Genomic DNA, 72089 nt, shown 5'->3' with positions numbered 1-72089 from the left:
TATCCCTCAACTTTTATCAGCCTTAAAGGACTTGCCTGCACCCCCAAGATGTTCAAGTCTTCATTGCAGAGATAAGACACATAATAGGCCCAAGGAAAAAGCAGTGGCCCCTGAACTGTCATACTGGACACCACCCCACACCACCCCCCACCACCATTCTTACCTCTATCTCTGCCTTCCTTCTAATTTGAGAATGCTGATCCTACTGACCAGGAAGGACGTCTGTGAGCAAAAGCTGTTTTCGGTTCTACCAATTGCAAAAGTATGTACACTCTCTGTAGGTGTTTTGTCAATGCAGTATGAGTTGAGTGAAGGGAAAATTTCCACAATCCAAAATGCACCCTATTGATTCTGCCTTCAGTTTCTACATTGCTTCCTCCTTAGGACATGGCTTTTAAAAGCTGATGCTAAAAAGAGAACACTATAGACGAGGGCTGACACCAGGAACAACTTCATCAAAAGGATGTCTCAGAGCAGCCAATCTCCTCCAAAGGCCCTGAGGGGAGAGGCAGGTGGGGCAAGAAAACCTTGTCTTGGAGCAAGAGTAAGCAAACGTTTTCCGTAAAGGACTCCATATTAAATATTTTAGGCTCTGTGGGCCACTTGGTCTCTGTTGCAACAATTTAACTCTGCTGTTGCAGAATGACAGGAACCACAGGTAACGCATGAATCAATGATGAATGGATATGACTGTGCTCCAATAAAACTTTATTTACAAAAACGGGATGTGGGCTAGACTTGGCCCACTGGCTGCAGTTTGCTAACAACTGCATTAGTGATCCCTACTATGACAGGTCAGTGGACAGCTGTAAAGGGAAACTAGATGACAATTTGACAAGGGCTCTGAGGACGCTAAAATTGGAATCTGCACCATTAATTTGTTGTGCCCAAACATATCAAGGTCCCCAGAGAGTGCTCACTGGAATAACCCTTTTTTTCTGGCCTCCAAAGAAACAGTCTCAGCATCATCCTGACTTCATTCCTCATCTTCACCTGCTTTATCCAATCTGTTACTAAACGCTATTATTTCCTCCATTGAAATCTCTGAAACCAAAGCTTAAGAGGTTAAGAATTATATCCAGAGTTAGTTATACAGCAGTAAGGGACCAATCCAGGGCTTAAAACCAAGTTTGGCAGATACTAAGGATAGATGACTATCTTCACTGCATCTTTACTTTGCAAGAGGCCCTGGGAAATGTGTTTGGTATAAAGAACGCCAGGGTGCTAGACCTGTGGTGACACCACACAGCCTCTCTGGGAACTCTAACCCCATGACCTTTGCCTTCTGTACTCACAGCTGGTCCCCCTGCAGACCTTGAGAAAGATACCTAGGAAATGAAACACATTTTTAAATATAAGTGTTAACTGCTTGTGGATGCTGGGAATGCAGGCCTGGGGTCACACTGTAGTGTGGAAATGGATGAGTCAGAATGTGAGCTTTTAAGTAAAAGGTGTAAGTTTCAAACAACTTTATCCAAAAGTAAAAATTCACTTTAAAAAAAACACTGCATGGTCTGAAACAAATATATATAAGTCACAACAGCAGGGGGTGGGTGGGTGGGGGAATATTATTTTATAATACTCTAACTTTATTCTTTAATAATCCATACCCTGTCAACTTCTAAAAATGTTGAAGGTGGGGCTTCCCTGGTGGCGCAGTGGTTGAGAATCCGCCTGCCGATGCAGGGGACACGGGTTCGTGCCCCGGTCCGGGAGGATCCCACATGCCGCAGAGCGGCTGGGCCCATGAGCCATGGCCGCTGAGCCTGCGCGTCCGGAGCCTGTGCTCCGCAACGGGAGAGGCCACAGCAGTGAGAGGCCCGCGTACCACAAAAAAAAAAAAAAAATGTTGAAGGTGACTTACATATACACTTAAACAAAACAAGGATAAAAGGGTTACAGCTAAGTAAGAAAAGAAGAGAGATGCTTGAACCATAAAACCATACAGTTCAAAATCATATGAGATAATCACAATCACTTAGGTCTACAGGAACACTGTTTGCTCTGGTGCAAAACTCTAAAACTATGGTTCTCAAAATGGAGGGTCCCTAGGAATGACCTGGTAAGCCTCTGTAAAACAGCTTCCTGAGATACCCATGCAATTCTGACTCAGCTGGTCTTGACCAGGGCCTAGGAATCCACATTTTCAATACCCATTCCTGGTAATTTTGATGCAAGTGGTTTAGCAATCACACATGATAAATACTGATTTTTCAAGAACTCTTGGTACACTCTTTGAACAACACAATGATCATCATTATATTGGGAAGAAACTTAAGGTAAGAAATGTTCTTGGAGTGACTTTTCAAAAAGCTCAAACCTTGTTAAAACACTGAGGACATTTTGAGATCTTTCTTTTTTCTTTATGTAAGCATTTATCACTATAAAATTTCCATTTTAGATCTGCTTTAGCTTTAGCCCATAGGTTTTGGTTTGTCTTTCCATTTTTGTTTGTTTCAAGATATTTTTAAATTTTCATTTTGATTTCTTCTTTGACCCATGGGTTGTTCAAGACTATGTTGTATAATTTCCACATATTTGTGAATTTTCCAGCTTTCTTTATGTTATTGATTTCTGGTTTCATACTATTGTGGTCAGAAAAGATACTTGGTATGATTTCAGTCTTTTGAAATTTTCTAAGGCTTGTTTTGTCGCCTATCATTATGCTCAATCCTAGAGAATGTTCCATGTACACTTGAGAAAAATGTGTATTCTGTTGCTGTTGGAAGAAATGTTCTATTCAAACCCAATAGAACCCTGTTTCAACAGGGAACAAGTTTCCCTTGTTGAACAATAGAACCCTGTTCAACAAGGAACAAGTTTCCTTGTTGATTTTCTGTCTGGATGATCTATCCATTGTTGAAAGTGGGATACTGAAGGCCCCTACTATTATTGCATTGTCTATTTCTTCCTTCAGATCTGTTAGTATTTGCTTAATACAGTTAGGTGCTCCAATGTTGGGTACATCTATATTTACGATTGTCACAGCTTCTTGATGAATCATTATATAATGACCTTTTTTGACTCTTGTTACCATTTCTAGCTTAAAGTCTGTTTTGTCTAATAAAAGTATAACTATTCATGCTCTCTTTTAGTTTCACTTAAAATGGAATATCTTTTCCCAACCCTTCACTTTGAGCCTATGTGTGCCCTTAAAGCTAAAGTAAATCTCTTGTAGGCAGCATATAACTGGTTCCTGCTGTTGCTTTTTTCCATCCAGCCACTCTATCTCTTTTAACTGGAGAATTTAATCCAGTTACATTTATAGCAGTTACTGATAAGTAAGGACTTATTAATGCCATCTTATTAATTTTTTTCTGGCTATTTTGTAGTTCTCTTGTTCCTTTCTTCCTCTTTTGCTGCCTTCCTTTTTGAACTGATGATTTTCCACAGTGGCATGTTTTGATTCCCTTCCCTTTATCTTGTGTGAATCTACTGTAGGCTTTTGCTTTGTGGTTACCAAGAGGCTTATATAAAACATCTTATAAATATAATAGCCAATATTATGCTCAAGAAACTAAACAGAAAGGAAGAAACTAACCCAAAGTTATCAGAAGGAAGGAAATAACAAAGATCAGAGCAGAAATAAATGAAACAGAGATAAGAGAAACAATAGAAAAGATTAACAACACTAAGAGCTAGTTTTTGAAAAGATAAACAGGCACTCAAATAAACAAAATCATAAATGAAAGAGGAGACATTACAATTAATACCACAGAAATAAAAAGGATCATTAGAGAATACTATGAACAGTTATATGCCAACAAATTGAATTACCTAGAAAAAAATGGACAAATTCCTGGAGACATCCAACCTACCAAGACTGATTCATGAAAAAAATAAAACATGTGAACACACCAATAACATGTAAGGAGATATTATCAGTAATGAAAAACCTCCCAACAAAGAAAATGCCAGGTCCAGATGGATTCACTGGTGAATTCTACCAAACACCCAAATAATTAACACCAGTTATCCTCAAACTCTTCCCAAAAACTGAAGAAAAGGGAACACTTCCAAACTCATTTTACAAGGCCAACATTACCCTGATATCAAAGCCAGGTAAGGACACTGCAAGAAAAGAAAACTATAGGCTTAAATAGACATTTCTCCAGAGAAGATATACAGATTGCCAACAAACACATGAAAGAATGCTCAACATCATTAATCATTAGAGAAATGCAAATCAAAACTACAATGACATATCATCTCACACTGGTCAGATTGGCCATCATCAAAAAAATCTAGAAACAGTAAATGCTGGAGAGGGTGTGGAGAAAAGGGAACACTCTTGCACTGCTGGTGGGAATGTAAATTGATACAGCCACTATGGAGAATAGTATGGAGGTTCCTTAAAAAACTACAAATAGAACTACCATATGACCCAGCAATCCCACTACTGGGCATATACCCTGAGAAAACCATAATTCAAAAAGAGTTGTGTACCAAAATGTTCATTGCAGCTCTATTTACAATAGCCAGGACATGGAAGCAACCTAAGTGTCCATCATCGGATGAATTGATAAAGAAGATGTGGCACATAAATAAAATGGAATATTACTCAGCCATAAAAAGAAACGAAATTGAGTTATTGCAGTGAGGTGGATGGACCTAGAGTCTGTCATACAGAGTGAAGTAAGTCAGAAAGAAAAACAAATACCGTATGCTAACACATATATATGGAAAATAAGAAAAAACAAAGTAAAAAGGTCATGAAGAACCTAGGGGTAAGACGGGAATAAAGACACACACCTACTAGAGCATGGACTTGAGGATATGGGGAGGGGGAAGGGTAAGCTGTGACAAAGTGAGAGAGTGGCATGGACACATATATACACTACCAAACGTAAAATAGATAGCTAGTGGGAAGCAGCCACATAGCACAGGGAGATCAGCTAGGTGGTTTGTGACCACCTAGAGGGGAGGATAGGGAGGGTGGGAGGGAGGGAGATGCAAGAGAGAAGAGATATGGGGACATATGTATATGTATAACTGATCCACTTTGTTATAAAGCAGAAACTAACACACCATTGTAAAGCAATTATACTCCAATAAAGATGTTTAAAAAAATTCTCAACAAAATACTAGCAAACTGAATTTAACAGTACATTAAAAGGATCATACACCATGATCAAGTGGGATTTATTCCAGGAATGCAAGGATGTTTCAACATATGCAAATCAATAAATGTGAAACCCTAATTAATATAATAAAGGAAAAAAATCATATGATTATCCCAACAGATGCAGAAAAACAATCCTAAATTCATATGGAACCACAAAAGACCCTGAATAGCCAAAGCAATCCTGAGAAAGAACAAAGCTGGAAAATCACACTTCCTGATTTCAAACTATACTACAAAGCCATAACAGTATGGCACTGGCATAAAAAGAGACACATAGAGCAATGGAACAGAATAGAGAGCCAGAAATAAACCCTCACATGTATGGTCAACTAATATTTGACAATGGAGCCACAAATCCTCAATGGGAAAAGGACAGTCTTTTCACTAAATGGTGTTGGGAAAACTGGATACCCACATGCATAAGAATGAAATTAGACCTCTATCTTGCACCACTCATAAAATTTACTTGAAATGGATTAAAGATAAACATACGACCTGAAACCATGAAGTGCCTCAAAGAAAACACAGGTGGTAGATCCTTGACATGGGTATTGGCAATGACTTTTTGGATATGACACCAAAAGCACAAGCAACAAAAGCAAAAATTAATCGTGGAACTACATCAAACTAAAAAGGTTCTGCACAACAAAAGAAACTATCAACAAAATGAAAAGGCAACGTATGGGATGGGAGAAAATATTTGCAAATCATGTATCTGGTAAGGGGTTAATATCTAAAATATATACAGAACGCATACAATTCAACAGCAATAAATAAAATAATCAATCTGACCAAAAAATGGACAGAGGAAATGAATAGATATATTTCCAAAGAAGACATACAAATGGCCAACAGGTATATGAAAAACTCCCAACATCACTAATCACCAGGGAAATGCAAATTAAAACCACAATGAGATATCACCTCACACCTGTTAGAATGGCTATCATCAAAAAGACAAGAGATAACAAGCATTGGCAAGGATGTAGAGAAAAGGGAACCCTTGTGCACTGTGGGCGGATTGTTAATTGGTACAGCCACTATGGAAAACAGTATGGAGGTTCCTCAAAAAATTAAAAATAAAACTGCCATATGATCCAACAATCTCACTTCTGGGTGTATATCCAAAGGAAATAAAAACAAGATCTCAAAGAGACATCTGCACTTCCATGTTTATTGCAGCACAATTCACAATAGCCAAGGTATGGAAACAACCTAAGTGTCCATCAATAGAGGAATGGATAAGGAAGATATGGTATGTATATACAATGGAATATTTTTCAGCCAAGAGAAAGAAGGAAATCCTGCCATTTGAGACAACATGGATGGATCTTAAGGTCTTTCTGCTAAGTGAAATAAGTCAGACAAAGAAAGTCAAACACTGTATGTTCTCAAGTACATGTGTAATCTAAAAAACCTAACTCATAAAAACCGAGAGTAGAATGGTAGTATCAGGAGCTGGCAGGTGGAGGAAATGGGGAGATGTTAGTCAAAGGGTATGAACTTCAGTTATAAGATGAAGTTCTGAGAACTTACTGTACAGTAGGATGACTATAGTTGACAATACTGTATTGTATACTTGCAAGTTGCTAAGAGAGTAGATCTTAAATGTTCTCATCATAAGAAAGAAATGGTAATTATGTGCGGTGATGGAGGTGTTAGCTAATGTATGGTGGTAATAATTTCACAATATATAAGTGTATCAACACATTGTATACCTTAAACTTGTACAGTGTTATATCTCAGTTATATATTTCTTTTAAAAATATTGAGGATAGAACATTAAGCCACTGCCCTTGGAAGATGTTTCCCTTAGGAACTAAGGAAGTTCAGTACAGATATTTAGCTTTCTGGCAATTTCACTTGCTTCAAAAGGGAGCTCAGAGAGCCTAGGAGAATGCATGGTTGATTTCAAAGCTTCATGTTGGGTCCCTACGTCACCTCCAGGAGACTGACTCAGTCTGGCACCTCTCCAAAATATGAGGATACTCTTCTCAACTTTGCTGTACAGTGGAAATTAACACAACATTGTAAATCAACTATACTCGAATAAGATAAATCTTTAAAACAAGACCTATGGATCACATGTCCTGTTCCCCCTCTCCTCTTGATCTTCTGCCATACCCCCAAATAAATCTCATTCCTCCAAATACCACTCTACTTGTCTTCCTGAATGCCTGCCACCCTGGGTGCCTTCTGTGCACCCCAGTCTGCCCCTTCTCCAACTCTCTGTGCCCAAAAGACAGAGCACATGGGCCACACCAACAGCGTCCTTGCCTTCCAAGTTCTGGTTCGCTTTCTGCTGGGTTGCAGAGTGCCATAGGCTGCATTCACTCATCTGCCAAAGTTCCAGCTACTGGCCAGCAGCCTTCTCCAGTGGCCATACTCTCCAGGTTCCAGTAACCACTCTCTCCTGTGCTCCTGCAAGCCCAGGTGGGAACAGTTTCCCATCAATTTTAACCCTGGGGTAGGCCACTATTTTTTGGTGGCACTTTCACCTTGCTCATGCCTTTGTAAATCATGCCCCTCCTCAATTTCCCAGTGGTGGTGAGCAGGGAAAGGAATACAGTCAAGGCCACTCAAGAAATGAAAAGGATGTTAGAAGCCAGACTGCCTTCACAGTAGTCGAAAGCAACTTCATGTGTTAGGGCAGGCAGCAATGTCCTTACTGTAAGAAAGGGAGAAACTGAAAAAAAAAAAATCATTAGCATAACTTCATGGCACAATTTAGCAACCTTCGCCCCTCCCTTCTGTGTGTCCAGGCTATCAGTGAGATAATTAGCAATGAAAGTAAGTTAAACTTTGTTTTAAAAAGCAGGTTAGGGCTTCCCTGGTGGCGCAGTGGTTGAGAATCCGCCTGCCGATGCAGGAGACACGGGTTCGTGCCCTGGTCCGGGAAGATCCCACGTGCCGCGGAGCAACTAAGCCCGTGAGCTATGGCCGCTGAGCCTGTGCGTCCGGAGCCTGTGCTCCGCAACGGGAGAGGCCACAACAGTGAGAGGCCCGCATACCGCAAAAAAAAAAAAAAAAAAAAAAAAAAAAAAAAAGCAGGTTAGGGCTTCCCTGGTGGTGCAGTGGTTGAGAGTCCGCCTGCCGATGCAGGGGACACGGGTTCGTGTCCCGGTCCGGGAAGATCCCACATGCTGCGGAGCGGCTGGGCCCGTGAGCCATGGCCGCTGAGCCTGCGCGTCCGTAGCCTGTGCTCCGCAATGGGAGAGGCCACAACAGTGAGAGGCCCGCATACGGCAAAAAAAAAAAAAAAAAAAAAAAAGCAGGTTAAAGGGACTTCCTTAGTGGCGCAGTGGTTAAGAATCCACCTGCCAATGCAGGGGACACGGATTCGATTCCTGGTCCGGGAAGATCCCACGTGCCGCGGAGCAACTAAGCCCGTGAGCCACAGCTACTGAGCCTGTGCTCTAGGGCCTGCAAGCCACAACTACTGAAGCCTGTATGCCTAGAGCCCGTGCTCCGCAAGAAGAAAAGCCACCGCAACGAGAAGCCCCCGCAATGCAACAAAGAGTAGCCCCTGCTCGCCGCAATTAGAGAAAGCCCGCGCGCAGCAACAAAGACCCAACACAGCCAAAAGTAAATAAATAAATAAATATTTTTTGTAAAAACAGGTTAAAAAAAATACCTAAAGGGGTGATGAATTCTGTAAGTAAAACCAGTTTTTCTCATCTGTAAAACTAATTATGATGATCATCCTTACATCTGAACAGTTTCCCAAGTACTTTTTTTTTTTTTTTTTTTTTTTGCGGTATGCGGGCCTCTCACCGCCGTGGTCTCTCCCGCCGCGGAGCACAGGCTCCGGACGCACAGGCCCAGCGGCCACGGCTCACGGGCCCAGCCGCCCCGCGGCATGCGGGATCCTCCCAGACCAGGGCACGAACCCGCGTCCCCTGCATCGGCAGGCGGACCCCCAACCACTGCGCCACCAGGGAAGCCTCCCAAGTACTTTTACATGTATTTTCTCATTTGTGCGCCTCACATCAACCCTATCCATCAAGTGGATAGTATTGTTCCCTCAACTCCATAATGTAGAGAATGAAGCTCTGAGTGTTTAAGAGACTTGCCCACAGACTCACATAAGCGGTACAGGCAAGCTTTCAGCGCTCACTCTATCCATTGAATGAGCCTAGTTCAGGGAAGAAGTATACCGCCATGCCAGGTTGGCCAATAGGTTTCACATTATATCAATTCCCATTGGTTGGTGGTGATTGCCTAGAGTCCTGTGTTGCGAAGGATTCTGAGGTTGAGTCTGGACTCAAGAGAAAAGAGTATTGTGATTAATTAGCAACATCTGGCAAAACAAAGAATTGAGGAGCAGTAGCGCAACTCTCTCTTGTTTTCTACCCTTGGTGTAGTGTTTGAGAGCACGGGCTTGGGAGGTTCATAGTCCTGTAATAGGGACTGACTCAACCTCTCCACTCAATATTCTGGGCCTTGGTTTCCTCATCTACAATCAAAGGGCCATAATACCAACTGCCTCGTGGAGCTGTTTCTTTTCTTTCCCAACCTAAATTTATTTTCACATGAAAAGAAGCTGTCATCCTCATCTAAGAAAATAAATCATTCAGAGAAAACTATTAACAGGACCCATTCTAGACTTGAAAATTCAACAAAGTAGCAGAGTGCAGTAGGGGAAGGGCTGGGCTTAGAGATTGGAATCCTGGAGTCTGGCCCAGTTCTGCTTTTATAATTTGTTCTAGAGCTTCAGAGATGTCCGGGAAGAGCTGTCATTCCTAAAGTGAGCCCAATGGAATGTACTGATCAAAGAGTCTTTATTAGACACAGGCTGGCATAACTTGATGTCACTTAAAAATCAGTAGAGAATACTCCAATATAATTTATCAGCCTTCTTAGATGGGTGTCCTCTTTGTAGGTCTTGAGGAGTTCTGTATGAGCTGTGTCATCATGAGCAAGTTGATTTTCCTCAATAAGAGTTTCTTAGTCTATATAATCAGGTTGTTGATACAAAAAAGTTTTCAAAACAGCAACTTCCATATTGGGGAAAGGATTATGGGAACTATTCTTGTCAATTTCCCCACTTCCTATAGTGTTATATCATCTTTATAATAATGAAAATAATCGTAAGGATAAAGGATTTAACATCTGTTTGAAATGTCAATCTCCTTAGAATCAACTTATTTTTCTCTTCTTATTTTCCCATTGCCTTTGATTCCCTCTCTTACTTTGTAAGTTTTTGTAATGCTTTTATTTATTTATTTATTTTTGGTAAACGGCTCTGTTTTCCTTGCAGAACATGGTGTGTATGTGTGTTATGTGCACTCTTTGTTCATGATAATGACTGAGGTGCGCCTGAAATACATGCTCCTCATGTCCGAAAGTCCATCCTCCTTCTAAGAGCGGCATCTATGGCTCTCATTTGTCTTGTCTTTTCAGTTATAAATGGTCCTGGAAGGGGCAGCAGATTAAGCCCCCAAACCTTGGAGCACCTGAGCCAATCAGAGGTTTCCCAGAAGTTACAAGGGTAGTTTGCTAGTACTAAGACCCAGAGGAGGGCGAGAAGGTGCTTGGAACAGGGAGGCTGCTGAATTGTCAAAGGATTCCAGAGGCCTGGTCCCAACCGAAGCTAGAATACAGAATGGTACACCCCTCAAATCCCTCTATCTCAAAGCGCAGTGTTTTAAACTGGATATGCATCAACCATTAAGACCATCACATTCACTGGAATTCACTGCTTACAATTTGTCTTATGAATACAATTTACATTTTAAAAACCATTGTAAGTAATAAAATCATTCTCACTTGGTCAGAGGCAATGTAACTAAGCAGGACCCTATGGGGCCTTCCCAGAACAGGACTCCTCCCCGCGTCCTCCGCCTGCCTTTGTCTGTAGAAAAACTTTAGTCAAAGAATAAATTTAATCAGAGAAGTGAGAAAATGCAGAAAGAAAGGAAAACAGTCCAGTAAGACAAAACAATAATAGTTTAGCCATTAAACAAAGTCAAGGACCATTAGCTCCTCCTCTAGGGCTAGAGATAATCTTGAGAGCCACATCCTTTGAGCTGTATTGCAGAGACTGAAACCCCTACCAGGTGGAAGAAGTTAACTGTCTGCTGCCCACAAGCATGTAGATCCCAGACCAGCTGGAACCAGGAGGTTGATGATGCTGACTCCCAATTATCTCACCACCAACCAATCAGAAGAAGGTCCACAAGCTGATCACATATCCTACAAACCCCCTCCCTCACTCTGTCCTTATAAACCTTTCCCTGAAAGCCTTCAGGGAGTTCGGGACTTTTAAGCACTAGCGGCCCTGGACTCCTTGCTTGGCACCTGCAATAAATGCTGCACTTTCCTTTACCACAGCAGCCTGGTGTCAGTAGACTGGCTTTACTGCACGTGGGCAAGCGGACCCAAGTTTGGTTTGGTAATGGCAATGCTAGTTGAACTCAGGCCTACGGTTTTTGCTCAGAACCCGTAACATGTAGATGGCATGTGTTCTCTTATTCACTCCCAGCCTGACAAGATGTGTTTCATAGTGTCTCAATCTCATGTATTTCTAATTGTCTCTTTTGATCAGTCATAATGTCATTCTGAGATCCAACAATAAATGAATGAATGAATATACATACCATACATATATAATATTCATTATATAAATACATCTATACACATAAAACACATAACTCACAGCCCACATATCCTGTTTAAGTGGCTCTTTCGAGAAGATTTATAATACTTTGCTTTAGAAAGAAAGTTTTAAAAAGAGGGAAAATGAAATGAAACAGTGACTGTTCCCTAGTGCAATTACTGTGTCAAATACTCCCCTGGGGAAAGGAATTTGCTGTTATTGTGAAATAAATTAATATAGAAACCAGACTCCTGCAGTGACTTTTCTTTATCCCCAGGCAGTATTTTCCCACTACCGCTCTCAGAATTCACTTTTGGCGATTCACATATGGGAGGTTGGAAATAGCTAGAAATTGTATGTTAGAATTTCAAATATATTCCCATTTCCAAAAATGTTAGCAGCTCCCCAAATTATCAGGGTGTGCACAATCGTTTAGAGATTGCCTGCCCCAGAAATCAACTGCTTGGCTTCTTCATCCTCTGGAAGGTTAAGAGCTTTCTCTTCCCGTCCATTCAACTGCCACAAATCAGGATTTCTGTCCCAGCAGCTACCATTTGCTCAGAAAATTTGGAAGGACAAGGCCCTCTGGGCTGCAAGAAAAGTGCAGAAATGGCCAAGCTTAGTTAGTCTTTTCCCAAAACCCACAAGTCAGCCTTCACTGGATACCTTCACTACCCAGGCTGCCAGCACAAGCTCTCTGTGATTCCTAATTAGGTGCTCACTGCTCAGTTAATACCCCATTAGCCCCCACAGTCTCTTAACATCAAACCACTGGACAAAATTCTCTTCACCTCAGCCATATTATGAATGAACTTACAGTCAACGGTTGAAATCCATGCCGGCTGAAATTCACTCTAAGCTAATCTTAAATCAACATCATAAGGGCAGTGTATGCAAAATTGATTAGGGAACGTCTTCATCAAACTACAGAGCAAAGCAGGGTCTTGAGAAGGAGGTTATTTGGAGGGGGAATCTGGAATATACAGTGCAAATAAGTATTAGGCCTGGAAAAAAAGATAATGACTGAATGTTCTTTGTTGACCTTTATAGTCGAAGTGTCTGCGCCAGGCCAGTGTCTATGTCATGGGAGCCTTGCTGATGAAGTAGTTCAAACCTCTTTAAGTAGCTCCCTCCTAGGCAGATATTTTGTCCCTTAAATGTAAAAATTACAACAAAACATAGCAACAACTCACACTTACTGAGTTCTTACTTTGTGCTAGGCTTTGATCGAAGGGCTTTTTATGTTTAGCTTGCTTAGACTACACAGCCTGAAAGGTGGGTATCATTACTATCTCCATTTAATGGGAAAGAAAACTGAGGCATAAGATCATAGCTGTCACTGCATAGAACAGGGAGCAAGCAAGCCCTACAGATCAGAGGCCCTATGCCCTACATTATTAGCATTGTTGGCATTTTCAAATGTCAACAGGTTCAATAATAATAAGTATCATTATGTATCATTTATTAAGCACCAACTATGTTCCTCTGGGATGGGTGTGTATGAAAGTATAGTGTATATGCGCTCTTCTATTTTTGGAGTCAAGCTGACTTTTGCACTCATACATGAAACACTGACACAGGTTATTGAACTGGTTAAGAGCCAAGCTATGGCGTCAGATGCTCTCAGATCAAACCTCAACTCCACCACTGCCTGCTGTGAGACCTTGCACAAATTACTTGACCTCTCTTAGCCTCATCTATAAAATGAAGACAATAATGGCACCTACTTGATAGGGTGGTTGTGAGGATGAAAGGAGATCACCTAAGGAAAGTGCTTAGAACGGTGCCTGGTGCATAATGAAAGTTAAATAAAGGTTGTAATTATTTTCCTCTATTGATAGAGAAAAAAATTTTAATCGTCAATAGGTAAGCAGCCAGTATGATTCCTCCACCAAAAAACGCAATTGGTCACATCATGGTTTTATGCCAATAATCATTAAGACAATAGACCTCTCTCTTTTATGGTGTTGATTTAGTTAGTTGATTAGTTTCATTGGGCATTTCAAAGAGCACATCATTTGACACATTTCTGGTATTTTCTGTGAATTGCATGGACCGAGGGAGACAATGCACTGCAGGGTGGGGGAGGGACCACAGAAACAAGGAGGAATGTAAAAGGCATTGTAAAATTCTGAGAAATTATAAGTAGTTTTCTCCAAAAGGAATAGTAAGGCATTGTATTCTTCTCTATTAATTCTTATTATGAGCAATACATCCTTGTGGTACAGAATTTAGAAAACAGAAAAAGGTATAGAAACGTTTTAAAGACAAAAAGAAGAACATCAGCTTCCATTATTGTAACACTTACTTTTTTGAGACTAGATACTCTGCCGTAAGCACTGGCTGGCATGACCAGACCAACTGAGAAGAGAAGGTGGCCATTCTGATTGGCTAGTACCTGCCTTAACAGTTGTTATATATTTTGAATATTGCTCCTATGCTTGTGTGTATGTTTCATCCCTATGCGTTTATTTTTAATTACATTAGAAACATACCGAATATGTTTGTTCAGATTTTTTCATTGTTTTTATCACATGTAATGAACTTTTCCCATCATTAGACATTCTTTGAGGACAGCATTTTAAAATCATCATTTTAAAATCAAATAATGCATAGATACACTATGATTTATTTAACTGTTCTATTACTGTTCAATATTCATGTAGCTTCCATTTTTTGCCATTATAAATATCTTTACACATAAAACTTTGAGTAGCTAATGTGTTACCATTTGAGCACATATTTACTTCCACAGTAAAATAACATTTTAATTTTAGAACAAGCTGTTACTTCTACAAATCACTGGGTTATCTCGTATGTTTGTGGGGATTCTGCTACTAGTAACGAAATTTATACCAGCTTTATATATACCATTAAATGTTAATGAATGTAACAGTGTCCTTTAAAAGGTAAATTGCTATATAACTATGTTATTGTTATTATTTATGGTAGTATTAGTCTCATCGATTGCTGACGTTATAAACGCTCTGGATTCTACCTTGACTTTTAGGCTTTTATAACTTTTAATAGACTTATTCCTCACCTAAAGAACATTGTGATGCAATTTTATCTGCCTCCACCTAAAGATATTTCATATCCTTTTCCTGCCCCCCATTTGATGACTGCACCATTGCAAGACCCCAGATTTTGACATAACAAGCGCCTGGACACATTTCATTAAACAGTTGTCCAGGTAAGAGTAAAAAGGAAAGTCAAACGGACATGTGTTGTTTGCTGTCCAGCACACTCTCCCTCCTTCTGGATACCAATACCCTGAATTTCTGAAACATGTTGGTACCATGATGTGGAAGCCTAGAACCTTCTAGAAACCATGATGTGGAACCTGAGGATAGAGTCAGCAATGGAAAAGGCCAAGCAGAGAAAGAAAGAGACTGGGTCAAACCTGGAGTTTGGGAAAGATGGTAGACTAAAGATAGCCTGAAAAGCCCTCTACTTCACATACTTAGAAACGCTGGATATGCATTATTTTCTTAAGGCAAGTCTAAGCTCATACAGAGGGGGAAAAAACAATTGTGAGCGTACACACACACACACACACTCATTGCCTCCCTCTCCTCTCCCTCTCTCTCTATATATATATTCAGTCAAGTCAGAAGTTAGCATGTTTATTCTCAATCAAATCAAATCAAGTCAGCTGAAGACGGCAGAGTGACAGAAAATGAGTAAAGATCTCAAAAGGTGAGCTCAGATCCCCCTGGCGAAGCCACCCACAGGATAATGATCCAGCCAATGATAGCCAAGCGAATGATGGCCATCTCTATCTTTCTAAATGGCTAAAGAGAGCACTTAGTAATAAGAAGGAGTGACCATCACGGCAGAAGAATTAGAAGAGATGGGGTTTGCAGAAGAGAAGGTAGCTGGCAAAAGTGGGAGGAAATCATTCCCCGGCCTTGTTAAGAAGATATCTGTTTGGTTACCTAATAATATAATTGTTAGTGCTTTCAAGTGAGTGGATTTATGCTGACTTTCATATTTATGCTGTAATCTTTGCCATATGTTAATGAGATTGACTGTACATGAGATAATCAATTATTTTCAGCAGCTTGTATCTTAAATGTTATGCCGGTTATCTTGATTATGAGCTTAAATACCAGCCTGGTGATAGATTTGCCTTTTAACTTTTCTCTCTTAAAAAGAGCAAAATTAGGAAATCGAAATACACCCCACATAGATTTTTCAATACGTAGTGAAAGTTAGTAGTGGCACAGTTGTAGCTGAGCTGGCATTTAAACATGTAATCTGCTGACCTTGAATTCCAAAGCAATTTCTTGTCCCTTAAAAATTTGGAACACATAAAAATTATATTAGCATCAATTATTTTCATCATTTTTGTTAAAATTTATCTTTTTCAATTTCGGTGAATTGGTATTATAATGCACTATCTCTTTTCGTCTCATATTCCCTCATTAATATTCATTGGAAGTATTTGCTACTTCAATAAACCCAGACTAACTTTTTATTACATATTCATAAGTATTACTTTTTAAAGGTTTTGAGCTACTTCCACCTTCATTGAATATAATAATTTGTGCTTTATACTAATGTGACACCTCAGATATGGTCTAAAGTAACGAATCAGGACAGAATTCAACTCATCTTAGCAAAGACCTACACTTCCTCACTCTGCATCCAAACATCACATGGTTCTTGTGTTAATCAACAGTCTTGTTGCCCAATGGGAGTCCAATGATAAAGACCAGAGCTGACCACTTCAGCCCAATGCAGGGTTTCTTTCTTTTTTTATATACATATATGTATTTGTTTATTAAAAATATATATACACAAGAAGCAGAAAGTAGGAAATATGGTCACTGATAGCAGCAGGGCAGGGTAGGGATGAAAGATGGACTGGACTTGATAGGCATGGATGTCAGTTATCTATGGCTACTATAACAAATTGCCACAAATTTAGTGGCTTAAAACAACACAATTTTATACATTGCAGTTCTGGAGGTCAGAGATCTCAAATGAATGTCACAGAGCTAAAGTCAAATGTCAGCAGGATGGGGTCCCTTTTTAGAAGCCTAGAGAAGAATACATTTCCTTATCTTTCCTAGCTTCCTCAAGATGCCCATATTCTTTTTTTGTGTGTGGTACGTGGGCCTCTCACTGCTGTGGCCTCTCCCGTTGCGGAGCACAGGCTCCGGATGCACAGGCTCAGCGGCCATGGCTCATGGGCCCAGCCGCTCTGCGGCATGTGGGACCTTCCCGGACCGGGGCACGAACCCGTGTCCCCTGCATCAGCAGGCAGACTCTCAACCACTGTGCCACGAGGGAAGCCCAGATATCCACATTCTTAAGCACTCTTCTCTTTGCCTCCGAAGATGGGAATAGATAGGTAGAAGGCCAAGGGAGGCATGTTCTTAGACCAAGTGTGTCAGTTCTTCCTTACTCCACTGGGGGTCTGGGCATTATCCCAAGGGTGTGGGTTCCAGCTGAACCCCTTATTGATGTCCTGGACGATTTCCCAAAGCAAGGTTTCTTAATACGGAGCCTTTCAGGCATTTTGTGAACCCCTTGTAATAGTACGCAGGCTTTGGGGTGCAGTTATGTGGGTGCATTTTTCTGGTGAAGAAAGTATATAGCTTTTATCAGATTCTCAAAGGAAGCTGTGATGATAATGATGAGAATGGTGGCGGCAGTGGTGATGATAATTTTGAACCCCTAGCCTATGAAATATTTTGTCTGGATTTACATCAAAGAGTAGAGGGAGGGCAGCATATAGGAGTTGATAATTGTTGGATTCATTTGGTGAGTACACAGAGGGTCATATTCTCCATAATAAAAAGTCCTTAAGGATGAATAAACAAATGGTTACGAGTCTGGGGTCACCTCTTGTGTTGAGAAGCTGGAGCAGGTGTATTGAATTAAGAATATGCAGGGCTTCCCTGGTGGCGCAGTGGTTGAGAGTCCGCCTGCCGATGCAGGGGACACGGGTTCGTGCCCCGGTCCGGGAAGATCCCACATGCCGCCGAGCGGCTAAGCCCATGAGCCATGGCCGCTGAGCCTGCACGTCCGGAGCCTGTGCTCTGCAACGGGAGAGGCCACAACAGTGAGAGGCCTGCGTGCCGCAAGAAAACAAAAACAGAAACAAAAAAAACCCACCAGAATATGCAGCTTGTGACCTGCTGAGTGAGGGAGCACAAGGTACCCATGCATGGGTGGCAGGCAGCTCCCTCAGCATCCAGCTCTCACTTTGGGGAAGTGAAACCCATGGGGTCGTTTTGAGTGAAGGCACAGTTTCAATACATCCACACAAAGGAAGTAGTCACAAGATTTATTATTTCAGATTCCAGAAGCCAGGGTCCTGCAATGAGTCGGGGGGAAGGGCAGTCTTCCTCCCTCCCAGGTCCTGAGGGAGAAGACAGAGAGCTGGGTACCGAGCACCTATTATAAGGTGGTAGGGGTGGAGGTCACTAACTTTTCGTGGGCTTAACTCTAGGTAGTTATTTTATTTTTTAAAATTTATTTATTTTATCTATTTATTTTTGGCTGCATCGGGTCTTCACTGCTGCGCGTGGGCTTTCTCTAGTTGTGGCGAGCGGGGGCTACTCTTCACTGTAGTGCACGGGCTTCTCATTGCGGTGGCTTCTCTTGTTGTAGAGCACGAGCTCTAGGCACACGGGCTTCAGTAGTTGTGGCTCGCAGGCTCAGTAGTTGTGGCTCGTGGGCTTAGTTGCTCTGCGGCATGTGGGATCTTCCCGGACCAGGGCTTGAACACGTGTCCCCTGCATTGGCGGGTAGATTCTTAACCACTGCGCCACCAGGGAAGCCCTAGGTGGTTATTTTAAAAGGTGCCCTGGGAAAAGCAAAGCAGGGACTGATGGCAGGAATCCTAAACTCAAGTCCTTATCAAAATGTCCAGACTCTTGGTGTGAGGAGGGGTATCACACTGTAAAATGCCTACGTAGCGACTCTGAAAAACAAGCTGTTTTTCAGAGAAACAGGAGTTGTTTTTCTCATCACATGTCTCTCCTAGACCTGTGAGGCCAGGTCAGGAGCGTTTGCTTCCAGGGCCAGTAGATGAATCTTAAGAGGAGAAAGATTTTAAGAAGAACCGCCACTAAGGACATGATCAAAAGCATTCTGCAACAGTTCCAATGCAAAGAAACAACTGACTGTAGCCCACAGATGACCCCCACACACGTGATCCCAGGCATCCAAGGCTTTCTGTCCTCACTCTCACAGGAAGCAGGCAGTTGCACAAGTCAGACTAGGAAACCTTGGCACCAAAGATGACTCAAGTCAACTCCCCATAGTGACCCAGGATGCTCTGAGGCCAGGACCAAGCTACCCGTGGGGAGACCCGCCAAGAAAACCTGCAGTTGCCCTATAGAATGTGGAGTTTGGGGGCACCACCAACCCCAAAACCTCTGCGCGAAATGAGTGGGATGTGACTTTTGTTCTGACCTACCTTTCGCACTGCTTTTTGTATGTGACCCAGCGACTTGGTCTCCATCCGTCACCAGGCCCCCTCTCTCTGCATTAGGTCCCTATCTGCAATCTTAACCTTTCTAGCTCATTTCTCGGGTTGGCCTTCATTTGGGCATTCATTCATTCACTTGGCAAATATCTACAAGCTACTAGAAGGCCTTGGCGAGAAGTTGTGCAGCAAGAAAAAGTTACAATCCTTTGCCTCTAATAAGCCTATGGTCCAAATAGATATTTGAATACTCAGCCTTAAGACCACCAGGTCAAGCCCTAAAAAAGCCTGTGGCTCCTGAAACCATTGTTATAACATCTGCCTTAAACCCAAGGATCGTCCCTGAAGAGGTAGGTTCTAGTGCCTCTGAGTTACACCCCTGGTTTGAGTCACATTTCTAAGCATGCTGATCAAAAACCAACATTTCCACCCTGGCTGAGAAAGAGGCAATGTCTCCATAAAGGACCACTCCACGCTTCTGAAATATACCACTTGTCCAAGACCCCACAGGCCTAAAACTCATTACTCCAAAGGAATTTAAACTGGCAGGGAACTCAGATCCCCACTTAATTTTACACCTATCATGAATAACTTTGGGGTAACTGTATATTTTTTAAATATCTACGTAGTGGCCTTTCCTTTGTCTCATACCCTACATATCTCGATCTTCATGACAAATCTGTGAAATACTCATTACTACTTTTTTAGAGATGAAGAGCTGAGACAAGGAGAATTTCACAGGGGTAGTAGTAGCAAAGCTAACACTGGGCTTCTGAATTTGGTCTACGTGTCTTACAGATATTTTGTGAAAATTATCTTTTTCTGTAAAGTTCTCTTAAGATGCCCAGATGAACTCTGTGTATCAGATGAAGCCCCTGGGATGTTACAAGCCATCTGCCCACTGAGTATTATTTCCCTTATGACAGGTAACAAGAGTTAGAGAAGATACCAAGTAATATTTTTAAGAATTAATTGATTCATTCAACATTTATTGAACATCTGCTGTATGTCAGATGCTACACTGGGATACTGAGTAGAAGCATCATGTTGGCCCTTCACTACCTATGCATGACAAGGTGATATCAGGGACATCAAGACACTAAAACTCCTGCAGAGTAACTGTTACCCTAGCCACATCTATCTTCCACATCCTATGTCTCTATCTGTGCCTTTTCCATATTCTTTTTTCAGATACACAAAGCTCTCATGTTCTTCCCCTCCTCCCACATTAGAATTTACTTTAAGAGGGCTTCCCTGGTGGTGCAGTGGTTGAGAATCCACATGCTAATGCAGGGGACACGGTTCCAGCCCTGGTCTGGGAAGATCCCACATGCCGCAGAGCAGCTAAGCCCGGGTGCCACAACTGCTGAGCCTGTGCTCTAGAGCCTGTGAGCCACAACTACTGAGCCCACATGCTGCAACTACTGAAGCCCGTGTGCCTAGAGCCCGTGCTCTGCAACAGGAGACCACCGCAGTGAGAAGCCCGCACACCGCAACAAAGAGTAGCCCCCACTCAGCCAAAAGTAAATAAAATAAAAATAAAATAAATAAAATTTTTTAAAAGAATTTACTTTAAGAAAGACCTCGATCAATCATTTACACTGCAGTAGTAATTTTGTTGTCTGAGAGGGCATCTCCCAGGTCTTTGAAAACTAACTTCCAATGGGAAAAATAAGTTGGTTCCTTATTTTTAAATTTTGAGATATTGGCAAGCATGGCTGAAATTATAACTTAAAAACAGCCAAAATGCCTTCCCAGAATCATATCTGAAGGGATATAGAAGAAAGCATATTTGAGAAAGACCAATTATAACCCAAAATGTTACTGTCTTCCTTCTCCTTTATCTTGTCTTCTTTATCTATGGGAAGAAGCTGCCTTCTTGTTTTTTTCTGAGATCTCTGGCATGATCTTTACAAGATAATTATTTTCAGAAGTTCACCTGCACTCAATTCCTAGCATAGTGACTCTCTCTGAGGAGAGAGAATCCCTAAGTGGGTAGATCAAACCCCCCAGGTGGAACAGAAGACCATAAGTAATTTGAGAAAACATATTCAGTATTATGTTTGTAGAGTTGAAAACGGAAAACACACCATTATTTTCATAGCATGGAAACTAAAGTCCCCCCCAAAAAATTATCTTACCAGGTGAGGACATACAGAAGATAGATACTGATTTTCGATGGAGATGGTGGAGGTGAGGCGGAGGGAATACGGAGTGTCTCATAATCCTGGTAGTAAAGGAAGGGCATTTTAGGTACATCAAAATAAAGCACAAGCTTTAAAACAATTGAAAAAGACTGGCCTGTTCTGTGCTCAATTTACCTGCTGAATGAGTCAATAAATGTGTCCATCATCCTCTTAGCAATTTCATACATGTTTTACTACTACCAGATCCCTTCAATTTCACCTTCCACATCTCCAGAGGAACGAGCCATGGTGGCTGTAATCATGGCTTAGCACTGTACAGTTAGATCATCCAGCATATTTCAGCTTCTGCGGTAGCCATCACGCCACACGAAGGAGAAAGGTGGACCACTGTGCTTGATCTCGAGATCTACCACCGATGCAATCACCAGAATCAACCACACCATGTCGGAGACCCGAAGGGCTGCTTCGAATCTTTACAACCCAGGTGCCCTGCATCCATGCCAATAGCACAACAGTACACAAACTCGGTTCCCTCCACAGAAGTGCGGCGTCCAGTCTGTAAAGTTTTGTAGTGAACCTAGGTGTCTCCTCTATGACATCTCTGCTTTAATCTCCTCACACTCGGCCCCGATGAAAGACCTCTACCAGCAGCCTAACCACAAGCTCCCCAGCAGCGGCGATGGTACCCATGACTCGGTGATTTGTCACAAGAAGCTGCTCTTCCGCCTTTCCCAGTGGCTTCCGAGTAACAACAGGAGAGCTGGATTCTGTACAAATGGGTGTGAACAGCCGAGGGGTTCACCAGGAAGCACAACTTGGAGATGATTCCTTCCAGTTTGTTTCGTTTATGTTTTCCGGGAAGTCTGAGCTGAAGGAATGGATGGGGACTTGCAACAGCCGGGTTGGCTGGTGACTCCTTGAGTCCCTAGGAGGGGACCAATCCCATGTAGAGCAGAGATGAGGCTCTATAGCAGGATAACCTCCTCCTGCGACAGCATTTGGGGATTCAAAATCCGGACCTCCCTGGGTGAAAGGAGGGGAAATAAACTTCCCCTTCTCCTCGATCCACAAAAAGCTCACTCTTCAAACTTGAATGTGCAGAAGATTCACCGGGGGAATCTTAAAATGCAAATTCTGATTCAGGAGGCCAGGGTGGTGCCTGAAACTCTGTCTTTCTAACAAGCTCCCAGGTGAGGCTGGTGCTGCTGGTCACTTGCCCTTACTCTGAGTAGCAAGGCAATAAATATAAACAATCCAGCTATTCAGCTGAGGAGTGGGGAGGGGGGAGGGGCGGGTACTAGGAGGGAAATAGAAATATATTTGATATTTGATGCCCTCATGTATTACTCAGTTTTTTTTTCCTTTGTGTCCTATCTTTGTAATTTTTTTAAAAGGGCAAATACATATAATCTCTTTTTTTTAGAAGAAAAGGAAAGAAAAAATGACCAGCTCTTGGTTTCTTCTTGTTATGAAGTCGGGATCTGCTCACACCCTGCCCGAGGGTATGGCTTCGGAATTCTGGAATATCACAACCTGATACTAGAGCACGTGGGAACCAGGAGACTCCTTCTGAGCAGAAGAGCTGACCACAGTCATGGTCAGATCTTGGTGAGATCTGTGCTTAACAAACCAAGGAACATGGTGGTCACAAGCCAAGGCAGCCCGAGGCCACCATGGTGCATCTCCCTGGATGTACACCGATGCAGGCGTGGGGGCCGGGGGGCAGCTAACATGCATAAGTTAACTAATAAATCATTTAAAACATAATTTATATCAAAACAAACATGGATATTTTATGTGGCAGAATTCAGACACTAAATACATTTTTCAGATTAAACAGACACTTGAAAGAAAATTTCTCCTTGCCCCCCAGACCCCAGGCTCCCCTGTGATGTAGGGGCATCTTGGTTAAAAAAAAAAAAAAAAAAAAAAAAAAAAACTTGAGAAGTGATGACCCACGTGAAGCACAGTGGGGCTTACACTAATGATCCCACAACCACCTCTGGGAGACTGCACCCGCAACGGCAGCATTTCCCCAAACTACAAGCCGCATCCATCATCCATGGAGAGTCTAATTGTCCTGTTGCACCTTTGTGTCACTCCTCAGCATTACAATCTTACACTGATATTTTCAACTGAACTAAATAAACACCACCAACTACCTGTCCCACAAATACAACATGTCTGCAACTAAGCTCCTTGGATCTACACCCAGCCCTTCCAGACCTGCTCTTCTCACATTACATTTATCTCCATCCATCTGGAGAGAAGCTGAGCACTGCCCCAGCTTCTTCTCTCCCTTGCCCACAAGATCCAGTCTCTAAATCCTGTCATCTCTGATGATACCACCCATCTCCTGAGACCATTCCCTCCCTCTCCACCTTGGCTCAGCCCTCATCTCCTCTCACCTGCACGACTGCCATGACCTCCAAGCCAGGTTCGCTGTTCTGGGCTATTCCCACCTCAATATTCCCCCCCACACACTGGCTGCTGGAATGGTCTTCCTAAAGCATGAACCCAGACCTGTCCCCTGTCCTGCCTGAGAGCTTTAACTGATCTCACCCCTTGTCCCCATCCTTCTCTCTGGATCAGATCCAAACCCCCAGACCAAGCTTTCTAAAGGCCCTTTATAATGTGGTCACCAAACTGCGGTTCCAGCCCCCGCCCCTCAGGTCCTCCTCTTGTTCTCATTCTCTGACCACCCCATGTTCCAGGGCCACTACTTTGCAGATACAGTGTTCCTTCTGCCTAGAAAGATTCTTGCAACTTCTCCAACTGCTGAGATCTGCTATCCTCCAAAACTCAGTTTAAATGTTACATAATTTATGAAACATCCCGCAGATCTCATGCTCATATAATCCTCCTCCCTCCTGACTCCCCCAGTACACCTCATACCTGCCTCTGTTATTGCCCTTTGCCATCGTATCATGGTTATATGTCTATTGTGAGCTCTTCACAAGTAAAAGCCAAGTATCTTTGTAGCCTCAGAGTCTAGCCCAGGACAGCCCAGTGAATGAGTGCATGAATTAATGAAAGGTGGCTTGTCTATCCTGCTTTCTGTTTAATTCCATGCTTTCTGACCCAAGTAGGAGCCTACTGATCCCACCTGAGGAGAGACAGGAGGGAGGGACCATTAACCATTTCCCCTGCGGTTGAAAATCCTCCCCTCACCCCAGGGGAATGCCAGGAACCAAAACTGTACAGGAAATGTTGGTCCTGCTTGCCTGGGTCTCTCACATCAGTCCAATTGGTGACACTACTAATTTCCGGCAGTGGGATGGAGATGGAGGGAAGAGATACATTTCTGGGCAAGAATTCAGGATAGAAAACTTGGATGTCTCCAACTTCCCTAAAATCAAGTTTTTGTAATTTCAGAGTGCTGTGAATGAATTCCCAGGACATGAAAGTATAAAAGAACTAGAAGTCCAAGTAAATGTGATTAGAATTGTCTGTGCTGGTACATATTAGGTCTCTATTACTTATGTCAACACAATCCAGCACTGTCATGACGTATGGCATGTCTTCCTAACCAAACTGTAAACTCCTGTGAGCATACGCTATATTTTTACCTACACTGGGTTAACTCTCTGGGCCTAATGTTGTCTTTTTAATACAGAAGAATTCCAATAAATGCTGTATACATGATCAAGGGTTGGCTGTATACATGTGTGTCTATATATACTATGTAATTTTTTCTGTTATACTTTGCCTACAGCTTTCACTTAAAAAATGGAAAAAAATGGAACCAATCCGGTTTTGCAAATGGAACAGGCATATAGGCCTGTGTTGATACCTAAATGGGTTTTGCTTTTGGTCCTGCCAGAGGCAGGGGGATTGATTAGTTAATTCCTCCAGGGGTCTTCCAGCCCTGTGGTTTTCACTCCGCATTTTTCTCCTGAGAAAGTCTATGCAGTCAACTATATACCCGAATGCTGAGGCGTCACTGTGGATTGGATCTGGCATCTAGAAACCGCACTGGTGAATCTGAAGTATGTTAATATGGATAATTTAAACCTTATAAATAGCTTCCCATAATGTGTTTCTTGCCTGAGGAGGTCTTTTGGTTGGAGTGCACTACAATCAGGCTTGAGTTTGCAACTTAAAAAGAAAACCAGCATTTGAGAAGTATAAAATTTTATGTAGCTTTTTCTTTCATAAGCTCATGTTTATTGAAAGGGCTGGTGGTAAGCTCAGGGAAAATGGAGCTGTGAAAGGGACACGGGGAGGTTGCTTCAGCTCTCTGTGGGTGCTTCCTTATTAAATTGGTGTGGTTTCAAAATCAAAAGCTAATTATTCTAATATTCTCACTGAGATGGGCAGCCTGCCTGGGCCATGATGGTTCCCACTGACTCTTCAGCAATGAGCAGGTAAAACTGGGGGGATGACACCTAGAGAATGAATAAAGCAGGAAAAAATATATAGAACTTTACTACCCTCTTCCTAACTGAGAAACAAACAGATGAAAACATAAATTGGGCTTTAAGACCTAGTTTAATAATTATTTCCACACTGCTTTGTGGTACGCGGGCCTTTCACCGCTGTGGCCTCTCCCATTGCGGGGCGCAGGCTCCAGACGCGCAGGCTCAGCGGCCATGGTTCAGGGGCCCAGCCGCTCTGCGGCATGTGGGACCTTTCCGGACCGGGGCACGAACCCGTGTCCCCTGAATCGGCAGGTGGACTCTCAACCACTGCGCCACCAGGGAAACCCCACACTGCTTATCTTTTTAACTGTATGTCTTCATTATCTTCTAAAACAAGTGTCAAGATTCTAAAAGAGGTTCTTATACAGACTTCTTATGTGCGCTTAGACATTTCTTCAGCAGTACAGAACTTAGTAGACAAGTTTCATGCCCAGGAGTCCTTCTAAAAGATGTTTGTGGGTGGTCAGCACCCTTGGAGAGCCCTCTTAAACTAATTCGGGAGGGCATCTGTCCTGGTGTTACCTGGTTACCAAATCCGGAAGTTCTTAGCAGAAAATGTTGAGGGATTTATTATATTTTTAACTTGTAGTTCATTTTGTAGTTATCAGAGAAATCAAACAGCATGAGTTCATGAACTTCTTTTTGAAATATAACTGAGTTGGCTAAATAGCAATCTTGAAAATGCAGGTTCTGGAGTCAGACCATGTTGACAAATGAAAACTCCACCATTTAGAGAGGGTGGAGCCTCCTTGTCTATAAAATGAGATCAGAATAGGATCAGCTTCATAGGGTACTCGACAGAATTAAATGGGAGAATGTAATCAAAATGCTTGTATAGGGACTTCCCTGGTGTTGCAGTGGTTAAGAATCCGCCTGTCAATGCAGGGGACACAGGTTCGAACCCTGGTCTAGGAAGATCCCACATGCCGCGGAGCAACTAAGCCCGTGTGCCACAACTACTGAGCCTGCGCTGCAGAGCCCACGAGCCACACTGAGCCCACACAGCACAACTACTGAAGCCCACGCTCCCTAGAGCGCACGTGCTAAAACTACTGAGCCCACATGAGGCAACTACTGAAGCCTGTGCGCTCTAGGGCCTGCGTGTTGCCAACTACTGAGCCCGCATGCTGCAACTACTGAAGCCAGCACGCCTAGAGCCTATGCTGCGCAACAAGAGAAGCTGCTGTGAGGAGAAGCCTACGCACCACAACAGACTAGCCCCTGCTCGCCGCAACTAGAGAAAGCCTACATGCAGCAATGAAGACCCAACACAGTGGGGAAAAAAAAAAAAAAAAAGCTTGTATAAGGGAAGTTCTCATTACATATTTGCTATCATTATTTTAAATGTGTGATATTTGTGGTTCCAGGAGCCTTACCAATAAAGCAAATAGTGTATGATATTAACTTCTAGTGAATTTACAAATTATTAAACATGCCTCGGGCTTCCCTGGTGGCGCAGTGGTTGAGAATCCGCCTGCCGATGCAGGAGACACGGGTTCGTGCCCTGGTCCGGGAAGATCCCACATGCCGCGGAGCAACTAAGCCCGTGAGCCATGGCCGCTGAGCCTGCGCGTCCGGAGCCTGTGCTCCGCAACGGGAGAGGCCACAACAGTGAGAGGCCCGCGTACCGCAAAAAAAAAAAAAAAAAAAAAAAAAAAAAAATGCCTCAATACAGAGGAGTCGAACAAGAAGAATATTGATGCATCTATAATTAATTCAAATATTTTGATAATACATTGTATCTCTAAGTCTCATGTTTTCAAACAAACTATAATTATATAGTGGTTTTATCTGTGCACACAATCACTGTGAGAGGGACGGAGGTCTCGGTGGGAAGGCCTCTATCGCCCTCCATGAGGTTGGGCGACAAAATGTCAGGTTCACATTGCTGGCATGAAGTCATGGTGAACAGGCACCATGCTGAAAGGTAGGGAACTTAAGTCTGCTGTTAAACAGCACAAGTCTGGAGCGAGTCACTTCACTTCCCTGGGCCTTGATTTCCTCATTTTTAAAATGAAAAGACACAACTAGATGACTCTCCTGTCACTGCTCAGGTTTTATACTCCTACCCACTAACAACAAAATGTTTGCTGTTCTGAATAAATGAATGTTCTGTTTTACTTGACAAATGACATAAGTACCGTATATGAATGATAGGTGTTCAAGAGATGTTGTTCATCCACAGGGGCTTGGTCTTAGAATCAAAACTCCTAGAGTGTGTGCATAAAGAACGCTTGATTTGATGACTCACGTGACACTTGAGGCTCTGGTAGTGTCAGAGGTTTGTTATTAGAGACAAGAACCATAAAACTGTACCACAAAGTGTACCTGATTATGTGAACTTTGCTGGTGGTGGTAAGGAGTTCTACATAAGCTTAAGGTTGGCTGCCCTTATGTGTTAATATTTTAAAAGTTCAGAGTACACTTTTTAAGGTACGTGTGAAATGAAAATGTTCCACTGTTGTAGGAGTGACGATATTATCCAGCACATAATTCTAGATCTGATACTAACTAGTTCCAGAACCTTAGCCAAGCCACTCTGAATCTCCTTTCTCTACATGTAAAATGAGGTGAGGATCCAAAGACATAATAGATGTGAAAAACGCACTGGAAAATAAAAACCATCATACAAATGCCATAAACTGTTATTCTGCTCTGCCAAAGAAATGGAATGATCAGTTAATTCAAATGGGATGGAGTCAACATGCCAGTTCTTTGAGGTAAAGAGACCTCCAAATGGATGGATTGTCAGAATTTTCCATCCAGATGCTTGCTCCTATGTCAATTTAGCCTAAGTCAACTCGAAGGCATCCCCTACGCTACATACACTCCTTATCAATTAAGCTCTCATTTAGGTACTTAGGTTTTTGTTTTGTTTTTTTCACATGGTCAAGATTTATTTCAAGGCCTGAAAACCCTGATTAATCGAAAATGGCCCTACTGCAATTTCTTATAATATATAAATATATATGAAACTTTAAAAAATGTAGACACTATTAACTAACTCCTAAACCACACACCATAGGCTTTTCAAAAGCAACAGTTATTTAACAAAATGTAAGGTGACAATATCAAAGAATTTTCACACTTAATGAGGACACAATCAGTCGCAAGCTACTCAAACACAAATCTTTTTTACACTTTCCATGTTTGTTTTTAACTTTGTTTCATAGAACCACTGATAATTGAGGCTTCTTTCAAGTATAGGATTTCTAACATTAAATTACATTTTCTAAGTATTTCTATAAAGAAGAAATGAAAAAGACACATACTACATTGTTTGCCATAAATTCGTACACCAAAAAGTCAAAACATTCCTGCTTCCCCCTTCTCCAACATTAGCTTTAGATGTTCTTCTAAATATTACATAAACAGTTTTGTTAAAATCAGTTCTCATTTAGGCAGATTAGGGGAAAATGGTTTTGTAATGCGTTATCTTTAAAATTATCTTCTAGATAGCACTCTTCAGCCTTAAATTACATTGTGCACACACAACTACAACAGTCTGCATTTGCTCAGGAACACACAGTCACACTAAAAACGAATAACTTTGTATTTCATAGTTCAGTTGGCTCTTAAATAGTTTCCCTAGGGGGAGAAACAAGTATTTTGTGTTGTTTAAGAAACTGGTATATATAAATGAAATGCTAGGTGTTCGTTTAAACTTTGAGGAAACCTACAGATGAATATTTGGGTGTTTTTTCTAAAATGCAAGAGATATGCACTTAATCACTGTGCATATAGTAAAGCGATGGGATGGCAGATACAGACGCAGATGAAACTCTACATTTTGTAAACGTAAAGTTGTATATTCTAAATGGAAGAACTGACACTGACAACTGTTTACAGGAAACAAAGGTTAAGAAAAATGTTGAAGAATATCTACTCTTAAAAAGAGAGAAGTGTTTATACAACACAAAAATGAGAACTAGAGATTCGAAAAACACTCATTTTACTGTTTTAAAAGAAAAACGAAAAAATAATAGGGAGTGAGTCTAGACCAATTAGAACTGAGGCAGCTGTAACAAAAATGGAACACAGTACAATGATTTGAGCCCTTAAAGGAAATGACTAACTAAAATGAAATTTCACAAGTCTTCATGTCTATAATAATACATAAATGCACAAAATATCAAAAATACGAAGTCTGGATTTTTTTCCCCTTAGGTTTGTAATAAACTGTCAAACCTCTGCTTAGTATAGTTACTTTTATGAGCCATCTGATTTGCAGAGCATGATATACAGGTACATGCATGCTAGCATTTTACCATGAGAATTATAGTTCTCATCTCAAACTTGCCTGTTACCCATATTTATATATATTTCATTCCATTATAAAACACTTAAGACCTTTCTAGTGGTACATTTTTTTTTTTTTTTTTTTGCGATACGCGGGCCTCTCACCGCTGCGGCCTCTCCCGTTGCGGAGCACAGGCTCCGGACGCGCAGGCTCAGCGGCCATGGCTCACGGGCCCAGCCGCTCCGCGGCACGCGGGATCCTCCCGGACCGGGGCACGAACCCATGTCCCCTGCATCGGCAGGCGGACTCCCAACCGCTGCGCCACCAGGGAAGCCCCTAGTGGTACATTTTAATCAACATATTACATAAAAAAGAATCTTGATTTTTAAAGTGAACCTTTGTAGTACTGTAACAGGATGGGTTTAATTGAACAGCTGGAACATAATATGGTATCTACATTGTACTGTTTCATTCACAGCTGTAGGAAAATAGCAGTAAAATATTAGAAAACAGTGAATGAATAAATAAGATGCTTTTCCTTCAGTGGCCATTCATTATTTTGCTTTTAGGAACCTGGAAGAAATTGTCTTCTTTGAGTTTCGAATGTTCTGGTAAATCTAGTCGTTTCTTAGCTTCCTCAATATCACCTTGAATTGCTGAAATAAGTGACTCTGAAGAATCACAGTTCTTTTCTGGTCTGAGGTAGGCGACGATGGCCACGTTGAGAATTTCCCCATAGAAGTCCTCTTTGAAAGTATGCATGATACGAGTTTCCATGGACTTTTTTGTATTCTTGTAGTATGGGTTCCATCCTATGCTCACCACCATGTTATGGGCGTCTCCACTTCCAACACTGGCCCAACCATAATATATGCCAGTGGATGCATCAGCTGAAAGATTATCTTCTACTACTGGTTCAGGAAAGTTAGCTGTAGGGATGCCCAGCTGCTTGGGGCCGCGACCGAAGCCCCGCACCACCTGGCCGCGGCAGAAGTATGGCAGGTGCCTCATGACGCCGTCCGCTCGGGGTGCGGGCTGCGGGCCAGTCCGCGCGTCCGGTAGAGCTGCCGTCGAGGCGGTGCCAGGACCCCCGGACCAGCCGGGGGACCCGGGCGGGAGCTCCGCAGCCGGGCGAGGACACGGGCCGAGCGGCGCGGGGGACACGCCGCGGCGAGACGCTCACGCCGCTGACCGAACAGAAGGTGCCGGACGACTCAGACGCTGCGTCTGGGCTCCGGGACGCCGGCGACGGCTGAAGGGCGGCTGTGGGCCGGGAGCGGAGCGGGGGCGGGCCGGCTGGGGAGGGCCCCCCAGCCCACCGAGCGCCGCGGGCCTACGCACTCTGCCCAGGCCGAGCCGATTACTTAGGTTTTCATTACACAACAAATCTTGGCCTGCTGCAAAGTAAAAACTAGGAAGAGAGTGTGTGAGTCATCTTTAAAACTCACCAGCTAACATCCTGAAGAAACAGAAAGGTAGCTAAGCGTTCCCAACCAGCCACCGCCAATGAACAGTTATACGAATGAGTCTGTGGCGGGCACGTTCTGGCTCACGATGCAGCAGAGGATCTCATTCGTTTCACTGCAAAGCTTATTGTAACGAAAACCGAGACCCTGCTTTCTGACCAGCCTGTTGCTACAACATGAATACTTCACTTTCCTGGTTTTCAACTGGAGGTGAGAAACAATGTTTTGAGAGCATTTTACACCTTCAATAAAAAGAAGGCAACAAGAAAATGTGCTGAGAGATTCTTCTCTAGTCCAGGAAACCTAAATAAAAGTCTCAAACCAAACCCCACTGACACAGTTGCAGCCCTTAGAATAATAAGTCGGTAGCATTTGCCTAGTAATAATCTAGACTCCACAGAGTGCTCTCTTAGGGACATAGGTGCCTCTCCTTTCTTCTTACATTCATATCCGATTTTTGTGATCATTGTTAAACATTTAACTGGATTGATTCAACTGACTGGCTACATTTTGACAGCTCAAAGTACCAAGTTAGTTAATTAACTCATTTTCAATTAACATAGTTGCTGCTAACCTGGTGTAAATTAAGTCTCCTCAGACTCTAGAAAAAGAGAGAAAGGAGGCCCATGGGACTGAGATTTCTATTGCATATCCCCTTCTGTCAGAAGTTTCCAGTTCAGGTCAGACCCATAAAAGAATGTCTTTTTTGTGGTTAAGTATTACCTGGCAGCCAGGTGCTAAGATAGTGCTGAATCAGCCCAGAAGAGAGAGAGTAAAAGGAAGAAGAAAGTTTGGTTTATAGGCTGAAGTGCGCAAAGGAAACAGAGCCTGGCGAGAGTTATATATTGCTCCAGGCGGGCACAGGTGGATGGAACTGCAGGCCAGGTCAGAAAAAGAGAAAGATTTATGTTCTGTGCAAACAGAAGGCCAGAAGAAAAATCACCAATCCGGTTGGGCAGCTCTGAAGTGAAGGAAACAGCTGTTCATACAGTGAGGGAATGGTCAGGTAAGACGAGCTGGAAATAGTCATCACAAGGCCATCTGCTGACCTGGGAAGGCATGCCCTCGAGGCACGGAACAAATCCAGTCCTCCAGGAGGCCACGCGGAGGGGCCAGTACTGGCCAGGCCGGGAAACAATGCCAGGACAAGGCATTAAAGTTACATGAGCCTCATGTAAGAAGTTGCCTGGCGAGTTTACTTCCGAATGTGAAGTCGAGTGGAAACACAATGTTTTCTTCTTTGAGCACTTGGCATAACCACTCCACCAGGCCTCTCTGTAAAGCAAGAATGCGGAGAGGTAGCTCATCAAATGCCAGTGCCCTGTTACCCATCACCTTCTCCGGAGGCTGCTGCTTCACCCCTCCTGGCCGCTGGTGGGGGTAGCAGTCAGCTTGGGGCAGCTGCCGGCTTGGGGATCGTGCCACAGCACCCCAAGAACTTGTGGCCTGAGTGAGAAGGGCGGATAGGAGGTGGCCTTTGACCATGGAAGGCAGCCTGCTGGGCAAGCCAGAAGGGGCACAGAAAGGCAGGCGGAAATGAGAGCAGGAACTGGCAATGACCTTGCATTAATGGGCAGCACGCCCCACTGAAATAAAGGCTGGCATGAGTGGGGCTTTGCTCTAAGGAAGCCGACAGCAGCTGGGTCCCACCAATACTAATGAGCGTCATTATATCCCTTGTACAAACGAACCAAATTTCAGACAAAAGGTGGGAGAGAGAAAAGATTTATATCATAACACAAAATACAAAATGTATGACCAAATGTCATGAAAAAAACCAACTGACAGTTGGTGGGACAGCAAAGGCAATCAGAAGAAAGCACTGCCTGCCCAAAGTACTAAGATTAATAAGAGTGAGTGTTGTGGCATTATTAGTGACCAAAATACAAAGCTGAAGTCAAATCCCTGACCACCCGCCCTTCTCTCTCCCCTATCCCATATTTCAATATCTATGTCCTCATGGTGTGATAATTTACACACACGTGCAATACATATTCATATACATAGAAAGAGTGAAAGTAGTAACATTTGTTGAATCCTTATTATATGCCAAACACTCTTCTATATCCTTTACAGGTATTAACTCATTCAGTCTTCACAACATGCCTAAGAGGTAGAAACTATTTCTATCCCCATTTCACAGATAAGAAAATGAAGCACAGAGAGCATATGCCAGATAACACAGCTGGGAAGTATCTGAGCTGAGATCTGAACCAGGCATTCTGGGCCCTGAGTTAGCGTCTGCATTTGAGTTCCTGAAATCTCAGACCAGGGACTTTGGTGATAAGTGGTTAATTATCAGTGCTGAGCTCCTCACATCCAGCCCTCTCCAGACTCCAGTCCTCAAAACTACTGCTCTCTGAGGTGCTCTCCCCTCATCTCTGTCCATTCAGATCCTTCTTTTTCTTCACGTCCCAGCTCAGGACTCAGGAGGTTACCCAGCTGCGTGCCAAACCATTTTCTCTTCCTCCTCAGCCGACAGTGAGATTACATTTCCCGATCTCTTTCATTTAAGGGTGGCCATACAACAGGCTCTAACAAGTGGAATGTCAGCAGAGTGACACTCTGCCACTTCCAGGCCTAGCTTATGAAACTCTGCATGTGGAACCCTCCTTCTAGTTTGAGGCAGATAAGCATGGAGCCTTGGGAAGCCACATGCTGAAGCCAGTGATGCCATTTGATAGACGGTCCTGATCCCTAATCCCTGCTTAGAGGAGGGGCACCCACTAATCAGGAACTCCCACGTGGGTCCTCATGTAAGTGGGAAACAGACTTCCAACCATCATGTTGGAATCATCGTAACTAAGAGTTTGTTTACTGTAACAACCATCATCACTCTAATATGAACTTTGATGGATCCACCTCTACACTAGGCTCTGTGTTTGTAAGCTGGTTCCTGACCTTAAAGAATCCACAGAAAAGGGCTTCCCTGGTGGCGCAGTGGTTAACAATCCACCTGTCAATGCAGGGGACATGGGTTCAAGCCCTGGTCTGGGAAGATCCCACATACTGTGGAGCAACTAAGCCCGTGTGCCACAACTACTGAGGCTGCGAGCCACAACTACTGAAGCCCACATGCCTAGAGCCCGTGCTCCGCAACAAGAGAAGCCACCGCAATGAGAAGCCCGCGCACCGCAACGAAGAGTAGCCCCCGCTCACCGCAACTAGAGAAAGCCCGCGTGCAGCAACAAAGACCCACTGCAGCCAAAAATAAATAAAATAAATAAATAAAATTTTAAAAGTTTTCGAAAAACAAAAGAATCCACTGAAAAGAGGGAAAAGAGATAAATAACATAAATAGAATATAAAAGTGTTGCAATAACAGAATGTCTAATATTTTGTGGGAATACTGCTAAACGCCTGAAGTCAGGAAAAGCCATTAGAAATACAGAGACAGTAGAGGAAGAGGTGGAATTAGCATCTCTCCCTGATAGACCCAGCCCATTCATTCCATCCCAGTGAGGATACTGGGCCTCACTTTATGTTATATGGTGAAAACTGTCCTCAAAAAGCCAGTCCTGGTGCCTACAATGCTCCCCAGCTCTGTTCAGGGGACATGCCCCCTTTGTGCCCCAAATGAAGGGAATATGCCTCAAGCTCTGCCTTAAGCATGTCGATGCCCCTAATTAGACCAAGGGTGGCCCAGTCTCCGGGTTGACTTCAGTCCACTGGGGTGGTCTGATGTCACACTGTGCCCAGTGGTAATTAACTAGGCCATTCAGATTCTCCCACTCTGGAAGATGAATGAGGGAACCTCGAAGGAATTAGCCGATTGGAGCAGGATGAAAAAGAAGAAGGCAGGCAGAGAAGACTGGAACACAGGCTGTGCCACGATGAGAATGCAGATCCCACCACTGAGGGGCACACTGGTCAGCTGCTTAGTGGCAAAAGCAGATGGACTCTGGCTGATTGAAGGAGAAAAGGGATTTGTTAAAAGGGGAACAGAGAGCTCACAGAAGCCCTCTGTCCTAGCCTGGACTGCTGTTACATTCCATAGACTGGGTGGCTTAAACAAGAGGCATTCATTTCTCATAGTTCTAGAGACTGGAAAGTCCAAGACCGAGGTGCCAGCAGACTTGGTTCCTGGGGAGAACCCGATCCTGGCTTGCAGACAGCCACCTTCTTGCTGTGCCTTTCCATGGCAGGGTCGAGGGAGCTCTCTTGTCTCCTCCTCTTATAAGGGCACTAACGCCATCAGAGGGACCACACTCTCATGACCTCATCGAAACCTAATCACCTCCCAAAGGCCTCACCTCCAAATACCGTCACTGGGGTGGTATGGCTTCAACATATGAATCTACATAAACATTCATTCCATAACAGCCTCAAAAACAGAGCTAGGCTTGGGGGTTCTGCTGCCGGGAACCACAGCCAAAATCACTCTGTAGTTATGTCCCATAATCCTCTGCCATCCACCACTCAGTGAAGGGACTTGTCCCATTAGCACCTGTGCTCCAGGAACTGCCCTGTTCGTCTTCTGTGGCACTTGTCACCTCCCACCTTCCGCCAGGATCATTTCTGACCACATCTGATCCCCCTACAAGAACAGGAGATCTGTCTCTCTATGCCTCTCACGGCCCCATCAGGAGTTCAGCATAGTGGTTAAGTGAATGCATCAATATCTAATGAATAAAAAGAATTTCCATTTAATAATGACAGCTGCCTAAAGTAATAAAGCTGCAATAACAGTAGCTACAATGTATTGGGTATTTACTAAGTGCCAGTAAATTCTTCAGTGCTTGATGTGCAGTCTCTCATTTAATCTTTACAGTAACCTTGTAAGGAAAGCATTATTATTATCTCCACTTTACAGAGGCAGAAGCGAGGACTTAGGGAGGTAAGTAACTTGCCCAGTTTCACTCACCAAGTAAATTAGAGGAATAGGATTCAAGCTGTTGATACTGTCTCCAAAGCTCATGTTCATTACACCTTTAGATCATCTAAAATAGACCCCACCCGGCACCTGCTCGTGTTAAATGCCACCAAGATAAGAAAAAACATTCCCATAGCCCATTTCTTTCCCCACTCACTCTTCCCTCCTCCCCAAAAAAGTTAATAATGGAAAGACACATGACATATCCACCACAGATTACTGAATGTCAGTCCATTCAGCTAATTTCAAAAAAGATGATGCTAATTATTAGACATAATGAAAATTTGCTCTTCAACCACAATCCAAGGGGGATAGTCCAATTGATTAACAGGGATTTCAAACCACGCATTCAATTTCTCCTGCTCGTGTTGTAATAGATGGGAAAAATTGGTTTGTAGACAGAGATTTTTGAGAGCTAAGTGTCTAAGACACTGAAGGGAGCCACCTCATTAAGTCCTAGGCCTGGTTAGGCAGGCTCTCGAAACCAGAGGCAAAGCCAACGGCAGGTAAACTCACTACAGGCATTATTTAATGAAAGTCTGCACTTTATCAGAGCATTCTTCCTGAGTCCTAGATTTTTTTGCATGTTTTTTTCTTTCTTTTTCAACCGTTCGTTAGTCTTTTAAAAATGCAGCATTGAAGCAGTTAAAAATAAGTCTAGGATTTGCAGAACAATAAGAACTTAATCATGGCAGCAAACTAAACCTCGGGGACAATTTTGGTCTCCAAGTTAAAATATGGTGTCTCTGAGTAAATTGACTTTTCACAGAATACTCTAACATAATGCATAATAGTCAGGCACTCCAAAAGAAGCTCCTGGGTATTGGTCCAGAGCCCACAACCAGCAGAAAGATCATAGTGTATGTTGAATAAAATTACCCATTCTAAAGGTCCTCAGCTATCTTCAATATTTTATTAGAAACCTTTTTGTGGTGGAGACCAACTGGGAGCTCTTTCTCCAAGGAGCGAGCTGTCAACGGTAGGAGAATTGAAATCCAGACCAAGTCAAGCTTAATTAGATCTCCCCCCACCTCCAACCTCACATTTCTGGTGTATTCTTTGCTGACCATGAAACTTGATAAATAATAATACACTGGGATTTGTCCCCCCTAACCTTTCAAAAAAGAAAAGTACAATTGTGGACAGGTGGAGAAAGAAAATAAAAATGTAGTGGCAGATTTCAAGACTCTAGACAAAATATTAGCTGAATGCTACTAATAATGTAATCATAATAATGTGATCAGAAAACTCACAGATGTGCCTCAAGGGTGGCGCTGGGCAATGAACAATTCAGATCCAGGAGTAAATAGTTTCTGAGTCTCTGCTTTAAGGCCAGCACTTGCTGGGTAACACAGGAAAAGTGACCATATATTCCAGATTTTATGACAAAAATCTCAATGTCAAATCTCCTCTTCCCTCATCCCTGCACATCCACATGGTCTCATTAAAGCACATGTCCCAACTCTGGGTTCAGAAAATACGATTGCTGAAAGGATGGTGGATATAACTCACTGTACATGAGGAGTCAGTACTATAGTTACTGCAGTAAAGGCACTGAGTGTGGATGGCAGAGCTGGGAGATCATCATTCCTTACACCAAGCTCACTTTTACCGATTGCTATTTTCTGTTTCGTAGCTTTACGTTTTTCTAAATCCTTAAGTATGACAACTTCCCTTCCTTGTAATTTGGCAAAGTGCAGGAGTTCATAGAACATTTCGCTTGCCTCATATTTTCAGACAACTTTCTATTAATAGCATTATTTGTGATATAGCCTCCTTTTGAGGACACCCCTTCTAACCCTTTGCAATAATTTTTACCGTGCTGCATTTCCAAAACAATTTAATAGGAGCCTGGTTTCTTTTGAAAAATGTGTGCATATCCAATTTTCCCTTAGTTTCACAATACACAACACATCTGTTATTTCAATGATAACAGATGTTATACTGAAATTGTAATAACTTGTGAGTTAACTGTATTCAAAACTTTATAGTTACACACGGTCCAATAACTTAATTCTCTACCATTATCTCTTCAAATTGATTTAGCTCTGCAGAAGTTGGAGAAAATCAAATATTCATTGTGTTTGCTTTGTGCATGTATACAAAAATCACATCATGATTTATCTCTCCTGGTATTAATCCTGTCTTCTTTGGAAAGATGGGGTAAAAATCGTAACAGGATCAACAATCCCTCTTCTCTTTACTCATAAAGATAAATTTCATAGGCAATTCAGGATTAACATGCATGCATCTATGTGCAAGCTTTTTTATGGATTTGTAGGGGCCCTATAAATCCATTCTGCATTTCTAGCCATTTACCGTTTAAATAAGTGACCTTTCCTCTTATCTCAAGGGCACAAGCCTACCCCCATTTGGCCATTTATCTTTTATTAGGGAAGCATCTCTCTTCTCCCAAAGCAAACTCCTTTTTTTCCTCTCAAGCTTCCCTTTTGTCTTTTTTTTTTTTCTCCCAAATCCAGAGATTACAAACCCTGTGCTGAAATGTGTGGGTTACAATGACATATGCACAAGTAGACAGTGGGCCAGTATAGTGGGGGCTCTGAAGGAGCATGTTAAAGTCAGGAGAGCCTCCATCTTCTAGAACTTTCCATACCGGTAGAGAGCAGAAGACATGGGCAACAACCATGAGTAAAACTACTCCTGGGAGCTGTCTGAATGAGAACATATGCTAAGGGGGTCCAGGGAGGGCTGGGGGCCCAGCAGGGCACTGTAGGGGAGCACGGCCTGGAGTTGGGCCTTGGGAAACGGTGGGATTTTGAAAGGCTGAAACCCAGGGAGAGCGTACCCCCAATAATGCCAAGGCTCAGTCAGGACTGTGTGAGAGGGATGTAAGCAGAGGGGAGTCTGGCCTCTCTTTTGGCTGATCTACCCCAGCAAGAGGACCATGCTCTTGACAATTTCCAATCTCTTCCTTGCACTTCCCTCTGAATAAAAGATAAAGAAACACTGGTCTTTTCACATATATGCTTCACCAAACACACAGCCCCAAAAGTCACCAGCTGGACAGGCCTGGGTAGGAGAGAAACTCCTGAGGTGAGAAGAGCCTAAGTGCCCATCACTCACTGGGTCCCAATTTTGTTTTGGCCTCTGGGCTCTACTGACTTCAGAAAATTAGTTCCATTATGCTCAGCTCATTCCCAGACCAACTTGCCACGTCTACCACACATCCTCTAGGGATTTCCCCCCAAATACCAGACCAGTGAGTGCTCAAACAACATGAGTGTCACTACAGATATTTACAAGTGGAGAGAAAGAGCTGCTTGAGATGGGGACAGAAAAGTAACTACCAAGTTAAGTATTAAAGGCTTCAGTCTCATCCTCTGTGTGGAGAGGCAATAGGGCACAGCAGGCTTTACAGCCAGACTGCCTGGGTTCAAGTCCCAGCTCGGCCACTTTCACGCACTTTTGACTTCTCTGTGTCTCAGCTCCCTTCATGTAGAAAATGGGTGTGATAATAATACTTAACCTCATTGGGTTATTGTAGGGATTACAAGAGATGAAATGTGTAATGTTCTCAGAGCAGTACAGAGCATCCAGTATTGATGCTATATTTGTTATTATTATTGGGGCCATGGCCCTTCATTAGTGCTCGTATTAAAGAGCTAGAGTCCTTGCAGCCACTGACCCAGTGCCGTGATCCCTTCCACCCTTGCCCTGAGGTTGTTCCCTGGCCTTTGCCCTGATACTCCTGCTTGGATCTCTTTCGATCTGAGTGATGTGTTAGGTGACAACTTCTGTTTTGCAGATTTAGTCCCTCTTACTGTCTTTTGACTAGTGCTGATTTCTCCCGAAGATGTAACCTTTCCTGCAAACGCAGCTCTGGGCCCAGCAGGCACACAATGAAGGCCAGGTGAATTGAGGTTGGCTGTTCTGTTTTCACAAGCAGGCTCCTCTCAGCCTAGGCCATGTCACTGTTCATGATGGATTGGTAAACATTTCCTCACTTGTCATAAAGTCTTTGTGTGGGATATGATAGATTTCATGCTATTCTTAAGGACAATTGAAAATAATATGAGCTACATGTGTTACCTGAGAAACAAAATATCAGTATTAGGTCTTTTTTAAAAATCAGAAACAAGGGGAAACAAATATTAGGTAATATGTATAAAGAAATTCTCCTGGGGGGAGGAAGACTCAAAGAGTATGAGGTTTAATTCTAAATTCAGTGGTGTTAGCAAGTCTGCCTTGCTCAAATGTCCAAAAAGCATGTGTAGAGCATATATACCCGATCTGTGCACACCCACCATGGTGTTTTGCTTAATCTTCATGCCCCTGTGAAGGGGCTCGTTGTTACTGAAAAGAAAAAACAGGGCTGAGTACACATGCCCTGAAAGCACCGACAAGGGACCAGGGAATGGGGTGGGGGTCACCCAAGGGAACTCTCATTCCATAAAAGGAAAACAAAGATAAAGTAATGGGACCATAGAGTAGCTGGTGTGATTGGCATTTGGAGGGAGGAGGGCAAAGACCTGGCCATAGAGGAGTCTGGAAACACGACTGTGAAGGTCTCCATGGCCCCACTGAGACGAAGGGGAGTGAAGAGACAGATGTCTCTGTTTTCCTTCTAATTCTTAGAAGATTCTAACTCTTCATTCGGGTGCCAGGTGCTGGAATTCAGCAGGAAGACATGGATTCTTAACCTTTGGGCCACCTTAACTCTTAGGAAAGACCAGTAAATAAGCCTGCAGGATCTCTTGGATGAATTCTGAGTAAGTTCTGGTGACAGCTAGATGTTCACGTGAAGTTCCAAGGTGAGACTGTAGAAAACTTTGACTTGGGTAAAGGGTCCTTTCTGGTTTTTTGCTCCACACTTACTACTTGATAAATTCCTCTTTCAACAAAGTTCAGTTTTGATTCTTCTACTTTATCAACTCTTCACTCAGATCTGTGGTTCTTTATGGATTCGCCACCAATTTTAACAATTTCTGTCCATCTGTGGCAGATACCAGTGACACCCTCACACCAAAGGATCCTGTGTGTGCTGAGGATTCTTAGTGATGTTTCCCCCAGAGGGCAGCTGAGCCAAGGACCACAGCTCTGCTCCTGCTTAGAACCCAAGGTCTAATCTCCTGCAACATGAAGGGTCTTGGGGAACACATTCTACAGTCAGGGTATTCACAGCTATGTGCATGGTTACAGAGCCAGCTTTCTCCAGTTTCACACAGGTTGCCTTTTTTTTTTTTTTTCCCTCCACCTTGCATCTCCCTCAGCTCAACTAAGTTCTCTCTGTACTAAAGAAAGCGAGCTTCCCCCTGGCTCTGTGCTCAGGGACGGTCCCTGTTTTAGGCCTTTGCTACCTCAAGCTGGGTGTTCTCTCCATCCAGTGCTTTTGCCCAGAATCTATCCAGCTGGATGGTTTCCCAGGCTCAGATCATGCCTTTCGAGCTTCTATCCCTGCTCTTGTTTTGACTTCCTGCTCTATCATGTACATGCTGTTTGCCTGGTTCAGACCCAGAGCCTTGTCCAACCCAAGTTGTCTCTTGCACCATCATCTCCATCTCCTGCCACCAATCCCTGGCTCATCACCACAACAGTATTCTCAAAAACCCACATGCCTGGACTATTTCTTCTGTCTAGCAAAGAGGCACATAATGATGGCACACACAATTCTTCATGGAGAACCCAACACAGGTCAGGCAGTTTTCCAAAGATGGAAAGGGCAATCATCACCCTCAAGGGGCTACAATCCAGTGGGAGAGATAGAGAATTAATAGAAAATTATAACTCAGTGCTGAAAAATGCTAAGATGGTGGTAGAAATAGAGTGTGATGTTTGCACAGAGAAGGGTAGCTAAGCCAGCATTGAGACAGTGAGAAGGCTTCTCCGAGAAGGAAGGAAGGAAGGAAGGAAGGCCTTAAGGAGAATGGAGAGTTAGCTGGGTGAGGGAAAGGGGAGAAGAGAGAAAGGGGTTGTTCTAAGAAAAGAGTTAGCATGTGTAAGGGGCAGGGAAGAAAGAGAGCAGGAATCTGTGACCTGTAGATAATACAGTTAAGAATGGAGCAAAAATGACACGTGGGGGCGGTCTAAATTGAGGCTATAGCTATAGCCTGAGCTAGACCAGAAAAGTCTTGGCCACAGATTTGAGACTTTATCCAGGGGACATTAGGAAGTCACTCAAGTTGTTTTAAGCTTATGTGATCAATTTGTTTTAGAAGGGTCCCTCTGACTACCATATGGACCTACACTAGAGGGAAGCTAGGTTTGAGGCAAGCAAGTTAGGTAAATAGCCATTGGCAGAAGTGCTGATGGTGTGAGCTACTGCAGAAGCAATGGAGAGGGACAGGAATGGATAGATTCAGGAAATAAGAAGGACTTGATGAGGGACAGGAAGAAATGAGTCACTCCCAGGTTTCTGATTTGGGCAACAGGGAAGACTGGTTCTTTTAGCTGGGACAGGGACCTCAAGAGGAAAAACAGGTTTTGAACCTGAGTTTGAGAAGCCCATGAGACATGCAGGTGGAAGTATCAATCGGCTAGATGTGGACTTAGGAAGTGGGAATTCCACTCCACAGAGCACAGCCTGTGCTGCCCCCTGGGATAAGGAATTCCACAAGTTACCATGCTCTCTGTCTGAAATAGACTTTCTCCCCTCAACCATCACAGTCTCGCATAAAACAATCAAAAGCAGGAAGAAAATAATTCCTCTCCTTGTTCTTTCCCCTCTTTTTGTAAGGAAGGAAAATCCTTTTCAAAGGCTCTCCCACCCAAGACGGCCCTTAAGTTTCATCAGACAGAACTTGGTCATGTGGCCAGCCATGGATGGTTTATTCCACTGAAAAAAAGAAATGAAATTGCCGTGATTAGCCGTGACCAATCACAATTCAACCCTGAGGCTGGAGGAGAAACCTGCCTTCCTGAGCTTCCTGCTGCCCAGGGATAAGTGAACAATAGCCCTGTTCAGAATGAGTTCAGTTATGCCACGGTGGCTTAAAACCATAATGTTTATTTCTCCTTCTTGCTATAGGTCCAGGGCAGGATGATACGGGGTCTCTGTTCATGGTTACCCCCCTTGGAGTCAGGTTGATGGAAGCTCCATCTAGGTCGGTGACTTCTAGATTACACTGGCAGGGGCGGAGAACTCTTCAAGTCTCATACTAGCAATTAAATATTATGGTCCAGGGGCTTCCCTGGTGGCGCAGTCGTTGAGAGTCCGCCTGCCGATGCAGGGGACACGGGTTCGTGCCCCGGTCCGGGAAGATCCCACATGCCGCGGAGCGGCTGGGCCCGTGAGCCATGGCCGCTGAGCCTGAGCGTCCGGAGCCTGTGCTCCGCAACGGGAGAGGCCACAGCAGTGAGAGGCCCGCGTACCGCAAAAATATATATATATATATATATTATGGTCTGGACCTAACAGCCAGAAGTAGTCACATGGCCACACTCAGACCACAAGTGGGCCAGGAGTTTCAGTCTTCTAGGTGACTGGAATGAGAGGAGAGTCAGATATTGGAAAGCAAGCAGCATTAATGTCTACCAAATCTGCAATCCCTAGCAAATCCAGAGAACGTCCTGGTGTGGGAAACTACTATCTCCTGGGATAACCCATTTCATTTCTGCTCATCCTTGACTGACAAACAATCCATCCTTATAATGAATTAAAAACTCCCTCTACAGCATCTGTCCCTTGTTCTACATACTTATAGAACAATGTTTTTCATCTTTCCCATGACAGACCTTCAACTATTTGAAGATAATTATCATGCCCTCCCAGGTCCTCATTTTTTAAAATTGAATCAAAATTTCAATTAGGAATTCAAAAGTTCAAGTATCTGAAAATAGAGTGACATTGAATTGCAAGATTGGAAAAAATACAGGAATTTGGATTAACTTCAGAGAAAGAGAACCAAGCTGACGTGTTGGATCAGAGGAAAAGATAATGGATGAGAAAGCAAGTTCCTATCTGAAACTGCGGACAGAGAACCAAATAATAGAAGATATCTTTTTCTTCCTTGGACTCACATTAACTGTGAAATTCTCATTCCTTGGTTGCCATTTCACTTCCAGCCTGATAGAATAAGGATCTTTCTGCAGTTACTTTCCCTGACTGCTGGGGTTAGTACCGATACAAACATACCAAAAAACTTGATATCCCTCCAATTCTACTAATTGACTCATCTTGTATTTAGACAAGCGTTATTTGAAGCTAAATTAGAGTCTTAAGTCGGATAGAGACTCTTAGAATCTTTGACTAATGAATCTTTCTTTTTCAGAAGTGTTTCTTAATACAGACACTTCACTAAAAAGCCAGGAGAGATGGCAAATACAACTTCCCTACTTTCTTGGAGGTGTTTGTGAATTGTGGGTTAATAGCATAAGAGGGCAGCCAGCTAACACCTGCCTGTGGATTTACATACTTCCAGCCATATATCATCTCCCACCTGATACAGACTTTGTTGAAACCAGACATGTTTTACCAGGACTGGAAGGTCAGTCCCATTTGTCAAAGCAGGGACAGTCCCTTTGTCTTAGACAGCCTTATCTGGGTTGTGAATTCGCTCAAGGACGTCATCTGCCTTCCAATTAGCAGAGCCTTGAGAAAGTTGAGCTCTGGGTACAGCAGGTCTTCTTACTTGTTTATCTCTAGCATTTACTTTTGTCCTGATTAGTAGGCCAGAGTCTACAGGCTGATAAGACAAAGACACCCATCATTTGGAAGGACCTAAGAGTTAACTGCACCAAAACTAATTGTAATGGGTTTCTGTCATGCTCATTTCATGAAAGGGCCTTGTGAGGTCAGTGAATACTGGCTAATGTCCAACAGGAGATAACTAACAGCGAATTCATTTTGGCAAATATTTATTGAGCACTTACTATATGGCAGGCACTAGGAACTACAATGAAGGGGCAAACAAGCCTGTCCCCAGCTTTCCTAGAGCTCATATCCCGGAGGGGGAGCCAGGCATCAACCACCGAGCCACATCCATCAGAACGTTCAGGGAGTGCTTACTAAGTGCCTGGCTCTGTTCCACATACTTTACATCTACTCATTCACATAATCCTTACCACAGTCCTACGAAGCAATTACTATCCTTGGCCCCCATTTTACAGATGAGCAAACTGAGTTACAAAGATATGAAGAAACTTGCCTTAGGTCATGTAGCCAGTAAGCCACAGAGCTGGGAATGAAACTCTGGCAGGCAGTCTGGCTTCTAAGGCCATCCTGCCCCTCAACAGACCCAGAAGCCTTTGGAAAAACTTGGAACCACACCCTTCCCAGGCCCTCTCTCTGGGGCTTTCCCCAGTACCTACCTGTTCTACTAATCGCTACACTACATTGCATCAAACTCAGGTACACACTATTATGATTTTTTTTTTTTTTTTTTACATTTCTGAACTCAGGATGCATCCTGCAGTTGATAGCCAAAGTGTAACAGGTGGAGCTGTCATGCAGTTTTTTTTCTACGTGGTAGGTAACATAATGGTGCAGCGTACAAATGAAGGTGAGTTAGACTCGGTGGAAGATGGTACTTGGTGCTGATCTGCTTACCCCACTGGGAAAACACAGGGCCGGACCAGATCTGGGCTCCATTGTTGGAGGAAAGCAGTTACTCTCATGTCTCATGAAAAAAGGAGCATGGAAAGTGATAGGTACAGAGTCATACCCTTAGAGCTGGGGGGGGGGGCCTCAGGAAGCACCACTTCACATGAGAAGCACCACTTATAGGAGCAGAAACTGAGGCCTGAGAGCAGAAGCTTTGGCTCAAAGTCAAACTCAAGAGTCAGTTCTTGACAGAGACAAACCAGACCAGGTATCCTGACCTCCACCCACCTCAGGGCTCCTGCTGTCCTCTGCTCTTCCAGCTAAAATTCTCCTACAAGAAGCCAAACCACAAGAATCCCAAAGCCAGCAGCAGTCGGCAAAGAAGGTCCTGTTTATATTCCTGTTGTTTAAGTAGACTCCTTTGTTCTGACAAAAAAAAATCTCTTGCCTTCAACCGAGACATTCATAACAATAAATGCATTATTTCCTCCAAGAAAAGGTTCGATTTCACTGCTTTGCCCGGACACAGGTTTACCCAGTATTTTCTTCAGTTACACTTCAGATTTGATGTCTCTCAACACGACTTTCCTTGAGCCCCAAATTGATCATTCCTGACCAACCAACAACCACCATTAAGCCATGGGTTTACAAATGGCATCTTTGTCTTTCCCTCCATGGAACTCAGCAGTGGTTGAAGCAGACGCAATATGCAGAGACACATAAAATCTTTGAACTCAGGAAAAATGTGATTGTAAAAGAAGCCTTCTCTCCAGTCGAGGTTGGACAGAGCAGGAAGGCATTTAGGCTACTTGTGCTGTGCCTTTCACTAGGATGCTGCCTGGCAGCATTCTCCCTAAAAATAGTTGTCACGCCAGTGGAGTCCTCACTCTGGCAAAGAGACTGTTCTGCATCAAGATCCTTTTGAGCTGGTTCTTAAGTTACAGGAATTTTAACTAAATTAGAAAGTTTGCCACTTTGTTCCTCATAGAATAGGAGTCAGAGCCAGAGCTCCTGAAACACGGGTTCAGCTCAGCTCTGAGAAACAGGAAAATGTCACCTTCATGGCTGGGCGCAAAAAAATGTTGAAGCTGGAGGGGGTTTAGAACACATGGAACCTCCTACTTATTAATGCTTGGGTAGTCAATTTCTTCACCCCTGCTATTTCCTTCACCACGTGCCTTCCTGCTAATGTTTTATCAGCGCTGGACCACAGAATGATACATGCTATCCTGTATAAAAAGGTAAAGATGCCTTAAAAACTAGTTCTGGTGTTTCAAAACGCAGCTCCACTTTCTAAAGTGTTTTTATTTTTCCACAGATAAGGCTCTAAGGGTTCTAGAACAGACAGTAGGAATGCCAAGTAAATAAACAATTCAAAAATCTTCTCAGTCAGATCTGAAAAGAGTTTCCACAGCATCAGTGCCAAGTTGCTCATCTTACTTTTTAAGTTTCTCCTCTAAGCCTTTAACACAGACCTTGATTTCCAAGAATCTAGCATCAGCTGTTGGGCAGTTTTAAAGACAAATTCTGTTTGCATCTTTTGGCCTGCTTTTGATTTATTTTACATCCTTAGGGTACTTTCACTTGTATTGTCTCACTTTGGCTTCCCATACAAACCAGTCCGACTGGGGTGCTCAAGAGCCCTTGGGCGTGGGGCTCTCTTTGAGTCCCCAGCTCTGGAGACACAATTAATTTTCCCAAGCAACTGCAGTCATCATGATACTGTCTTGCTCAAAAAGTATCATTTCACTGTTACCAATAAAAACAATTTTGAGATATAGGTATGTGTTTGTGTGTATTCCTGTCTGAAAATACACTACCATATTATAAGACATTAACAAAAATATTAATATGAAAGAGGAGGTTTACAAATCTGAATACAGGTTTTAATATTTTGCTGTGCCTGAAAGGACTGCCTAGCATATACTCCTGGAAGGAGTTGGTCCTATCGTGGAAATCTCAGTTTTAGAAGAGTCCTAACTGTTGAGTGGTATTCAAGGCTCTCCACAAGTAATTCCCAAACTTCTTCTCCAGCGTAATCTACTACTGCCCCTTCACTCAGACTGAGCCACTGATTGCCTGGAGGCTCCAAGCCACCCTGTAGGCTTTGGGGCCAGGCTATGTGAGTCTAGGCTCTTCCATGAACTACCTGTGAGATCACAGGTAAGTCACTCATTCTCCTTCAGTTTCCTCATATGTAGAATAGGAAAAATAAAGACATCTGTGTCAATGTTCTTGCTGTGAAATCAGATGAAAATGCACAGTGAGATCACACTTGCTAATGGTTAAGTGTGACAAAAATATTTTGAATATATTAATTCCTATAAAATACAGGTACGTTTAAAGTCATAGGCACAGATCAGACAGACTCTGGGTGGACTGTCTTACAAATAGAAAACATCATCTTTCATCAGATCTTTAACTTAAATACTATTGAGTCTTTTTTAGCTATTTATCAGTGTCATTAACACATCAAAAATTTAAGTCTCACATAGCAATCATCTACTGAAGGTATAAAGTGTGGCTTTGGCAAAAAATGAAAGGGGTAGATTTCGGAGAAGAGAAAAACCCTGACCAACTGGAAGAATGGAGATGAGTAAGGCTGGAAGACAAGCCAGTTTGGGGTGGTAAAATCAAAAGTCTAATTAGAGACTATGTCAGGTATGAGATGCCTATTTGATATCTGCATTAGGATGTAGACAGGGCAGTTGCACCTGTGAGTCAGGGCTCAGGGGAGACATGTGGCATAAAGATATGAATTTGGGAGTGACATTCTTCTCAAGCTTCAAGGGCCAGTTCAAATGCCACCTCTTCTATGGACCCTTCTCTAATCCCCCTCAGCTACACAAAAGTTCTCCATCCTTGGATTTCACAGTGCTTTCTGTACACTTCCTTGAGTACCTACCTCTGCCTCCCTTTTATCTCATTACTTGTGTACTAGACTGTAGACTCTCTTTGAAGACAAGAATTATGTCACTTTCAACTTTGTGTTCTCTCAGTGTCCAGCACTATGCCTTTCTATATTTGGAACACAATAACATGACACTGGCTTAATTAATTAATCTCCTCTAACTATAATAAGCTCAGCAAAAATTCCTTGAAAAAAAAGTAAATCCAGAATGTTTGATAAATAAATGAATGATCAATCAATCCCTGGAATCACATTAAAAGATTCAGATAGAATTGGCCCTGTGCAGAACTCAGTGAAGCCTGGTGCCCTCCCAGCCTGACAAAACCAGTTACCCAATGCCCAGTGAACTCCCCAGGACTGTCCATCATGGTGCCCCACTTAGGTTCACCTTCTCCAGTTCTGTGCACTTTAGCCTTTCGTTTCCTTTCTTACCCAATAAAAAGGTGCCACAGGGCTTCCCTGGTGGCGCAGTGGTTGAGAATCCGCCCGCCAATGCAGGAGACACGGGTTCGTGCCCTGGTCCGGGAAGATCCCACATGCCGCGGAGCAACTAAGCCCGTGAGCCATGGCCGCTGAGCCTGCGCGTCCGGAGCCTGTGCTCCGCAACGGGAGAGGCCACAACAGTGAGAGGCCCGCATACCGAAAAAAAAAAAAAAAAAAGGTGCCACAGCCCAGCCAGCGGTCACCTTGGAAGTCAGACTGCCAGGTGAAAGCAAACCAATTAGACCAGCTAATTCATGCTAGTGGGATCATGGAGCCTATTGCCTAGATGTCTTAAACTTCCTACCCCACAGTTTCATTCTAATGAGGGTCTTGAGAGACCCTATGCCTTAGAGAAAAGGTGACTTCAGGGCAGGATGTACTTGCTCTTACTGTGTCCTCAACAAGCGAGGCTTTCTTCCTATCTGAGTCTGGACAGAAGTGTTGAGAAATGATTAAGAGGAAGCAACTTGTTGGGAACGTAGATATTCAGCCCTGCCCTGGAGGCTGCTCTTTTTAGCCAGTGTGCCCAGTTCCAGCTCTGAGACCAGGGAGTTCTTCGACCTGTGGCAGGTTCCTGGCTCCCTGAATCTAAGTCTCTATGCATGAAAAATAAGCCCATTGAGCTGGACTTCACAGATCCCTTCTGGTTCCTTAGTTCAATCAAAAACAAAATTTAATGTTCAAAATTTCAAAACTCTCTACCCATTTATCAAGCTATCCTCATTTTTACATTCCATAACATCCTTGTATAATATGGTTACAGACCGCCATCCCCTCCTCTGTACAGTGGTGTTAATAAAAATGACGCTTGCCTCCCAAGGTTACTGTGAGGATTTTATTAGAAACTCCACTGTAAATTCTGACTTGTACTAAATTTAGTTATTGTTATTTTGTTATTAAGGAGTCTCCTTCTCTCTTTCTTTGCAGGTGGGAAGAAAAAGATTGCTACTAATTCCAAGTTAGAAACGTTTTTTAAAAGACTAGATAAACTTTGGTCCGAAGCAAGAGTCCTAACAAACCTTCACAGTAGAAAGCAGGGAAAATGTATGAGGACAGGAGAAATCTCAACTCCCCTTCTGATGCCGGGCCATTATGAGATCTCCAAAGGGCAAATGGGTCTGATAGACCATATATTCGTAGGTGTGGAAAATCAGAGGAATTCTTTAGGCCACCCATTCCACTGTTTTCCATACAAAGCTGTTCCCAAGAGTGTATTCCAGGACAGTGAGTTAAGGGCACTACAAAATAGATGGGAGGCATGAGCTTCTCATATTTGTGGATTATTCATATGTGGGATTAGAAAACAACGAATTCTATAAGCAAATAAAATAAACATATTACATCAATAGATTCTGAGCATTATCTAAGCGCATTCTTAACATTAAATGAATAATACAATTTCTTTGTACAACCATTTAACATATCTAAATTGTTGACAATGGAATGATACATTGAATGACAATGGAATGATACATTTAAAACCTAAAATAAGGGCCTTCCCTGGTGGTCCAGTGGTTAAGACTCTGCATTCCCAATGCAGAGGGCCCAGGTTCAATCCCTGGTCAGGGAACTAGATCCTGCAGGCGCAACTAAGAGCCCACATGCCACAACTACATATCCCCCACACAGCAACAAAGATCCCATATGCCATAACTAAGACCTGGCACAGCCAAATAAATAAAATAAATAAATAAATATTTAAAAATTAAAAAATAAAAAATAAAATGTTAAAATAAGACAACCTGTCAACCTAGAATAGTATATCCAATAAAAGTACCCTTCAAAAAAAAGTGAAAGAATTATTACAAGCAAACCTATACTGTAATAAATATTAAAGGAAGTCCTTTAATTAATAGATTAAGTTCTATTAATAAATTAATAGAAAACTATACCAGATGGAAACACAGATCTACATAAAGAAATGAAAAGCAACAGAAATATAGATATGTGGGTAAAATATAAAAGACTTCTAAATTTATTTAAAATATAACTAACCTTAGAAAAAATAATAAAAAGGTATTATGGATTTATAATATATAAGTAATATGTGACAAAAATAGCACATAGAATGGAATGGGGTAAATGGGAGCATACGATCATAAGTTAATTATAATATAGGTGAAATGGTGTAATATTAATTCATGGTAGATTGTAATGCGTTAAGAATATATATTGTAATCCCTTGAGCAAACGTGAAAAAAAAGTAAAACAAAGTGGTATAGATAAAAAGCTAATCGAGCTAGTGGGAAGCAGCCGCATGGCACAGGGAGATCAGCTAGGTGGTTTGTGACCACCTAGAAGGGTGGGATAGGGAGGGTGGGAGGGAAGGAGACACAAGAGGGAAGAGATATGGGAACATATGTATATGTATAACTGATTCACTTGTTGTAAAGCAGAAACTAACACACCATTGTAAAGCAATTACACTCCAATAAAGATGTTAAAAAAAACAAGAGAAAAACAAATACCGTATGTTAACATATATATATGGAATCTAAAAAAAAAAAGCTAATCGAAGAAGTAAAATGTAATACTGAAATGTAGTCAAGTAATAAAAACAAATAGCAAAATGGTAGAATTAAAGCCAATCATGTCAATAACTCATTAATAAAGTGGATTAAGACTCTAATTCAAAGTTAGAGGATATCAGACTCAATAAAAAAATAAAGATCAAGCTATATGTTGCTTATATCTTCAATATAAAGATACATAAAAGTAAAAGATGGAAAATATTACACATGCAAACCTAATCATGTGGCTTTGCAGACAACAAAGTAGTCCTCAAAACAAGGACCAGAGATAAAAAGGGACATTTTATAATGATAAAGGGGCCAGTTCAGGGATAAGACATCATAGTTTTGAATATGTATATACCCAATAATAGAGTTTCAAGATATATGAAGCAAAAACTGACAGAATTGAATATACCGATTCCAATTTATATTATGTTTTAACACACCTCTCTCAGTAATCAATAAAAATAGACAAAAATCAGTAAAAAAAGAAATCTGAGCAACATTATCAATTAACTTAGCCTAACTGATATTTACACAGTGCCGCACCCACACAACAGCAGAACACACATTCTTTACAAGTTAATGTGTAACTGAAGTAGACTGTATGTTGAGCCATAAAACATGGCTTTATAAATTTAGAAAAGTGAAATTATACAGAGTATGGCCTCTGACCACAATGGACTTAAACTAGAAAATAGTAATAAGATATATAGAAATTCCTCAAATATTTGGAAATTAAGCCAAACATTCCTGAATAACTCATAGGTCAAAGAATTCATTTTAATAGACATCTTTCCTCAGCTGTTAAGACTGTACATATATTTCTATATCCTGATTTTTCCCTAGATATTACAACATATGCATCTTCCTCTCTTACTATAAACTCTTGATAAATATTCATTTAGCAGAGCAAATATATCTTTGAGTTTGTAATTCAAAAAATCATGTCCTTTTTGGATATACTGACTGTTTCAGGTTTTCTATAATGTACGTAACACTGCATGAATGGATTTATGCGTAAGGCGTTTTCTCTCTTTCATATTATTTACAAAGGATGGTAGTAGGGTAACTAGTTGAAAGGACCTAAATATTTTTAAGGCTGTAGAAATAGATATGGAAAAATTACATTCCATTAGGGTAGTTGCAATTTACATACCCATGTAATAGTTCCTAAAGCTAGAAAGGTTGGGTTGAGGACACAGTCAAATTTCTGCACTTAGCGGAAATTTAACCTTGTGTTAAATGCTGACTTAAAATGTTAATTTTTTTTTTTTTTTTTTTGGCTGTGCTGCATGGTTATGGCATCTTAGTTGCCTCACCAGGGATTGAACCCAGGCCCCCTGCAGTGGAAGCACAGCAGCCTAACCACTGGACCACCAGGGAATTCCCTTAAAATGTTAATTTTAAACGAAATTTTAAAATATTTAAAACTGAATGATAATGAAAATATATCACTTGAAAATTTGTGGGATATAAATAAAGCAGTGCTTAGAGGTAAACTTATTGCTCTAAATGCTTCTATCAGGAATAGGGGAAAGTATAAAATCACGTATCTGAACTTTCTCCTTAGGAAGCTAAGCAAAGAAAAGTAATTTTAAACCAACATAAGTAAAATGACGAAAAAAAAAGAGTAGAGTAGAAGCCAATGAAATAGGAAATAGACTAACACTATAATAAATAAATGTAAACAAATATTAGTTCTCTGAAAATATCAAAAATGTTATAACCCTTTTAACTAGATTGATCAAAAATAAAAGAACAAAGCATAAATTACCAGTATCTAGAATGAAAGATGACATCACTAGAGATACCACATTAAAAAAACAAAATAGTAAAGGAATATTATGAAAAACTTCACACCAATAAAGTTGATAAATCAGATGAAATGGACAAATTCCTTGAAAGATGTAAATTAGTGTAACTGACGCAAGAAGATGCAGATAATCTGCATAGCCCTTAATTTAAGGAATTAAATTAATAATTAGAACTCTTCCCACAATGAGAAGTCCAGTTCCAAATAGCTTCTCAGTTTAATTTTTTTTTTTTTCTTTTTTTTTTTTTTTTTTGTGGTACGCGGGCCTCTCACTGCTGTGGCCTCTCCTGTTGTGGAGCACAGGCTCCGGACGCGCAGGCTCAGCGGCCACGGCTCACGGGCCCAGCCGCTCCGCGGCATGTGGGATCCTCCCGGACCGGGGCACGAACCCGCGTCCCCTGCACCGGCAGGCGGACTCTCAACCACTGCGCCACCAGGGAAGCCCTTCTCAGTTTAATTTTAACAAACATTTAAAGAACAAATAAAATAGTACCAATCATACAGAATTTCTTTTGGCAAACAGAGAAGGACTGAAATTTTCCCAAACCATTTTATGAGATTAGCATAACCCTGATATCAAAAAATGAGTTTTGGGCTTCCCTGGTGGCGCAGTGGTTGAGAGTCCGCCTGCCGATACGGGGCACACGGGTTTGTGCCCCGGTTCGGGAGGGTCCCACGTGCCGCGGAGCGGCTGGACCCATGAGCCATGGCCGCTGGGCCTGCGTGTCCGGGGCCTGTGCTCCGCAGCGGGAGAGGCCACGACAGTGAGACGCCCGAGTACCACAAAAAAAAAAAAAAAAAAAAAAAAAAAAAAAAAAAAAAAAGGAAAAAAAAATGAGTTTTATAAGCAAAGCACAAACCATGAACATAAAAACAAAAATATTTAATAAAATTTAAAGAAATCTAATCCAGAAATAAATAAAGGGTTAATACTTCATAGCTATGAGGGTTTCATACAAGGAATGCAAGGTTGACCCAACATTTGAAAATCAAAATGAACATGGTATAACTGCATTTTTCAATTTGCCTTAATCATCCTCAGCAATATTTTGTAGTGTTTATTGTGCAAGTCTTTCACATCTTTCCTTAAAGTTATTCCTAGGTATCTGTTGTTTTGATGCTTTTATAAAATATGATTCTTTGGGCTTCCCTGGTTGCGCAGTGGTTGAGAGTCTGCCTGCCGATGCAGGGGACACGGGTTTGTGCCCTGGTCCGGGAAGATCCCACATGCCGCGAAGCGGCTGGGCCCGTGAGCCACGGCTGCTGAGCCTGCGCGTCCGGAGCCTGTGCTCCACAACGGGAGAGGCCACAACAGTGAGAGGCCCACGTACCGCAAAAAAAAAAGAAAAAAGAAAAAAAAGATTCTTTTAAATTTTCATTGGTCATTGCTAATACTTAGAAATACAATTGGGCTTCCCTGGTGGTGCAGTGGTTGAGAGTCCGCCTGCCGATGCAGGGGACATGGGTTCGTGCCCCGGTCCGGGAAGATCCCACATGCCACGGAGCGGCTGGGCCCGTGAGCCATGGCCGCTGAGCCTGCGCGTCCGGAGCCTGTGCTCCACAACAGGAGAGGCCACAGCAGTGAGAGGCCCGCGTACCGCAAAAAAAAAAAAAAAAAGAAAGAAAGAAATACAATTGATTTTTGTATATTGACTTCGTAGCCACTAGTGCTGCTAAATTCACTTATTGGTTCTAGCATGTTTTTAGATTCTGTATAAGTTTTCTATGAAGACAATCATGTCATCTGCTAATAGAAACAGTTTTGCTTATTCTTTTCCAATTTCATCTCTTTTATTTTTTTTCCTTGGCTTTTGTGCTGGAAAATAAATAAAGAAAAAGCTGTCTGGAAGGTTGTAAACTAACAGTTATAGTTGGGCCTGAAATTTAACTCACAGTTTCCTGGTAACCAAAATGACAAGGGAAATATGCAGTGATATGTTACATTTCTCTCACTGTCTTTAAACATAACATACCAATTACTCAAGGAAAGGAAAACTTTCCCCTTGCATATAACCAGTAGTTTGACTTAATGTTTATAAATGTCTTTGATCCACAAATATGTTTTCCAAATCTCATTTTTTGTATTGTTCTATAGGTTCCTAATACTGTTTATTTTTTTCAACCTTTTTTCTTTCTGTTGTTCAAATTGGATAATTTCTATTGATCTATCCTCAAACTCACTGGCTTTTTTCTCTGTCATAGCCATTCTGCTATTTAGCCCATCTAGTGAATTGGTGGGGGAAGGGATATTGTATTTTTCAGTTCTTAATTTCCTTTTGATTCTTTATATCTTTTATCTCTTTGCTGAGAATTTCTTTCTATTAATTTCAAGAACGTTTTACCTTATTTCTCAAAGCATGATTATATTGACTGCTTTAAAGTCTCTGTCTGATAATTCCAACATCTCTTTCTGAAGGTTGGAGTCTGCTCATTTTTCTCTTCAGTGTTGAATTTTTCCTGGTTTTTCCAATGCTGAGTAAGTTTGGGTTGTATCTTGGGCATTTTGAATCCTAAGAAGGTTGACTTTCATTTGCTTTAGTAGGCAATCACCTAGGTTAGAGGTCCAGGCTGCAAGTTCTAACCTGCCTTCTCCGGGCTATAGTTATGTTATTGGTTCAGGTTTCAAAGTGTTTGTTGTGTTATTTAGATCTGTCCTGCATCTGGGCCAGAGTAGCCAGTGTGGGAACTCGGTGATGATCTACCCTGTAGCTTGGTTCTCAAAGCCTGTGGTATGCTGCTTAGGGTCAGATTCATGCATGTGTAGTTCAGAAGGGAAACCAGAAAATTCATATATAACTTTATGAGATTATCCTCTTGACATCTCTTCTTGACCTCTCTTCTCTTCATGATCTCCTCAACACTTTCAGGCTCTCTGGGCCCCTCTTCCCAGTCCTCCAGCCAGAAAGCTGGCACTTAAGTTTCACTGCTCTGCCATGACCTCCCACAACTGTGTCTGCCTGAGGGCCAAGCAGTGAGAGCACACGCAATGAGAGAGAGAGAAAAAAAAACAACTGTGGAAAGTCACTCCATACTCTTGGGGCCGTAGGTATTCTGGTCAGAAAGAAGGGTTTCCTCTCTTAGAATTTAAGGCACCTGTCTGGTTACCGCTGTTTTCATTGTTCTGCCTGGAGATAGGGCAAGGAAAAAGGGGGGAAATCCCAAAGACTTCTCCCACTTTCTCTAACCTGAAGGTACCCTTTTCCTGCTCCTCAGACCAGAAGACAGGAGTCTCTTCAGTTTTTGTTTCCACACCCAGTGTGCATCTCCATGTTCAAGGCTCCTTTTGAGTCCAAACCTGTTGCTATCAGAGGAGAATAAAGAGAGAAACGTCCTCACCACCGGTTTGGTTGAACTTCAAATTCTGGTCTCCTCTCACAATCTGCCTGCTACCATTTACTTTTCAGAATCTTCCAACAGCTGCTTCATGCATTCTGCCCAGGATTTCGTATTTCTTTTAGTAGCAAAGACAGGGTAGAGTGTGTTTACTCTATATGCCATAGCACCGGAACTCGCAAATTTCGTTTTTTTAAAAAAATGTTGTGAAGTATGTTGACATGCAAATATGTTATATCTCAAATTTTAACTGAAAGGAAAATACCGATGTGTTCACTGGAGTTTCCAGGTAACTTTATGTTTATTGAGCTCTCAGAATAAAGCTTCCCTGACCTTTTCTTTTAATGGAAGAGTATTCTGAGATTGTAAGGCAAGCTGTTAGAAAACTTACAACTTACAATTATGGACCTATGTAAATCTGGGTTTTCTTGATACAGTATAGCCTAAATATGAAAAAACAAATAAAGCAGATGCTGAAACTGATAAAAGATGGCAATTGTCATCAATCACTAGCAGCTTCAAATTTCTGTGTTCTTCAAACACTTCCCTGCTTTCATTGATTAACTGTATATCAAGTACTGACCTTAAAAAATACATTCTGCTACTAAAATACCTACCAATTTATCTGTTCAATATGTTAGTTTCTTAGGAGATTCTGACAACAGGTTTCTGCTGCTTAAGGAAAAAAACAAAAAACCTTGGAAAGCCATGACGCTAGAATGGGACACAATTTTGTTCAGGCTGAGATTGCCCATCCCCCACCTCACAAGGGCACATGGTCCCTCACACAAATTCAGATAGACACACAAGGGTCAAGATGCCTATAAACAAAATACATCTTTATCAGTCACTAACTCTGTTGCTAAAAATCACTCCCTCTGAGCTGAAACCAAGTAGCTATAAATGTTTTCTCGGACTGAACTGAAGCCATCATTCCTTTCGGCCGGGACCTCAGCTCAACAAACACAGACCCGGGGGGGACTCAGAGTTCACGGAATGACAATATTGTAAACAAACTACTTTTAAACCTAGGTGAATAGGTCTATAAAAGATTAATCATGTGCTTCCTACAGGAACTCCTAAGGTAGGAACTTGATAGAAACTACCAGGCAGTATGGTGGGAAGAAAAATGACAGTCAAGTCGCATTACCAAAAAACGACGTGAGATGCGGGTGTTGTACTTGACTCAGAGGAAGGTCATGGAATTGGATTTCCTTAATGCATCTCTGTTTAAATGTTGGGGCCATGTGCTCTGGAAACACTCTCCTGTGGATTTAGACTTGAAATATGCCCAGCACCTCTCAGAAGGACAGGGTCAAATATCTGGGAGGTAAATGCAGGCTCTTTTTTCATGTGTCACATGGCCACGTCCCCTTTGCTGGAAAATAAACAGGTTGACTATCACTCTATTCACCTGTGTGAAGTATGGACACAGAGGGAGCATTTATCTTCCCAATCGACCTTTATCCAGGATGACGCCTTGTTCTTGCCTTGCTTCAAAGTCACCTACTTACACACACATTTCCTTGGGAGTCAAAGTCTTTTGCTTAATAGGGGAGAAGTGAGTTGGCTCTGGAAGAAAAAAACAGGACGCTGACTTGCAGGGGACTCTGTTAGCATTTCCCGAAGCCACACGCAGACACTTCTGGGCTTCACTTCTCTCCTTCACAAGGGCACACAACCCCTAGTTGCATTAATGGAAGTTTTTCACAGGCAATAAGTGCTTTAAAGTAGACCCATTTATATGCTACACTTCATGTTAAAATTTGGTGTTGGTCAGGCTGGCAGATAGTAAAAACTCCTCTATAGTTGGAGTAGAATCAAATTCCTACTCTTCCCTATTAAAACATCCTGTTCATTGGATTATTTCTCTAACAATCCTCCTCAAGGAACTTTGCACAAATGCAAGTTTCATGTCATGATTTACGAACCCTTGGCCATGAAATAACCTGGGTCAGAGAAAAATCCATGTGGGCCTGGATATGGGGAATGGCTTAGGAGTTGCTTGGTAGAACAGCACCCACTGGTGGCAGAAGCAGTGAGTGAGTGAGGTCCTGGGAGCCTGTGATTACAGAGAGTACCAACACCAGGAAATCTACAACTTCAAATATTCCCAGTCCATCATCCTAACAACCCCATTTCAGGAGGATTCCTTCATGCTGTGTGTCCAGGAATTCTGTCTAGTGGACATTTCTATTGAACACTTGCTCAACAAAAATTTGGCTCAACTATGAAACAGGAACTATGCTGAGTTCTTGGTAAAAGTGACTGAAAAAGACATGGGACCTGCATTCCTAAGCTTAGATTTACAGTTTAATATTAAGCAATTTCTGTGTTCAAGGTATACATGGGGTACCATGAGGACACATGGAAGGAAGTGCTGCCCAGACAGAGATTTCAGGAAAGCTTTTCCAGAGTGATGGTGTGCTTGCATAGAGTCTATAAGCGTGACTGTGCTGGCTAAGTGAAGAGTGGAAGAAGAGAATACCTGATACAGTGGAGAGTTTTGCATAACTCATGCCAAGAACTGCACATTCTTCATGCAAGCTGAAGAAGTATTGTGAGGTTACAGTGCACAGGGTATTTATGGGAGGGTGATGGTAAATGAGAATGAAAAAGTAAGCAAGGGTCAGAGCATGAGGAGAGGGTGGTGTTAATCCTATAGGCAATGAATGGGGAATATTGGACAGTTCTAAGCAGGAGAATGCCATGAGGAAGTGTGCATTTCTGATACATCCACCCAGCAGCAGTGGAACAGGCCATTCCAGCAGAGAGGCCAATCAGGGCTGTCACAATAATCTAGGCAAGTGGAGATAATGGTGTGGACAAAAGAGAAACAGTGGGAATGCAGAGGTAAAGAGAGATTTAGGAGCTTTAATGAAAGAATTGTTTGACTTTGCAACTGCTTGTTATTGGCGTTGTAGGCAAGGAATCAATTACAATACAGATATCAGGGCTGGGGTCCTGGTTGGAAGGTGGAACTAGTTCCTGAAGTAGAGCGCACGGGAGGAGAAGCCATTTTGGGGGGTTGGGGGAGACTTTAAAATATTTTTTTTAATTTTAATGTGAGATTTATTGAGGTATAATTTACATGTAGTAAATTCACCCATTTCAGGTGTTCAGTTCTGAGGTTTGACAAATATATACAGTCGTGTAACTTCCTCAGCTGTCAGGATATAGAATATTCCCATCACCTTTCTCTGAAGTCACTCACTTTCCTTCACCCCAGATCTCACAACCACTTATCTGATTTCTGTCCTGACAGATATTTGCCTTTCCAGAATTTCACATAAGTGAAATCATACAGTATGTAGTCTTTTGTTGGACTTTTCCACTTAGTGCTTTTGAGATTCATCCATGTTGTTGCTTGTATTCGTAGTTTGTCCTTTTATGTTACTAGGTAGCATCCCATTGTATATATCATAAGTTGTTTATCTGTTCACCAGTTGATGGACATTTGGGTTGTTTCCAGTTTGGGGCTTTTATAAATAATTTTGCTGTGAATACTCAAGTACAAGTCTATATGAACATTTGTTTTCATTTCTCATGAGTAAAGACCTAGAAGTAGGATTTCTTGGTTGCATGGGTTAGGATTTAGCACTATAAGATGTTGCCAAACCTTTCCATTGTGTCTGTGGCACTGCATTCTCACTGGCAATGAAAAAGAGTTCCAGTTGCATTGCATCTTTACCAGAATTTGGTATTGCTGGTATTTCATGTTAACCATTCTAATAGGAATGTAGTGGTGTCTCACTGTGGTTCTGACTTGCATTTCTCTAATGAATAATGGTGTTGAATAACTTTTCATGTGCTTATAAGATCAAATCTCTGGTAAGGGTCTATTCAAGTTATTGGCCCATTCTTTATTGTTGTTTGTTTTAGTGATGAATTCTAAGAGTTGTTTATATATTCTGAATACAAGTCCTTTATAACATATGTTATTTGCAAACATTTTCTTCCATCCTGTGGCTTGTCTTTTTATATTTCTAATGATGCTTTCAAAGAGTTGAAGTGCTTAGGTTTGACTAAGTCTAATTTATCAAACTTTTTTTAATGTGTCTTGTCAGGAAATCATTGCTTTGTCCACGGTTTTAAATTTTTTAATCCAATGTTTTACTATAGAAATTTTAAAGATTTAGATTTTATATTTTAGGTGTATGTTCCACTTTGAGTTCATTTTTGCATATGGTGTGAGATATGTGGGTCCATTTATTTACCTATGTATGCCTAGTTGTTCCAGCACCATTTCTTGGGAAGCTAAGAAGCCAGTTCCAAGGGGAACAAGATGAGTTCTTTTTGGTCATGCTGTGTTTGAGATGTTCTTGTCCATCTATCCACGTGGTTATATACAGTAGGCAGTGAGTCTGAAACTAAGGAAGAGATGTATATAACGATTTAGGACGATAGTCTTTGTGGTATTTGAACCCACGGGATTTAATCAGTCCTCCAGTTAAAATGGATCTGGCCAAGAGAGAAACTAGAGATGCAGCATGGAGGAACAGGATAGAACTTCTTTGATCAAAACACGGTCAACCACACCCTAAAGATTTGGAACAGAACTTCAGCATCTAAATCCTACTATCCATACCTTCTATTGGAGAAGAAGAAATGAGAGACAGGGTAATAACCATGGACAACTGTGAGGTTCTAAATTAGGTTAGTGGTCATGTTTGGGGAAAAAAAGTAAATAATGCATATTGGATATGAATGTAACTTTGATAGGTACACACAGGGCGATACAGATGTACAAGAAAACGTTAAGGCTTAATAAAGAAGAAAATCTGGTAAGCTTAGACTGGTAAATTTTCCTATACATAGGTTTTATGTTATTTACAGGCCTACAGCATTCACAATAAATGTTTAAACTTGAACTTCTATTCTCTGTGATAGCCTATAGTACAAAAATAAAGTTGTCACCCACCTGGTGCATCTAACAACAGCGAACACACTTGTGTACAAATGTTCCTAGACCTCTTTTACCTCTCTCCTATTGCTCAGAATCTCTGTCTCCTTACCTGTATGATGTGAGGATAAAGAAAGAAGGATGGTGTAGGCAAAGTGTTGGAAAGTCCTGCACTGAGTCAACTCTATCATTTGATAACTGTGTGACCAAGCCCGCTTTCTCTGTAAAATGGAGATGCTACTGTCCACTTTTTAAGTATTAAGCAAGATAATATATGAAGAAAGCTGGGATTCTAGTAAGTGCTCAAAAATGTCTCCTGAGCAGAACTGAACTGAAATGATTAAAGTACTGTTGCTGTGACAAAGGTATAAAGTATTTGGTGGTGTAATACAGCACAGAGAGGAAGAGAAAGCCTCTGGGTATCTTCCATCGCCCATTCCAGATTCACCTTTCACTCTCCTCCACTTGGTTGCCTGTCCTTGTAGGGTGATCTCTATGAATGTACCAAAAGTCGCCCTCGAGCCTGGCTTCTGGAGGGTTCAGAGAATAAGGCACTTGAGCAAAGGATCAAGGGAGAAAGAGTTCAGTAGCTAAGTATTCCCTGACTGGCTCCCTCCCCGTGGGGGCTCCTTTGGCTGGTGTTGTATTTAGAACAAGCCTTCTTAACTTTTTCACATCCCTTCATTCTCTTTGGCAATCTAGTGAAGTATATAGACATCTTTCCAGATTAATAATTTTAAATTCATAAAATAAAACACATAAGACTACACAGAAAGCCAATCATGTTGGAATATAGTTTAATATATATATTTAGTTATATACAGTGTGAACTTAAAGAGGCACACATATACAGTTATGTATTTGGAATACACAATACAACATATATACTTACTTATTAACACATTAAATACCAAGACAATATAATATAGGCAAGTTGAGGTTACATTTATTTTTTAACAGGCATGGCAATGCAGTCTGTCGTTGAGCATGTAAACTTTGACTTTTTTTTTTTTTTTTGCGGTACGCAGGCCTCTCACTGTGTGGCCTCTCCCATTGTGGAGCACAGGCTCCGGACGCGCAGGCTCAGTGGCCATGGCTCACGGGCCCAGCCGCTCCGCGGCATGTGGGATCTTCCCGGACCGGGGCACGAACCCGCGTCCCCTGCATCGGCAGGTGGACTCTCAACCACTGCGCCACCAGGGAAGCCCTGACTTTTTGTTTTAATGATTACAAATGTTAAAAAATTCTTCAGAAAGATACAATATTACAAGTAGAATTAAAGTTTTCATAGCTCACTTCACAAGATCAAGGTGAACTTCTCCTAAGAAGCTCCAAAATTTGTCAAGGCTGTTTGAAACTTCAACTGTCGTGAGTCTTTGGTCCTATGATCAACATGTCTCTCTTTGGTTTAATCCACACCTTCGATATATTTATATCAGAAAGAGAAGGATTGTGAATCCCTAACTCAACTGCAGCGCCATCAAGATAGAGATACGTTTTGCAAAACTTTTGAAGAGTTTCCAGGCATCTTCTGATTTATCTTTTCAAAGAAATTGACAGAGAATTTTGTATCTCAACTTCATCTTCAAAAAGCAACTCCTCCAGCAGCTGAAAGTTTGCAAGAACACTGGCCTTCGCTTTTTTTCCTCTGTATCAGGGGCTAAAGCAAGAAAGTTTTTTCCAATTTTTCAGTAGAATCCACAATGATAACTTTAAGACCCTGAATTCAAGTATTTCTCTTATTTATATAGTTAAACATATCTGCAAGGTAAGCCAATTCATGGATAAAATTCTTTCAGAAAGGTTCAAGAATGGGTTTTCTTTTTCTCTGAGAAAAGGTAAAACTCTGGCTTTCGTTTGCTAGCCGTGGCCAGAAGGCTCTCCTGCCAGAGACCCCTGTGTAGGAGAAAAGTTCCTCATAGCCTGCTCCTATTTCTGGACAAAATCTTTCTTAAACACTATATGATTCAGAAACTGCTCCTGATAAAGTTGATGCCTTTATGGCTGTTTACCAAACTTCTTTCAGGATTGCTGTCAGAATCTAGACATGACATCAACACACGCCTGTGGGAAATGGAGTTAGTGACACAAATGTAAGGAGCTTGCAGCTTCACTATATACCCAAAGCAGATGCATCATCAGGTATTATAGAAGCACCATCTGGGAAGAATCTGAAGCTTTTATTTCTAGGCAAAGTTTTGTTTTTACCGTTTCCAAAATACTAAAGGGCTTTGTAGTTTCCGAAAGGGACTCACAAAATAAGAATTCTTTAAATATATCAGCAAACACATAGGGAGCAAAACTGAGGAGCTGGATACTGTGCTAAATGCCTGTTTGCATCTGGCCATGTGCTGAGTGCAAACAGCAAAGTTGCCAATTCTCAGTGACAGGCTTCAGAGTGCTTTTTTAACAAAATCAACTATTCCAGACCAGATCTCGCCATTTAACAAGGGTGTTACTATCAGCTCCTCTCTTCTGCTCTAGTCCACAAACCAGCCCATGTTTGTCTAGTGTACATTGCTTTACCACCATCTCTCCAATGGCACGGGGCTTCTTTACTTAACAAATCCAAATGTGGAAGTATCCTACACAGAATTAAGAATTCTCATTTGAACCATCCAGTTTTCAAACTCTTAGCAACTCTGAAAATGACTATTTTCACAAATTTATCAAACAACTGTAGACAGGAAATACTGAAAAGCATCACAGGTATCTGAAACACCAAAATGAGAACAAGTCTACCTTGACCGGCACCATCACGTAAACATATGTATATAGGAAGATTACGATCATGTTTCTTCCAGCAACACGTCTAAGTACTGTTATATTTTCAAAGTAGTGATACATAGATGATATTTTAAGATATCCACAAACCGTACTGTGTTATCAAAGATTCTGTGATTTTCATTCGTTACAAAATCACAGGTACTACTAACACTAATATGGGTTATTAACTACATTCATGATCAAAAGAAATTCTAAAAGTCAGTTAGATGTTAGTGAAAATGGAGGTTTAATTTTTTCCCCAACCATGTTCATGAACTCCCTGAAATATACCCATATGCCAAGATTAAGTAACCCGTAGAAGGAGAAACGGCCTGAGGTTCTACTCTGTCTCATGGGAAGTAAGTAGGATGGCTCGTCAGAACCAAATTAGGAAAGTGAGAACAGGGAGCCTGAAAGAGAAGTATGGGGACAAACCCCTCAGAATGTGTAAATAATAGAAAGATACGTGTAACTTTAAATGCCCACCAGAGGCAACCACAGTGAAGGCAGCCTTCAATAATAAGGTAGACAAGATGACCAATCCTGTGGATGTCAAGCAGCCCCTTGCCCCAGCCACCTGATACCTTCTCAATATAACTGCTCATGTACAAAGTGGCTTTATTTGCAGGGATAAAGACTATGGATATTCTGAACACCATAGTCATATCCTCATCAAGGCTGATCTCGTTACTGCCAGTACTGAGTGTCCAACATGCCATCAACAAAGACCAATGCTGAGTGACACTCATCCCCAGGGGACCAGCCAGCTACCAGGTGGCAAGTTGATTACATGAGATCCTCCTGATCATGGAGTGACCGATGATTTGTCACCATAGGATTAGACACACATTTTACGTATATCTTTGCCATTCTTACCCAAACTGGTCCTGCCTAAAGCCACTATTGATGGACTTACAGAATATCTTATCCAAGACTGTAGTATCCCATATGATGTTGCCTCCAACCAGGGGACATATTTTATAACAAAGGAGGGCCAGACATGGGCTCACACTGAGGAGTTAATCGGACTTAAACTCAGATGCAGCTAGCTGGATAGACGTTGAATAGCTTGCTAAGGGTCTAGTTAAATACCAGCTGGAGAAGCACCCTGTGAGGTTAGGCTACCCTCCTGCAAGGTGCAGAGCATACCTTGGACCAGCAGCCTCTATATGGTTTCATCTTTACTATAGTCAGGAAGCTTGGGTTCAAGAAACTAGGAGCAGAGTTTGGACTGGTTCTCCTATTCCTTTTTTTTTTTTTAATTTATTTATTTTTGGCTGCATTGGGTCTTCATTGCTGCACGTGGGCTTTCTCTAGTTGTGGTGCACAGGCTTCTCATTGCAGTGGCTTCTCTTGTTGTGGAGCACAGGCTCCAGGCGTGTGGGCTTCAGTACTTGTGTCGCGCAGGCTCAGTAGTTGTGGCGCACGGGCTTAGTTGCTCCGCGGCATGTGGGATCTTCCTGGACCAGGGCTCGAACCCGTGTCCCCTGCATTGGCAGGCGGATTCTTAACCACGGTGCCACCAGGGAAGCCCGGTTCGCCTATTTCTAATAACTCACTTAAAGAATTTCTGCTTCCCATTCCTACAGCTTTGGGCTCAGTGAGTTTGGAAGTCATGGCCCCAATGAATTGAAAGCTGAGATTCCCCTGACCATTTTGAGCTCCTCATACCATTGAACAAAAAGGAGTTTAAAGGGGTTATTCTAATAGCTGGTATTCATGTGCATGATCCCAACTACTGGGTGGAAAATAGACTGCTGATACCCAATAGAAACAAAAAGGATTAGGTTTGAAATCCAAAATATTCACTGGAGTGCCTTTTAATACTCGCTTGCCCAGGGGCCTTGGTCAATGGAACACAATAAAACCAAGACTTCCAAGGCTTCTAATCTTACAGGAAAAAGGTTTTTGGTAATCTCAGCAATAAAGTAAGTTAAAGAATCCCATCTAACCTATGGGTCTGGAAAAGGGTAAAGGCAACATGGAACTGTGGTGAGAGAAAATAGCTATGATTATCAATGTGGACCTCAAGCCTAGTTCAGAAGTAAGGACTGGAACATCTGTGTTTTAGGTTACTTAATATTTATTTTATTTTTTAATATATTTTTCTTTATTTGTTTCAGAAGTTCTTTTTTTACTTAATTTATTTTGGGCTGCATTGGGTCTTCGTTGCTGCGCGTGGGCTTTCTCTAGTTGAGGGGAGCAGGGACTACTCTTCCTTACGATGCGCGGGCTTCTCATGGCGGTGGCTTCTCTTGTTGCAGAGCACAGGCTCTAGGCGCACAGGCTTCAGTAGTTGTGGCACGCGGGCTCAGTAGTTGCGGCACGCGGGCTCAGTAGTTGCGGCACACAGGCTTGAGGGGGCAGACTCGGTAGTTGCAGCGCACGGGCTTAGTTGCTCCGCGGCATGTGCGATCTTCCCGGACCAGGGCTCGAACCAGCATCCCCTGCATTGGCAGGCGGACTCTCAGCCACTGCGCCACCAGGGAAGCCCCAGGTTACTTAATATTTAGTTTCTCCCTCTGCCCCCACCCACAACTACCTTATACAAAGAATATCAGTAGTGGTTAGTGGGTTAAGATTCCCATATAAGTAAAACAACTGATGGAACTTTTGCATTTACTGCTTGGAGAATGTGAAGTTTTCATACACACAAAGAATGAATGGATTCTGCATGACAAAAGGGGTGGACTGCACTTAGGATTTTCCATTTCTCCTCCAGACCCACTCTCATTCCTCCTCTACCTGCCCTGCTCTCCGCCCCCAGGCTGATCCACTTGGATCCCAACAAAAAGACTCCCATGCCCTCTGGCATCTCCTTGGGTGTTGGCTAATGGGGAGGTTTGGCAGGAGATCAAAAGGGAAGAGAGAGCATCCAGAGTATTTGATTAGCTAGGCCTGATTTCTCTCCAGATAGCCTTTTATGCATAACTCTATGCTTATGGGTTTGAATTCTGGGAACTCCTTCCTTTTGTCATCCTTTTGGATTTAGGGATGCTGATGTGTCTACACACTGTCCATTCTTCTTTGAATAGTACCTCTATTTTTTCTATTGGTAACTTTATTAAACCCTCCTGGAATTACCCTAATATGAGTACATCCTTTGTTTCCTTTTGAGTCTTGTCTGATATAGAGATTCCCTGAGGAGGTGAATATCAAGCTGGATCTTTCAGGACACCTGGAAGATCACCAGGGCAAGGCGCGTATGACAGAGAAAAGCATCTATTTCACCAGCATTTCAGTACCTACAGGACTTAGAGAGCCAAATATGTTCTAGAAACCACAAGGTTTGCTGGCAGAAACATGATGGAAGATGAAACTGGAAAATGCATTGATCACAAAGAGCCTCAGCGCCAAAGCATGGGATATCATCCCAGGAGGGGCAGGAAAGAGAATCCAAAATTGTTTACTTATTTTTGTCATGAAAATGTATTCTCTTTCCCTTCTGAAAGTCATTGCCTTACTGGAATTAAATCCACGTAATGATTTTTGCCTCCAGTGGGTAAAAAAGATAATCACTTTAAAAAGTGCAATGACATCCCCTGTACATTTGGCTCAGAAATAACTCTTACCCTGTCAGATGCCAACATGTTACATGGAATCATCGCAGCCCTCTCCAGTCTGCACCAAAGGAACAATTTCCCCTCTTTCATCTTCCCTTCTCCATTGAGCAGCTGAGCAGGCCCCTGAGAGAATCCTGACTCTCTTGACTTGGCAGGGTCTGTGGATGTGTGCAGAAGAGCATTTTTGCTTTGTTTAGAAACATCTGTGGGAAATCATGGGCATCAATATGGCATATATGGCAAGGGTTCGGGCTTCTGATGCAAAGCCCTTTCTTTGGCCTGAGTGGCAGCCCCTATAATCCTCAGGATTCCTCTGGTAGATTGCTGACTATCTCCAACACCAGCTTGTTTCAAAGCACTTAGCTGGCCTTTACAGAATTCCTGGGCTGATGTGTCTTAAGTTCCCACTGTGCTTTCCATGCCAAGCATTTCTGGACTTTTTAAATATCCTTCAAAGTATGTGGACTGTTGAGGACGCAAAGTGTACCAAGATTTTATTAACTGACTAATCCCCTCTCTTGGTAAAAAAGTGTTTGTTTTTCCAAATACCTAAATGACCATCTGCATTCCATTACCTTAGGCAAATATGCAGATTCAGGGCCCTCCTTATCACTCACATTACTAATTAGCACAGTTACTCTCTTTGAGATGCTGGACGACAGGATCAGTGTGGCATCCAGACACTGGAAGCCAAGGCTCTCATCTGTAATGTGTCCTTGGCCTCCTCTGCTGCAGAGTGGGCTTCGGCCCATTAACGGCCCTGTTTCTTAGCTGTCCAAGGACTTGACTTAATTATACTGCAAGTCTCTGTCTTCATTGGAAGTCTCCACACATGCTGTTTGCTCCGTGATTATGGATTGCATTTCCTCTCTGCCGCAATGTCTCATCCTTGTCCTTCCTTGGGCTTTAGTGGCTAACAGACATTTGCATTAATTTTCATCTCTCCTGGTGCTTAATAAACATCCTCTTAGGCACTCATCCTGAAAGTAGGAAACTGTCTAGTTCAACCAAAAAGCTGAACTCCAGACTTCCTAGAACCAAAACTTGTCTTTCTATTGGTACTGTCCCCCTATCTCTCACGTCCTCCGAGGGGAAACTCCAGGGACCTAGCAGAGACTCTGTCCTTGCCTTATGTGCTTACACTTATCTGAGGTTTTCGGGTTGCCCTTCCTTAGTGAACCTCGTAAAAGTCACACTTACGCAGACACACACACACACACACACACACATGCATGCATATGCATGCAAACTCATGTACTCTGTGAATAAAGTCCACTGCTACATCTGGTGACCCAGGAATGGTTAAGTTTACTATGATACTCATTCAGTAGAAGAGTGTGCAGTTACGAATATGATGTATATAAAGATTACATAAAATACTGTGAAAAAATATTCACGTTGTGCTGTTAGCAGGAAACAAAATGCGACACACAACATTATCACCACTATGTTTTAAAATATACATACATATTTACATCCCCATGGCTAAGAAAAAGACAGGAAGGAGATATACCAAAATATTTACAATGGTTGGGTTGGGAATAGAATTTCTTGGAAAGAATTCTTTCTTTTTCTTTCATTTCAAAGGGAGAATATTTATTTTTAGGACAGAAAATAATAACCTAAAAAATAAAAGAGAATAAGCAAATATATTTTCTCATCATTGGAGATTCCCAAATAATTAACATCAATGGATGTAGAGGATAAAACACAGAAAGAGATGTAAATTGGGACCACTGGACAGAGAGCCAGAAAATTTAAGAGCAGTGTCTTCGAATCAGGAGGATTCCAAGAACTTTACTTAACCACTAGGTCTGTCTCTTTTGCAGACACACCACGATTGTGTTAAAACTATCAGTGGAGGGAGCTCGGAGGTTGCTGATCTCACCATTATGTAGAGAAGAATGGGGGTGAAGCTGTGGAGAAAACAGTCCTTTTCATAGCCACCAGGCCAGGGGAGAAGGAAAGAATGCGACGTTAACTAACATAGATAACAGACACCACCACTCTGACTACTAGATTAAGAATACAAATTTAAGTAGTACACAAATGAGTATTTATTTAAAGTCAGAGAAATCACCACAAATTACAAGTAAAAGAAGTGGACAGGGGGTGTCCCTGGTGGCGCAGTGGTTAAGAATCTGCCTGCCAATGCAGGGGACATGGGTTCGAGCCCTGGTCCGGAAAGATCCCCCATGCCACGGAGCAACGAAGCACATGTGCCACAGCTACTAAGCCTGTGCTCTAGAGCCCACGAGCCACAACTACTGAAGCCCGTGCGCCTAGAGCCTGTGCTCTGCAACAAAAGAAGCCACCACAATGAGAAGCCCGCGCACCACAGTGAAGAGTAGCCCCTGCTCGCTGCAACTAGAGAAAGCCCAAGCGCAGCAACAAAGACCCAACGCAGCCAAAAATAAATAAATAAATAAATAAATACTTTTTAAAAAAAATGCAGGTGGATAAGCCTTTAAAAAAAAAAGTTGACAAATACAAAGCACCACAAAATCCATAAAAATAACGTTTTGCTTACTTAACTGCCTTAAACATCTTTATAATATTGCTTCTCCTACAATTTTGACTGTATACTTCATTATTACCACTTCATGTGGCAATTATTTTATAATATTTCCTAACTAAAAATTTTAAAGGTAATTCAGTCTTTCCTCTGGTGTGGTTAATTGAAACCTTAAAATAATTTCTAATTTGAGATAATTTTAGACTTACAGAAGAGTGGCAAAGATAGCACAAAGAGCTCACCTGGCTTCTCCTAATGTAAACATTTTATGTAGCTCTAGAACAATCATAAAATTTAAGAAATTAACATTGGTACAACGCTATGAACAAAACTATGGACTTCACTTGGATTTCACTAGTTTTTCCACTTACGTCCTTTCTCTGTCCCAGGATTCAATCCCCATTGCATTTAATTGCTGTTCTTTAGTCTCCTATCTGTGGCAGTTCCTCAGCTTTTCCTTGTCTTTCATGACCTTGACCTTTTCAAAGGGCACTGGTCAGGTACCTTGCAGAAGGTCCCTCAATGTGAATTTCTGGGGTTTTCTCATGATTAAATTGAGCCGTATGCATTACTGTAAAGAATGCCACAGAGGTGACATCCCCAGTGCATCATTTCAGGAGGACATGAGTTGTTCTGCCTTATCAAGGTGATGTTAACCTTGATCCTTGGTTAAGGTGGCACGTGCCCGATTTCTCCACTGGAAAGTTACTATTTCTCCATTTGTATTTAATAAACATTGGAGAGAAGATACTTTGAGACTATGCAGAATTCCTGGTTCTCCTTAAGCTTTCATCTCAAATTCTATTATCCATTGGTGGAACTTGCTTACAGCCATTATTATTGTGGTAGTACTGTGGTTTTAATGGTGATTTTCTATTTCTCTCATTCCATCTTTATTTATTAAGTGGCATTCTTCCCTATGAAAGAGTTGTCCCTTCTCCCACATTCATTTATCAGTTACTTTTCATATGCGTATGGACTCATGGCTATTTATTTTATTCTTTGGGTTATAATCCAATGCTATCCTATTACTTTTTGCTCAAATTCTTCTAGCTTTGACCACGGGGAGTTCTTTGAGATTGATTCCTGTGCTCTTCAACATGCTCCCACTTTGTTTGTTTGTTTTTTTAGGACTTCCATAATTTTTGTTAGAGGCTCAACTTGTCTGTTCCCCATCCCTGCCCTGGAAATCTGCCACTTATCCAAGGAACTCTGGTTCCTTTCCATGGAGAACAGTATTTAGAAACCAAGATGTGGATAGTAGATTTGCTGGTTGCTCCTAGGACATCACTGCTTCCAGGCCCTCTCCGTGGACTGAGGAAGAAAGTATATGCATGTGTGTTAACCCTCGTATGCATGCACATCTAATTTCTGTATCTGTGTATTTGCATATTTACGTGTGTATGTGTATATTATATGCACACTAAGAGTTCCTAATAATTTTCTGAATCCAATCCAGCACTACAATATTCA

At 42.1% G+C, this 72089-nt stretch overlaps 1 non-coding gene and 1 pseudogene across 1 annotated transcript; one reads left to right on the top strand and one right to left on the bottom strand.

The window, feature by feature from the left end:
- Positions 1–30513: 30513 nt before the first annotated feature.
- Positions 30514–31034, bottom strand: LOC131752893 (riboflavin kinase pseudogene; annotated as a pseudogene).
- Positions 31035–50704: 19670 nt separating this feature from the next.
- On the top strand, positions 50705–50777 carry TRNAG-CCC (transfer RNA glycine (anticodon CCC)). The gene has a single exon. It is a non-coding gene; the product is annotated as a tRNA-Gly (tRNA).
- The last annotated feature ends 21312 nt before the right edge of the window (positions 50778–72089 follow it).

The sequence above is a fragment of the Kogia breviceps genome, chromosome 3, assembly GCF_026419965.1.
Source record: "Kogia breviceps isolate mKogBre1 chromosome 3, mKogBre1 haplotype 1, whole genome shotgun sequence".
Taxonomy (NCBI): Eukaryota; Metazoa; Chordata; class Mammalia; order Artiodactyla; family Physeteridae; genus Kogia; species Kogia breviceps.
This window is presented reverse-complemented; position numbering and strand designations above follow the sequence as displayed.